This window comes from Mixophyes fleayi, chromosome 11, assembly GCF_038048845.1.
Source record: "Mixophyes fleayi isolate aMixFle1 chromosome 11, aMixFle1.hap1, whole genome shotgun sequence".
In the NCBI taxonomy this organism is placed as follows: domain Eukaryota; kingdom Metazoa; phylum Chordata; class Amphibia; order Anura; family Limnodynastidae; genus Mixophyes; species Mixophyes fleayi.
Genome location: NC_134412.1, coordinates 37,953,803 through 38,025,891, shown reverse-complemented (window position 1 = coordinate 38,025,891; position 72,089 = coordinate 37,953,803). Strand labels below are relative to the sequence as shown.

Sequence of the window (72,089 nt, the reverse complement as noted above, 5' to 3'; positions counted from 1 at the left end):
GTGTAAGAGGAGGATTATTAGTTATTCCCAAGCGTAAAGTAACGTGTATATTTGAAACACAAATTTAATGCAATTGCAAACATATAAAACTGCATAGAGTGGTCCGGACCATACACCATTCAAATGTAGTACCAATAAATAGCAGGTGTAAAAATAAATTTCAACAGGGTAGTGTTCAGGATGGTCGGGAATGTAGGAGAAGATCCACACATAATAATATGTAGTAACTGGTAGGATAGCAATGATTAAAGGTCTTCTATCACGACCGCGAGGACGTCACTAGCCGGTATTGACACTTCTGAGCAGGGAGGCGCAGAGTCTAGTGCAACCCCAGGATTCACTAGGGACCCCCGCAAGGGAGTTTGGGCTTCGCTGCAAGGGAATTCCCCCCCTCTCCCCCTAGCCACCAACTCCTTCTCTCCTTCCGCCCCACCTCGGGTGAGGAAGTCCACTCTCTCATTTCTTCCCCCCCTTCTACCTGCCCCCAGGACCCCATCCCTTCTCACCTTCTTCGCTCCCTTTCCACCTCCACCTGCTCCCACCTCGCTCACCTCTTTAATCTGTCCCTCTCCACCGGCATCTTCCCCTCCGCCTTTAAACATGCTCTCCTCTCACCCATTCTCAAGAAACCCAATCTTGACCCCACCTCACTCTCTAATTACCGCCCCATTTCCCTTCTCCCATTTGCCTCCAAAATACTCGAGAGACTTGTCTGCAACTGTCTCACCACCTACCTCTCTGAACACTCCCTCCTTGACCCTCTCCAATCAGGCTTCCGCCCCCTCCATTTCACTGAAACTGCCCTGACTCAAGTTACGAACGATCTCCTCTCGGCTAAAGCCATGGGCCACTACTCCCTCCTGATTCTCCTCGACCTCTCAGCGGCCTTTGACACCGTTGACCACCCCCTCCTGCTTCACACCCTTCAGTCCATTGGCCTCTCCGGTACCGTCCTCTCCTGGTTCACCTCTTACCTTGCCGACCGTTCCTTCTCTGTTTCCACCTCTGATTCTCTCTTCCCTTCTTCCTCCCTTCCAGTCGGGGTCCCTCAGGGCTCTGTCCTTGGACCCTTACTATTCTCACTATACACCTCTTCTCTGGGTGCACTCATCAGCTCCTTCGGCCTCAAGTACCACCTTTATGCTGATGACACTCAACTCTACCTTTCCTCTCCTGATCTCTCTCCCTCCCTTCTTTCCAGGGTATCCGCATGCCTCTCTGCCATCTCCTCCTGGATGTCCTCTAGATTTCTTAAACTCAATCTTGCTAAAACTGAACTCATTGTCTTTCCTCCCTCTCGTACCTCCTTCCCCTCTGACCTCTCCATCACTGTTGACAACTCATCTATCTCCCCTGTTCCCCAACTCCGCTGCCTAGGTGTCATCCTCGACTCCTCTCTCTCCTTTGCCCCTCACATTCACTCTCTCGCCAAATCCTGCCGTTTCCAGCTTCGCAACATTGCCCGCATTCGGCCCTTCCTCTCCCAGGATGCCACCAAATCTCTCGTCCGCTCTCTGATTATCTTCCGATTGGACCACTGCAACCTTCTCCTTATCGGCCTCCCCCTCTCTCATCTCGCTCCCCTTAGATCTGTACTTAACGCCGCTGCTGGGCTTATTTTCCTCTCTCGCCGTTCCACCTCTGTATCCCCACTCTACCAAGCCCTTCACTGGCTCCCCTTCCCCTACAGAATCCTTTTCAAGCTCCTCACTCTGACTTACAAGGCCCTCGCCAACTCCACTGCTCCCTACATCTCTAACCTTATCTCTATTCACACTCCCTCCCGCTCACTGTGATCGTCCAACGATCGTCGCCTCTCTTCCCCTCTGATTACCTCCTCTCACGCACGTATCCAAGACTTCTCCCGTGCCGCTCCCCTCCATTGGAACAAGCTCCCCCGCTCCATCAGAACTTCCCCTAATCTGTCCTCTTTCAAACGAACATTAAAAACCCACCTTTTCCTTAAAGCCTTCCAGTCTCATGCCTAAACTCCCACCGGTCGGCTACCTCTCTTTCTCATCCCTTCTTCCCTTCTCCCCCTTCCCCCCGTCTCTCCGTCTCATCCATGTGTCTGTCTGTCTTCCCCTCCCTTTAGATTGTTCGCTCCTTTGAGCAGGGCTCTCCTACCTTCTGTTTCCATCACTTTTAACTGCGCTCTCCAGCTACTCAGCTCACCTCCTCTCAGTCCCTCTGCCCTCTGTCTCCTCTCGCTTCTCTCCGCTCCCCTCAGTGACTCTCAACCTGTCATCCGTGCCCACCATCTTGGGCCATAGTTACCTGCCTGTACTCACTTTTCCCCTCCCTCCCTCTCTTTTATGCTGTGCCTGAGCCCCCAGAGTTATAGTGCTTACTGTTACTTGTACTGTGCTGTTTCACCTTGTACTGTGCCATTGTTTGTCCTTGTACGGCGCTACGGATACTTTGTGGCGCCCTATAAATAAAAATTAATAATAATAATAATAATAATAATGCGCAGGTCGTAATTTTCCAAGACAGCCACCAGCCTAGTGACAGGAGAAGACAGAGAGAGATCAAGAAATCTGGGTCACAACCAGCCAGGCGAAGAGGTACACAGGGATAATCAGAAGAATAATCACATACAGGCCAAACTTCAGTAACCGGAACAAGCAGCAAGGTAACAGTGCGGCAAAGCCTGTAGGTGACGGCATTAATGACATTAGAGATGTGGAAGGGACCATTATAACAAGTTGAAAATTTCATAGATGGTATCTTGAGCTTGAATTTACAGGTGGACAACCACAATTTATCCCCAACATGAAAAACCGGATGAATTCTATGGTGGCGGTCTGCAAAGTGCTCGTTCAGAAGACTGCTGCAGTTTAGTTTGAACTTGGGTCCAAACTTTAGAGAAATCATGGAGCATTTTCTGGACAGCTGGTTCAGGTACACCAGAATCGTTTGAGAAGGTAGGTAAATGGGGTGTCTACCAAAGATGGTAAAGAAGGAAGATGCTCCGGTCGATTCATGTTGATGATTGTTATGTGAATACTCCGCCCATGGAAGGTGGTCACCCCATGGCTATTGGGAAGATCCGTGATAAAAACCATGCTAATGCTGAACTATGGAGACTCTGGAACTGGAAGCGGGAGGAGAAGATCAGACCGACCGGAGATTGCCTACAAGTTTTGTGGCGAGCACATACATCACAGACCACCACATATTTACATCCACGAAAGAGTGCCCAACTGGAGGTGTCTTGGCGGAAGACTTGGTGAAGGCTAGAACTTTAAGTGGACTAATAATAGGCTTAGTATGGGGGGGGGGCAGGAATCAGAAGGATCAAAAGACCTAGAAAGGGCATCAGTCCTGGAATTCTTGGAACCGACATGAAAGATCAGAATTAGTTGGAATCTGAAAAAAAAGGGCCTGCCGAGGATTAAGGCACTGGCCTGACTGTAGATAAGTAAGATTCTTATGATCCGTAAATACCACCACAGGATGGAGGGCTTCCTCAAGCAGATACCACCATTCCTCCAAAGCTGCCTTGATGGAATTGGAGATCCTTGTCTCCAATTCCGTAGTTAGACTCAGAGGTTGAGAATTTCTTGGAAAGGAATCCACAGGGGGCGAAGGTGCCTGCAGATGTCTTTTGTGAAAGAACTGCCCCTATACCGACAGAGGAAGTGTCCACCTCAAGAAAAGATGGCTGAAGCTGATCAGGTTGCCTTAGGATGGGAGCAGCAGCAAAAGCCTCCTCCAAAACTTTAAAAAACAAAATTGCTTCCTGAGACCATACGATGAATAGACTCAATGGTAACCTATATAGAATGAAAGGAACCTGCCGTTACCATTGAGTCTATTTATCGTATAGCCTCAATTACTGCATCTGGTCCAATAAGACCTTTTATTGGATAATCCGATTTTAAAGACTATAAAAGGAGGCCAAGTGGCCTTTGCTAAACATCCCTGATGAAGCCCTTTACCGGGCGAAACGCGTAGGTTACCCATTCCAATCGGATTTACCGACACTCAGCAGCACTCATACTTGTCATTGTCAAGCCGGCTGTAAGCTTACACAGACCGGACAGCAACTACCGCATGCGCGAACTCTCAACTTTCACTCGGCAGCTGGATTCCCTTCAGCACGGACAGAGATTCATGCAGCAGCTCTCCCGAATGGATGTCTGTGAGACAGATTCTGCAAAGCGGGGTGAGTTTACTCCACTGATTGTTCCTTTGCCCTCATGTGGTGAATTGGAGCCGTTTTTATTTTCATTCTACCCATATTGACTTTCTCCTGGTACAATTTATACAGAGACTGTTTGTTTGCCATGTAAGCAATTGCAAAACTCATTGTTGTTTTGGGCCTATGCACATGGCTACTGTACCATTGTTTGGAACTCTGCAACTACTTTTGATTTTATGATTCAATCAGCATACTGCAGCCTATTCTCTTGGGAGCTTTACTTATCAGCAAGACTGCTGAAAGTTGTTGTGTTTTACAATTTTTGTGTATATATGTTTTTCAACATCGCAGCCATAGAAGTTTATATATTCTATGCCTTCATTTTATCACTATGGATTCATTATAATAAATACCTATTTCGCCCACTAACTTTTATTGTTTATGTATAGGCGCCTGGGGACTACCCCAAGTTTACTTGTGGTTATTTTAGATTTACCCAGGGGGGAGGGGTCTCCCCCCCTTTACATTGTCTCCGCTCTTTGGCAGCCATCACCTATTTACACTGGGTACTTGTGCAGATATTACCCCCCTGTTTGTACTGCTATCTATATAGACCCAGTTCTTGACCTGTCCGCCTTTACGGGTGAGAGAGGTAATGAGAGCAATTAAGGAGGAAATTTTATTAATGAACTGTTGGTAGTAGTTACAGAAACCGATGAATCGTTGGGTGGCTTTAAGCCCAACAGGTTGAGGCCAATCGAGAATGGCTTCTACATTTTTGTGATTCATTTGTAGACCCTTGTCAGAGACCAAGAATTTGAGGAAGGGTACCTGAGTGTGTTCAAATAAGCATTTTTCGAGTTTACAATACAGATTATTCTCTCAGAGGCGGGACAGAGATACCTTGACGTGTTCTCGGTGTAAGGAAATGTCTAGAGAAAAGATCAGGATGTCGTCGAGGTAGACGACTACTGTTAGGTACAGCAGATCTCTAAAAAATCCCATTAATGAATTCCTGGAAGACCGCCGGGGCATTACAGAGCCCAAAGGGCATAACAAGGTATTCGTAGTGCCCGTCTCTGGTGTTGAAGGGTGGTCTTCCACTGTCGCCTTTACGAATCCGAATCAAGTTATAGGCTCCCCTGAGGTCCAATTTGTTAAATACCTGGGGGTTAATGTATCAAGCTGAAACTTTTCCGGCGGGTTTGAAAAGTGGAGATGTTGCCCATAGCAACCAATCAGATTCTAGCTGTCATTTTGTAGAATGTACTAAATAAATGATAGCTAGAATCTGATTGGTTTTTCAAACCCGACGGAAAAATCTCAGCTTAATACATTTACCCTCTGGGATCCATGGATGCGGTCAAAGAGCTCTGATATGAGGGGAAGCAGGTAACAATTCTTTATAGTTATGTCATTCAACTTACGGTAGGCAATGCAAGGTCCTTCTTTTTAACAAAAAATAATCCTGCTTCTCTTGGTGAAGAAGATTTGCAGATAAAGCCGCATTCAAGATTTTCGAAGATATAGTTGGCCATGGCTTGAGTCTCTGGCAATGAGAGAGGAAACACTCTGCCCCTAAGGGTGCCCTTACAAGGAATAAAGTTGATGGGACAATCCCAGAGATGGTGGGGTGGTAAAGTCTCAGCAGCAGCTTTGCTAAAAACATCCAGGAAATCAGCATAAACTACAGGAAGGACTGTCTGAGGAGAAGAGGCAAGACAAGGGACCGAGGACTTGGGAAGAAGTACCGATGACAGAAATTGATGCTTGCAGGTGGCACCCTAGGAGATAACTTGAGCATGGATCCAATTGAATTGTGGTGAATGAGTCTTGAGCCAGGGTAGGCCTAGGATCCCCGGATTGACAGATTGAGGAATAATTAGGAAATGTATCCATTTGGTGTGGAGAGCTCCTACCGACAGCTGTAATGGACTAGTAATGCGAATGATGAAACCATTGCCGACACAGTTACCATCTATTACAGTTAGGGTCAAAGGCTGTGGAAAAGGTTGAGTGGAGAGATGGAGCTTAGAGACCAGTTCGGAGGATATGAAGTTTCCAGCAGATCCAGAGTCCACAAAGGCAGATAGGTGCTGTGAAGCCATTGGAAGAAAAAAGAACTACAGGCATAAGAAATTTGGATACCTCCACGGAGTAGGGGGTAAGAAATCTGGATCCTAGGACGAACCTCCTAATATCGCCTAGAATGGGGCATTTCCCGGTCTCTTGGAACAAGTGGAGAGGACGTGACCAGGTTCCGCACAATAGAGACAGAAACAGTTCTTGATGTTTCTTTCACCTTGTTCCTGAGAAAGGCGAGAGTGGCCTAATTGCATAGGTTCTTCCAGGGCTGATATGGGAGGCTGAAACTGTGGAGCCAATGAGGAAATGGGAGACGAGACCGGTCTCGTTCTTGAGTTTGCTCCCTGTGGCGGATATACACCTTCACACAAAGGGAAATTAAGTTGTCAAGGCTGAAAGGAAGCTCACAGGAGGCTAAGTTTTTGATCCGGTAATTCAGCCCCTGCCAAAAGGTGGCTACTAGAACTTCATTATTCCAACGAAGTTCTGCGGCTAAAGTCTGAAATCGTACCGCATACTGCCCAGTGGATAAGGATCCGTAACCCGAAGGCGGCAGGAGGAACCAGCCCGAATTCATCAAGAACCTTCTGGAAATTCTCTAAGAAAACTGTAGAATTCTGGAGCATGGGATCATCCTTTTCCTGGAGAGGAGATGCCCAGGCCAAGGCTTATATGCTACTTTGGTGTGTTCAGAAGCAAAATTCTCAGGAGCCAATTAAAATTGGATGGCGCATGGATTAAGAAACCCCCGGCATCTCTTGCGGTCACCATCAAATTTTTCTGGTGCGGGAATACGTAACCCACTGGCGGAGGATGTAGCGGCAACTGAGGATACTGTAACCGCTGAAACTGCTTGGCTTGCTGGTAGAGACCCCTGGATGGTGTCCAGACGAGACACAACCCCCTGGAGACATTGGAAAAGCTGAGCTTGATTAGTCTCTTGCTGGTCCACCCTCTGGGCTAAATGGAGCAAAAGATCTCGAGTGGAGGGTTCCTCCTGTCCACTCATCTTGGCCAGAGTATACTGTCACGACTGTGAGGAGGTCACTAGCCGATATTGACACTTCTGAGCAGGGAGGCGCGGAGTCTAACACAACCCTGGTATTCACCAGGGATCCCCGCAAGGGAGTTTGGGCTTTGCTGCATTGGGATGCGCAGAACGCGTTTCTCCAAGACTTCCAAGACGTAGTGACAGGAGAAAACAGGAGAGGCCAAGCAATCCGGATCAGAACCAACCAGGTGGTGAGGTTCACAGGGATAATTCAAAGAATAGTCAAAAACAGTCCAAACGTTAGTAACCAGAAAAAGCAGCAAGAAAACAGAAACGAACTCCAAAGGAAGGTCAGGGAGAAGCCGGTCAGTAGCAAGTTAATAGCAGGATAAAGGAACAAGTGCTGGAGCTGGTGTGAACCAAATACTCTGGCACCCTAATGGTGCCAGAGGTTTCCTTAAACGCAGCAAGCTGTCCCCTGATAGGTGAGCGACAGAGCGTCCCGTGCAAAGTCTATTGCGCATGTGCGAGCACCCGGAGAAACAAGGAAGCATACCGTTGCTAGGCAACTGGACATGTACTATTTTAGATGACCTTCTTTATACAGTCTCTTTGTTTTAACTCTCCTGTGTCTACCCTGTGGCCTATTTTTGTACTATCTGTAAAATTGTATACTTTCCCTTCAGTACCACTTGCAATGTCACCAATAAAGATATTAAAAACACTCGTCCAAGTACAGATCCCTGGGGCACTCCATTGGTAATCTTTCCCTCCTGTGAATGCACTCTAGTTACTATAATTCTTTGTTTTCTATCCTGCAACCAAGATCTTATCCATTCAACCATCTTAGAATCCAGTCCCAAGCTTTAGAGTTTATTTAACAGTCTACAATGTGGAACAGTGTCAAATGCCTTACTAAAATCTAGATAAGCTAAATCTACAGCCACCCTAATAGTGATAGTCTTTAATGGCCAGGGGGCTTTGATAAATATGGATAAGCCCTAAATCCAACCAAACCATGTACTGCCGCTCTCCACCTTTTTCTCTCTTTGATAAACAGATCCCAGAGTGGCCTCATTGCATTGTAAATTGTAGGACATTAATAATAACAGAAAACTAACCTATGTGCTTGAAAAACAGAATTTCCCTATTATCACCTGGCTAACATATGCATGGTTAGTACTTATAAGAAGGAAACTGTTATTGCAATCATGCACCACACTGCACATGTAAATTACAGCTGGTGCCTTTAACTCTGTTGCCCATTGTTTTTGTCAAATAATGTGTCCTTTTTGTATACATTATCAGCAAATTGCCCACCTGCTTCTATGCTTTCTCTTTCAACAAAAGACAGTCTTTGCATGTCAACAGCTGAACAGCTTCCCGACCACAAGGCCTGCTAGGATCTAGGAGCAAGTTTAACACTATTAGTGACATCATTTATCTTATTTTACCCTGATTGGGCAGTTAGCTGGCACAGGACTAACAGGTGTGTTGTTAGGTAGTTAGAGGACTGATAGACTGTAGTGTTTGTTTGTGAACCCCTAAGCACATGTTACTGACTGTCAGAGTTCCTAGGACAGGACTTGGGGATTACCTTAACTGCTGCAGTCAACTTGTACATTGACTGCTGAATCTGTATTCACTATGAAAACTTACTGAACAATTTTAATACACAAATACGCATCTTGTCCCTGTTTTCCATCTTTTATTCTGCTCTTAAACAAATCATTAACTTGACATTTACACACTGCAAAAGTGGAAAACCTCAACACAAATGCTCTTGTGTTACCACTCACACACACACACACTCCAACTTTGTGCAAATGTGAGTTTTACAGGGAAATACATGGATGTGAGGGCCAAGCTAACAGCGCTGTCTGCCAGGAGGAGATGGGCAGAAAAGGGGCATTCCTTGCCAAGTGTGGAAGAATGCATTGTGCTGGATAGGGGAAATATTTATACAGATTTATAAAGCTGTGCCACCATTACACAAGTGGAGCTGGGTTAATCCGCCCAAATGCTCCTTTGCAACATGTTTCAGGAAACCCCTTACCTTACTGCAACAGGCAATCTGGAACACCTTCATTATACCAAGTGTGGAATTTCAGAAATGAGATTTCATAGTGCGGACAGGATTTTTTAAATGAAATAAAGGGGTGTATAGATTATTTTACATGTGCATTACTGTGTGATTTGAATTGCTCTCTACCTCTGAGGTCCCAGAGATTGTCTTATCAATATACTTATAATGACATGCACTTTACACATTCTATTGCACTTCTATGGGAAAGCACTTTTCTAGGCACACTTCCAGCAATATAATAAAAACCCTAACTCTTAATTTAACTCATAAATGAAGATAAACTGAGCAATATTTTAGGAGAAAAACATAAATGTTTCAATTAAATTAAAAACGGGTGTGTATCTAAAGGAGGTTGGACATCAATGTAACATTTTTACAGTTTCCATTAACATTTTTTGGATTATCCGAAAGGCGCTTGAAATGAACTTGGTGAACAAGCTGGCGTATTTGCACACATTAGGAAGCAATGTGATTCTGCAGATTTTGTAGTTTGTATATGATCCTTATTGTATGCTTGTGTGTGCTTTGATCTCTGCTTTCAGTACGGTTTAGTGTTCAATGTTTAAGATGGCTGTAGTTACGCTTGTGCAGAAAATTAGGCTTTGTCTTGGGCATCCTCAAGTTGTTATATGCTGAAAAGAAGCCATATGTCACAACCATCATCTACACTGAGCACATTTTAAGGTGTCCATGCACCTACAGAAAGTTTTCCAATAATGTGGCAAACCTGGCTGTTGTTTAAATTAATCAACATTGGTGGGACGAAGCAGAATTGTATAGTGCAAAATGTCTGAGGAACCTCAAATTTTTCCTAGATTATTGCCATAGACACTGGGTTTGCTGTGTTCGTGGTAGAGCAAAAATTTGCACCAGTCATTGGGAAGAGTTGGCTGGAGCTTGGGTGTTTATTGCAAAAATTAAATTTTATTTTGTGGAGTCAGGTTATTTAAATGAGATGAAGGTTAGAGAGCATGGCCTGATCAACCACTAGGCTGACCAGGCTGCAGCACTGGGTCCCGGGGGGCGCGGCGTTGCGGGTATTTTTTTTTTTTCTTCATTCATTTTTTTTTTTTCGGGGTGGGGGAGGGGGGGTCGCCGCGGGGGGGTGGAGGGCTCGACGATCAAAAGCATTGGTGGTCAGTGGTTAGCAACACACAGCCAATCGCCAGGCTGCCTGTTGCTGTGCAGCAGACAGGAAGCAGGACGTCTTCACTTCCTATCTGCTGATCTGAGGAGAGGAGCGATGCTGGCACAACTACAGGTAAGTGAAGGGGGGAACTGCCCTGCATATCTATAGGGAGGGGGGGGGGAACTGCCCTGCATATCTATAGGGAGGGAGAGAGGTTGATATGTATGAAGGAGGGCAGAGGAGGGGGGCTGATATATGTGACTGGGGGAGTTTTGATGTGACGGGGGGGATAGCTACAGAGTGGAGGTAAGGAAAATAGCTGCAAGGGGGATGGATGCAGGGTGGGAGGTAAAGAAAATGGCTGCAGCAGGGGTTAAGGAAAATGGCTGTGGGGGGGGTTGTGGTTAAGGAAAATGGCTGCAGGAGGTATTTAAAAAATAGAGCAGCTTTGGGGGGCAGAATCTCATGTGTGTGGTCACATGGGTGGTCTCAGCAATCACTAGAATACTAAATATTAGTGAGATGGGGCTGGTAGAGGTTTGTATTTGATTGACAACAAATATTCAGATATTGCTTATATATGCCTGTCCAATGGGGGAGTTTTAGCTGGCCATAATGGAGTGTTTTGTTTTAACTAAAGGGCCTAATCATTCAGGGTTTGCATTATAATACATTTTTGCATTTTCAAAACAGGACGCCAACTTTCCAGAAGCCAGCGAGAGGATAACAAAGTTGCAAGAGAGAAGAGCAAGAACAGGTAAGAGACAATGGCACAATCTGTCTAAATTTGAATGCTGGAGAATACACCTGAACATTCATATTCAGGAGTGTTCCTATACACCTATATATTTGGGGGGGGGGGGGGGGGTGGGGGGCGCGCTGCGGCCGTATTAGCCTAGGGCGGCCAGAACCCTTAATCAGACCCTGTTAGAGAGGGTGCATTTTTAGGGGTATTCCTTGCTGTGTGGAGGAACTTACAGCCATTTGCTTGGTTTTAGCACCAGCTGTGAACCGACAAGGATTGGGTCTTGACCTATACTTTTAAAGGGACACATTTTTTGCCTCCCAGTTGCACTTCACAGAGAAATGTATTTATAGGTGCTCTTTACCCACAATAAAACAAAGCTTCAAATATAGACAATAATGGAACATTACGGCTGTCTTTGATTCAAGACAATAATATTTTTTTAAAATACTGATGTGTGCATATTATTCTGCAATAGTTATAGTGATGTCATGAAAGTGGATAAAACGTTTTTTTCTTCAGCCTGATATATTTAAATGAGCTGCAGGGGTAGATTTTAAGCATATATCAAGGCATTTCTCCTTTTACATGGCACACAAGGCATATAACACAGAAACCAAGCAATTAAGACACAATGTGCTTTTAAACAATGGTCTTTGGTTCCATTTTTCAATGACCCACATATTATAGGTAGAAATGGAACATGCACAATGTGGCTGTGAACAAACGTTAGCACAGGGTCTGTGTAAATCTGGTCTTTTGTAAATTACCATAGTAGTTAAACAATTTAGAAAAATATTCCTTTTCACCACCTGCATGGTGGGGTGAGTTTGTATTAATTTGTGTAGCTTAAAAACTCTACAATGTTATGTCAAATCAGGCATCGCCTTATATTGTATATGTGCAATTTCCAACCCTACTACCATATTCTTATTTGTGACCCTTACAGACTAAGGGGCCTACTTATCAATCTGTGGCAACAAGGCTGATTTTATATTATCGTATAACATAGCGAAACAGCAGTACTATCACCAGAGGTGACCCTTTGAGAGGTTGGGCTATCAAGGTCTCACCGGCCATAAGGCATTCCACTTTGGATAAATAGACCGGTGCGCCTACTTTGTACATTAGAAGAATGCCTACACTCCTCCTATTGGTCGTTGAAAACTTTTGCTCATCTGCAAATGATCATCTTGCTCCGTAAACCCATATACTTTGGCAGAAATCTGGGCAGAGTTGGGCAAATCGAGACACATGGCACCTCCAAAGAGGACATTGCACATTTTTTATGCTGCCTTGAGCATGGTTTGCTTTGCACTTTGTAAATGAGGCCAAAATTGTGTAGGTGACGGATTCACTTTAAAGAGAAAAATCAGCATAACAAAACAATGCATTTAACAAATATGGCAGTTTTTGTTAAATACACTGAAACCTCTTTTGTTGCAAATATAAAAAAAATTAACATGATTTTAAATTCCTTTCATGCAGTGGAATACTTTTTTTACATACTTTTTTTTCTAGAAGTTTTGGAGTGAAATGAAGTTTGCAACAAAATAAAAAATAAAAAAGTAAATTATTAAGCCTTGACTGCATTGGAGAAACTTTTGACATTATAATAAAATTTCATTTAAGTGTAATATACGGGTTAAAGAGCCTTTTTTCTTTTTTTTTTTCTGCTGAAAACTATGCAATTATTACATGCAGATTTATTTTTCATGATAATTTGGTAAGTGTATGGCACTGTTTCATTGATGTCAATGGTGATGTATAATTTAACAAGACAATCATTATGGCAGCTACCACCAAGGCCACCAATGAATCTCTGGCCCAGAGGCAAGCGATTTTTGGGCTCCCCGGGTTGCATGCACAGCCTAGACAAAAGCAAAAGCTCCACAGCCTAGAGTATGTGTGACTGCATGGACTCCCACTTAGGCTGGCTAAAGTCAGTGCTATGTGTACAGCCTAGGAAGGGTGTGACCACATGGACCAATAGGAAGCTATTGGTCTGCACAGTCACTTTTCATTACCCACATTCCAACACAGATGGGTCAGTGAATTGGCTAATGACTCCATAATCAGCATTAACTTTATAATCCAAATGTAACTTTTTAGAAACTCTCCTCAATGAGCGGAAAGATTAAAGTTCCTTTGTCATTCTCGTGGCACATTGTTTAAACAGCGCTGGAGCTTTTGTGAAACACAATAGGGATTAATTTTACTGAATTGTCCTAAGGCTCAGTAAGCATGATTTTCAATGGGAACTTTGTTTTTACATAGTGCCTTATGCGCTATGTAAAGCCCAAGTGGGACTCCACAATGCATGGGCCGACCACTGTACATGCTCATTATGGGGTCCCCTCTTACCGCTGGACCCCAATTCAGTTGCATTGGCTGCCATGGTGGTAGTTACACCCTGTCAATAAGACTATGTAGACACTGGTGTTAAAATTCTGCAATTAAAATGTATTTCTACAACAGGTTAATCTCATGTAAATAAATCATACTTGGCTGTGTCTTGACGGCGTGGTCATGCTAATCGCTTCACTAGGCTCCGCCCCCTGCTATACAATACCGATTTCTGCCTATTAAGGAATGGGGGCGGGGCCAGGAGTATGTGATCAGCCACTTCACTAACGAAGCAGGCAGGGTTCAGGAGTTTGCCCTGCTCTACTGGGAGTCCTCTGGGAGCTCCGAAAAATTTGGGAGTCTCCCGGACATTCTGGGAGAAAAGGCAACTATGAAATAAAAATGATAATATAAATCATTGCACTAAATGAGATAGTCCATACTATGCTAGTATTAGATCTGCATCCAATATCCACTATTAATGCAGCTGGTTTTAGACAGTTACTTGAGGTCTTCTGTCCCCGTAACCAAATTCCAACATGACACCATTTCACTAGAAAAGCTATTCCTCACCTCTACCAGAAGGTTCGTAAAAATGTAATTATTGGGCTACAAAATGCCATACTACCCACTGTACACTTAACCACAAGTGGAACTGGGCAAACTAAAGATTATATGATTGTGACAGCCCACTGGGTGGGTGATTTGCATTCACCAGCAGGGACAGCAGCAGCATGTACCCAAGAACGTCACATTTTTCAGAGACAGGCTACCCTGTGTATCATCTGCTTCACTAAGAGGCATTTTATTATTATTATTATTATTATTATTATTATTATTATTATTATTATCATTATTATTATTATCGTAGATTTGTAAGGCACCACAGTGCTCCACGGTGCCGTACAGTAGGGAAGACAATGACATACATAAAACAAGAACAGACAGGGCAGGAAAAATGAATAAAGACATGAAAACAAAGGGTATGGAGAACCCTGCTCATTAGAGAGCTTACATTCTATAGGGAACAGGGCACAGCTGGAACATGAGGAGCGGGTGGGGCTCAGAGTGGAGATTGGGATAGTTGTGAGGGTACATTAGTGTGAATAGTGTTATCGAGGATAAGGTCACCTCTAAAAAAGAGATGGGTTTTCAAAGAGCATCGAAAGATTTGAAGGCTGTGGAAAAGTCTGATTGAGCGTGGTAGGGAATTCCATAAGTGGGGAGCAGCACGGGAGAAGTCGGAGTGAGAGGTGGTTATCAGATGAGACAAGGCGCAGGTCAGAGGTAATACAGCTGACAACCTGTTTGAAAAACTAAGGGATGTCATTGCAACATGGCTTATCCTGCTTGGACTCTCCTGAGGATATGTGATTTCTGATAACTCCACCAATATTGTTAGAGCATTACAGTGCGGTGAATTCCATCACGTTCCCTGTTTTGCAAACACAATCAACTTGGTGGTACAGAACTTTTAAAAAAAATGACAATGACATGCAGGAGATGCTGTCTGTGTCCCAAAATATTTAGGGTCATTTTCAGGATTCTGCAAAAGCATGTAGGAGAATGCAGCAGCTGCAAGAAGAATAGACTTTAGGGGGAATGTACTTTAGTCCAGCGCAGTGGAGAATACTTTCCATGTTGTGCAAGGTGCTGAAACCACTCAAAGTTGTCACCTGTGAAGAGAGTGCACTGTTAGCTTGGGTCAAGTGATTCCCCTAATTAGACTTTTTGAAAAGCAGCTAGAGAAATTGAAGGAGGAAATGAAACAAAGCAATTCCGCTAATTAAGTTGTTACTTTATTCGCTTCGCCATGATCCAAGAGTTATCAACATCTGGAAATCGGATCATTACATTTTGGCAACTGTGCTTGATCCTAGGTTTAAGAGCTATGTATTTTCTTTCTTTCCAACTGACCCACATCTCAAGAGATGCAACGAGCTCCTGGTCAGCAAGCTGACAGCTCAAGTGGTAAATGACACAATGACGTCTCCTCCTTTAGTTTCTCTGGAAATTGCTTCTAGGAAAAAACTTTGCTTTCCCAAAACACCCAGTGGTGATACAAATGAGTCATTTTGACATTTGGTCTGGTCTAAAAGAATTGCCCGTAAAATGAATGACAAATTCCATGAGGAAATTACATCAAAGTACACAGACTTGTGTGATGGTGGATTCCAGTAGGGGATGAATTAGTATTGTTTGTGGATGATATATACACTGATGAGAGTGAATATGATGACAGTGTAGATTGCAGGTGCTGAGAACCAGCTGAGAGAAGGGAGCTAGCTGATGTTGGTATGCTTGGTAATATTTTGGGTAGAATGGCATGCTGGCAATTTTATGTTTTTCTACAGTAAACTCTCACCTTTTTTAGAGAGGTGTTTTTTTCTTTACAAAGGTACAAGCTTTTAATTTACATTTTTGTTTCCCTGACTTAAAACCACTATGCACTTGAACATAGACTTTAGCACATGAGGTAGAGGGACTAGTATCATCATGACTGAGACTGGACAGTGACATGAACAATGCCACCCCTCCTGTTTCTGTATGAGCTATGGCACAGTAAAATGTCACTGGAGACTTTTAAGAACACTAACAGCCCTATTATTACAATTTATGTTTCAGCACTGAACCCTGCAACCGCTCCTGTTTCTGAGTGAGCTATGGTACAGTAAAATGTAACTGCAGATTTAGAGGACCAATCCTGCTAGACCTATTATTTTATTTCAGCAATGACAATTAGCAATGGAGCAATGGAGCTCTCCTCTTTGTATGTTACCTATATAACACAGTACAATGTGACTGCAGATTTAGAAGACCAAGCCTGCCAGACCTATTATTTCAATTTCAGCAATGATAATTAGCAATGGAGCTCTCCTGAATGTCACTGGAGACATTGAAGAACACTGCTACCCCTCCTCTTTATTTTCTACCTATGACGTTGCCCAACTGCACTAGAGACTGCCAAGAACTGTGCTACCCCTCCTGTGTCTCTCTGTGAAATGGCGCTGGATCGCCATGGAGGGTGGTACTTATAGTATCCAAAACTCGCAAGATCCTAGTTCGGATCGGTATTCGGATCTGCTATGTTCGGGTGTGTTTGGTTCTCGGTGAACTGAGCCTGAGCATCACTAGTTTTACATGCATTTAACATGCACTGCAGTGTGTTTTTTTGAACGCTTATAGTTCCAAACCAGTGTATCTGATGCGCACTTGAAAACTTATATTCATCTCAATGGGAACGCATTGTAAGTGCAATAAGACACAGTCACAAAGCTTTTAAATATGCATTTCCACAGGTGCTCACCCTGAAGAAGATCACTAGATATTTCTGTTTTGCAAGTTTAAAAACACAGATTTCATTATCATTATCATCATCATTTATTTATATAGCGCCAACATATTCCGTAGCGCTTTACAATTGGGGACAAGCACAGTAAACTAATAAACAAACTGGGTAAAACAGACAAAGAGGTGAGAAGGCCCTGCTCGCAAGCTTGCAATCATTACAAGCATTTATTTATATAGCGCCAGCAGATATCGTAGCGCTTTAGAATTGGGAGCAAACAGTAATAAAACAATACTGGGCAAGGGCCCTGCTTGCAAGCTTACAATCCAAGGTAAATGCAGACTAAATGTAAATTAAACAGGTACAGTGACACTATGTGGTTTATATTTGTTTTTACTTGCATGTTAACATGCAATAAAAATGAATTGCAAACACCAGTGTGTAAGTAGCTGTAATTGGTAGGGGCTATAAGGTATGTGGACCTATGAGGATTGTATGAAAGAAGAAGAGAGCCCTGCTGATGCAGCATTGCCTGCCTGCTCTAGAATTGTGGGGTGTCAAATGTCAAAGCAGATGGCATTTTATCACACATGGAATGGACAGTCAGGCAGAGGGGGCGGGCAGGGGGCCTGGGAGTACAGAGAGAGTTTGTGTGTGTCAAAGACAGTGAGTAGGGGGATCTTTCAACTAATGACCACATCTAGTGAAGTTCCCTATGCCACTATAATTTGGAAATCTCTCTGGACTCACTCCCTTATTTCTTCTATACCTTTTGTTTCTTGTAGTCTTGCAACTGACAGGCCACAGCTTGCACTAGGAGTCTTTGGCAGAAACTATTACAAGAAAGACACAATCAAGATAAGTCAAACAAGAAAACACTTGAAGCCGTTCCTGTGTAAAGAAGAACTAAGAAAAAAAAAGCAAAACTCTTATAAAGAATCATATGAAAACAGGAGGATTTCCAAGGCCTGATTAAAACCCAATTATAAACCCAAAAATATTTTTATTTATTACAGACTTTTTTTTATTTATTGACAATATTAATATTTAAAATATATTTATTTTGCCTTTTTCCCTCAAACTTATTTATTCATTTTTATTTTTCACTGGATTTCTTTTCTTCAGTGCGCTTGTTGCTTAAACGGAGCCATTACGTCTGTCTCTATACCTTTTATTCAGTCCATTGGGACAACCAGAATTTCGCCACCAAAGATGACCTTGTTGGCTTCAGAGCGCTCGCTGCTCATCAGGAGTAAGTTCCGCTCAGGTAAGGTGTTCCTGGGAAAAACTGTTAACTGGATTATACGCAATATAACATAGAACAAATATACAATTGTATCACACACTGGTACACATATTAAGTGTTCTTAGACATCTGTAAAATGCACACTAACAATAATAAATATAAAGATATATATTCTTACCCAAATGTTTAGGCCAAGTTGATTAATGCAAAAATGTAAGACAATAATATTGTTCCAACCATAAAAAGGAAAAATGTATAATAATTTTTTGGGGTGAAATGTATTACGATGCAAAATTGTAATATTTAATTGTATCATACTTGTTTATGGCCCATGTGCATTATGCAGCAATGTAAATGTAGCTAATTTTTTTATGACTTGTGCTGACCAATATCATCTGTACTCCTGTAGCCCTTCTGTAAGAGTGACCAATGACATCTGTACTCCTGTAGCCCTTCTGTAAGAGTGACCAATGACATCTGTACTCCTGTAGCCCTTCTGTAAGAGTACTTAGCTCCACATACTGAAAAAAGTTGCAATGAGTAGATTAGACTTGTGTACATATAAACTCAGAGAAAATTGTATTCCCCAGATATAATATTTGCCTGTCACATTTATGTCTGCATCATCAAAGACTGATGGTTTATACTCTAACCATTAAGGTACAATGAAGAGGCCATAGTTATCTAGTATAAGCTTTACTACATTCAGCACCAATGGTCATGCTGTTCTCACAAACTACAAATGTGTTGTTTATGTCATGTGGACCTTTAATCTTCAAATATTACTCAAATTTTACTTGAAATGCCATCAGTGCTAAGGATGAGTGAGACTTATCCTCTACTCTAGGGATGAGTAGAGACTCATCCCTACAGAGCTATGGAAGAGTCCCACTTGTCATTAGCACTGATTGGGTTTAAAGTAGTGAAACCATATTTACCTGCCCTCCAATGGTATTCCCTATTGGTGAGGGCTAGCGAGTAGGAAGGGGATTGATGGCGTGATTGCACCAGTGCAAGATGATGTCACTGCAATACAGAAAAAAATCTGCAGTGTACAGATAGAGAGAGACCACTACATGGGCCTGACCCCCCCTTCCTAGCACCTACATTCTCAGGGCCACCCCTCTTTCAAACAATATGGCCCCTGAGAAGTTATTTTGTGGCGATCATATATGATTATCAGACAATTAAACCCTACGCTACAAAAATCATTAGAAAGTCCAGGGATAGGGTAGGATCTTCCCCATTCTGGCCTCAATAAACTTAGGGGTACCCTGAGAAGTTCCCTCTATCAAATGATGGGTAGTAGTTATTGTTTGATGATCACATGTGACAATATCACTCTACAGTACAGAAAACACTAAACAGACCAGGGATGGGGAGGGGTATTGTAATGCCCAGAACTTCCCCATCCTGGCGTTAGAACATATGGGGCCACCATAAAAAATGCCCAAATTCCCCCATCCTAGTTTTAAGGGCCACTGTTGCTTGAAAGACAGGGGGGTCCCCTCTTTCAAATAATGTGCCGCCCTAGTGTTTATTTTCTGGTGGTCACTAGACAGTAACACCCTGCACTATAGATAGTGTTAAGGAGCCCAGAGATGGGGGAGTTATAATGCCCATAACTCCCCCATCATGGTTTCAATAAATTTTAGGATACCCTCATTTTTCTAGTTGTCTACTTTTCTTAATGGTAAGCCTTGTTGGACTACCCATATTATTCCTACACATATAATGCATTTTATTCAAACTCAATTAGCAAAAAAAAAAGGGAAATTTCATTTCAGGTGCAGATTTTATTCTGCTTTTTACTGTTGTGGAAAGGTGGAATGATGCCAAAGCAAGAACCACAAAGTATTTACTGGTGGTGTTTGGAAAACAAATACACACATTCGTCTTTAGTTTACTTTCTTGCAGTTTCAATGAAAAAAAACAGCACTATTTTGTCTATTTTAGATATATATTTTTTGGTATAAGCAAACTTATTGTATTTTCTGAAAATGCAAAGTCTTCAGGAAACAAAAATAAGGTATAATTTGTGTAGGTATTGCATAACATATTTACTGATATTGATGCTGGAATGTGACCAGCCCAAAAAATATGGCAAAATAGACTCAGCACAGGGGTGAGAAAAGCCTTATCATTGAAGTGGTTAAATGAAATGGCCACAAAAATACCTAAAATGTGTTTGACATCTTCTGTAATTCATACTTGCCAACATAGACAAATTGTTTCCCGGGAGGTCTGAAGGGCAGGTGGGTGTGTGGGGGTGGGGCATGAAGAATCAAATTATTAGCCCCGCCCCCAAACGGTCATCCCTATTTTGGACCAATAAAAACAGGGGCACGATAATGCGTGCACTGCTTTGCTAAGCCCTGCCCCCTCCATTTAATTTACAGAGGTGGCCGGGATTCGGGAGAATTGTCTGCTATCCCAGGAGTCCGGGAGGACTCCCAGAAATTTGGACATTCCAGGAGAGTAGACAACTATGCTGTAATTTCATGCAGCAATTGAGCAGAACTATTGGCAGACAAATACACAGATAACAATAGGTATTTCTTGTCTCCACAAAATCCACCTAAAAATGCCATTATTTTTGGTGTTGGTTTTTCTTATTATTTGGCTTAGGTCATCACAAATATACATTTCTGCCCTCTTTTCTCCATTGTTTTAATTGGACCCATATAAACTACAACTAGCAGTGGGTTTTTTGACTCTGTGAGCCACCTATATAAAGTCTCACGATGCTTACATATGTGTTCACATATAAAATAGTGAAAACAACATGTGTATGGAAACTTAGCTAAATTAGTAATATTCAAAATATTACTTGCAAATCCAAACACCGGCAATGAGTTAAAGTACTACATATACACATTGCTTAAATAAACTTGTTTGTACCAAACAAATCAAGTTTAAGTAATAAAGTGTAATTAATAAGTGTAATTGTACATCTTTATCATTTCTTCTTAGTGCTCTTAGGCTGCTTTGGCTATTTTGCACAAAAGAAAATAAAAATATTTTTTGTTCCAATGAGTTTTGAACTTTACAGCTGATGTTTTCACAGTTCTTAAAATTTTCTGTTGGCTGCAAAGTTCAAAATCTTGCTGTGGTCAGTGGCTGTATGGGAAATCATATGCCCATTCTCTGGAGCCTCTGCTGCTGTCATTATGAAGACCCCCATGGTGATTTCATAGGGGACATTACTCTCTGACGTTGCAGTGATACTGAGACATCAGCCAATCATATTTCACTGATGAGCTCCATAGCAAAATTTGCGAAATGACTGGGCCGAGGAATTCTCAGAAGAGTCCCCTGTTCTGCTGTTCAGATAGTATCAGGCCCGGCGCTCCCATTAGGCAAGGTTAGGCAGTTGCCTAGGGCGCCGGGCTCTGGAGGGCGCCTCAGAAATAAAATAACTTTAAAACTGTGCGGCGACCGCTGACCATACCTTTCACGGCCGCCGCACAGCGTTCAGATAAACCCACGGGGAGGGGGGGAGAGGCTATTGATCAACACCGCCGCCTCTCTGCTCCGTCTCCTCCCCTCCACTCACTGACTGTCGGGCGTGACATCATCATCACGGCCCGGCAGTGAGTGGAGGGGAGGAGACGGAGCAGAGAGGAGCAGCTTTATGGAGGCAAGGTAAGGAAAGACGTGGGGAGGAGGGAGGAGGGCGCCGATTTTGACAGTGTGCCGGGTGCTGATTTTTAAAGTGTGCCTGCGGCGGGGGGGGGCGCCGATTTTGACAAAGTGCCTAGGGCGCCAAGGACCCTAGCACCGGCCCTGGATAGTATAGTGCTATAATATTCAGTTTTACTTACAATAACAGATCATTCATTTTCAAGATGTTAAAGAGCACCATCAGAAAGCTTTGTGAAATCAAATGAATTGAAAATACAAACATATTTATTTTAACAGCAAAATCTGTTAGTAATTTGACTCACACATTGAGCTCAACACATTTTCTTTCTGTGCTGTTAGGTATGTGGGCAGTGCTAAAATGTTTTTAATTCCTTAAGCTTAGTGTGTAATTGGCTATGGATAGACTGTTTCAAACCATGACATTCACTTGAGCACAGACAGGTGTTAGTGGGGTACTTAGACTAGCACGACTGTGTTTTCTTAAGACAGTGACATTATCAGAGAGTTTACAGTACATGGATATCCTTACAGTGTCTCATGATATGTGAAGGACATAAAGGGTTATATAATGATTACATGCCATATTACATAAAGTGATTTTAATAGATAGATAGATAGATAGAAATCAGCTTGAACATATGAATACATGGCTAAAAACCAAAGTAGGAAGCAAGACTGGTACTGTATTATGTTGTGTGCACTACAAAAAAACAGTGTCCTCCACGTTGATGCTAGAGAAAAAAGTAATACAATGAGTAGATAAGATACCGTAATGTATTTGGTAAAGATTGCAGTTGGACCAGTACAAGTTATTTGAAGGCAAGCAAACCATTTAGGGGCCCTATTTATCATATAGAGAATTTCCCAGCACTTCAATTTACCATTACATTTCCCTGGGGCAGCTGAGTGATTCTCAGCTCCCCAGTGATACTGGCTGACAGTAAGAGTAGTCTAACCACTTTGTCAACCAGTTCTGGGTCCATCTGCACAAAATCCAATGTAAAGAAAGGTTCTTGTAACATATAAAATAAAAGGTTTTTTTACATGATGTTCTCAAGTTGGACGTAAGTGAGGGGTGAGTTTGTTTTCAATTGGACATATCTGCTATTCATTCAGACATAGATGCATACTGAACTCTGAATTCAGCATACACACCCATACACTTGCGTGCAACTTTTTGAAATGCTTTCAAATTGCTTTCCTTCAATTTTTAATCAGGCCCATGAATGGTAATTTGGAAATGCAGTTGGTAAATTAAAGAAATTGCTAAACTTAACAAATAAATGTTGCCTATACTAAGGGGAGGCAGAATTTTTTTGGGCTGAACCAATATATTTTTTAGCATGCCGCCTGTCATTTCTCTAATACCGCTTTCATACTGCCGCCCCGGCAATATCCCGGGTTTTTCAAGCCGGGTTTTTGCCGGGGCTCGGAGCGTCCCAGCTCAGAAACACCATTCATACTGCACCTCGGACCCGGGAATTTCCCGGGTTGACCCCATTCATACTGCACAAGTCTGTGCCCTGGCAATTTGTGGGAGTCATCACCAGAGCAGTTTTCATTGGCTGAAAAATGGGGATGTCATTGAAAGGTGACTGTTTTTTTTTTCTTCCACGGGCTCCCACCGATGACATCATCCTCCAGAGACAGGTAGACAGCCAATCAGCTTGTTTTCTGTGCAACCCGGGTTGAAAAACCCGGGTTGCACCATTCATAGTGCAGGCAACCCTGGTCCGACCCGGGAATTACCCCTCGATAAATCCCGGGTTGAAGACCCGGGTTTTTAGACCCGGAATTTTTGACTTGTACCATTCATACTGCACCAAGACCCGGGTCGTTTGAGCTCGCCCCGTCAAAAACCCGGGATTTTGGTGCAGTATGAATGGGGTATTAGAATCATTGTCTCGTATAGCAAAGGTCATAACTCATGATGCTGGTGATGAAGTACCTCAGTGATGTCACTGACCTCAAGTGAATTCACGGGGTACATTCTTATGCATATTGGATCATTTTGGCTGCCTCCGTCTCTAACCAACAGGTGTTATTTATTTTTATTTTTTTAAGAAAGAAGGTTCCACATGTCAATCCTGCAGAAGTTGGCCCCGTGAAGTGATATTTACAGTATATTAATGCTCAAGAATAAACTAGATATGACTGGGGCCTTTAAATTTCCACTGACAGCTGTGCAGCATTCTCCACAACAGGTGCTTGCCATGCATTTATTTTTCCACAGATCATTGTTAAAAAATAACACACTTGTTAAACACTGTAGTGTGAAAAACAAATAAGCCCAGGAAGAGTCAATCTTGTTTCAGTTAGTTGCAAGTGTTGTTGCGTCATTGAATATTTTGTTTATATCTGTAATCATGTCATTTTTAAGATTAACTACTTTATTAACCTCTCAAGAAATCTGCATGTCCCTTGTCATATACATATTTGTATATTTATCTTTATTATTATTATTAGTAGTAGTAGTTGTAGTAGTAGTAGAAGTAGTATTGTCAATAAGTGGGTAAAAACAGCATAAATAAAACTGGCTACATAAATGCAGGCTTGAAAATAAAGGTCAGGGAGGGCCCTAGTTTCAAGAGAGCTTACAATCTCATACTTTCTTTGTTAATAGATTAGGGTAGTTAATTCCATAACTCTTGTGTCACAGTTTATGTTTGGGCTTCTATGTGTCTTGGTTTGCCCTTGGACCATTTTATTATTATTATTGTTCTTGATTTGTAAATCACTACAGTGCTCTGTAGTGCAGCGTAGATAATATAAATGCAGACATGAAAACAAAGGGTGGTAAGGGCAATGCTTGTCAGAAAGCTTACAATCTAATGGCAAAAGGGCAGAGCTGGGTGTGACTCAGACAGAAGAGCATAGCGGAGTGTTGGCCACCAGAGCAGAGTAATTATTGACATACTTGCCAACTTTTCTTTCTGTTTCCCTCTGGAAGATCCCGAAGGGGAGGTGAGCGATGAGGATAGAGGGGGGTGGGGGGTGGTGAATTGCGTCATTTTGGGTCAAAGTGACATGATTAACTGTAAATCGCATCATGGAGTCTCACATCCTGCCCCCATAGTGAAGGGGAGAATTGCCTGCTCTTCCGGGAGTGCTTGAGACCTTCCCAAAATTCGGGAGTCTCCCGGACTTCTGGGAGAGTGGGCAAGTTGATTGTTGAGGATCAGATATTGGAGTGTTGCAGCCCCTTCAAATGTTACTATAGGGCCCTGATATTGCTAGTTACACCCCTGTGTATATCATAATCAGGCGCGGGCTGGGAGAGGGAAGCCCGGGGGGCACACACGCAGCCGCATCACATGACACGGGATGCGGCCGCGTCATTGATGACGCGGTCGCATCGCCTGTCATGTGATGCGGAAACATCTCATGTCATCAGATGCGGCCGCTGGTGAAAATGGGGTATATTGCATCCGGGGGGTGGCCGGCCGGCCGACCCCCCGGCCCTAATAGCGGTCTGACTGAGCGGCCCGGGGGGGCGCTGCCCCCCTGCCCCCCGGGCCAGTCCGCCCCTAATATATTATGTTTACATGTGAAGATTACAAAGGTGATTTTGGTTTGACAAAATTTACAGATCACAACCTCTAAAAAATTGTGTTTTGTCCACAAGTACATCTCTGTGTTAATGTAGTGTATATATATATATGAAAATAAAGGTTTATACTACATGTGATACATAAGCATTGTTTTTAAAATTTAAATCCCTTTTGATCTGTGAGATTATGATGTCCAGATGTATTTAAATTCCCAGACTTTGTCACCATTACTGTCTGACTGTTTGGAAATTTAATACAAATTCCAAAATTTAACTGCTGTTGTTTGTGGGTATAAAATCAAATGACTTTAAACTCACCAACTGGTGCTAAATATTTGGATACCCTTTAAAGCAAATGTTCACTGTAATCCTAATGGGTTGAAACTGGAAGCATGGAAGTTTATGTGTACGGGATGACTTGTGCAGTTATATTATGGAATCTGAATGATTACTGACAGAAAGGAATGTAGGACTTTATTTTGGTAAGTGAGCAAAGTTCTTTCTGGGTCACCAGTGTCTGCTTTGCATTTGTAGAGGCAGGTTGGCAAGGAGGGCAAAGGGTATTTTCTTTCTAGGTCGGCCCTCTAAACATTGTTGTGAGATGCACCTCTCAACATTGCCAGGTGCCGGATTCGGATGGCAATGGTTGTGACTGGATGGTGGTAACTGTCAGTAGGTGATTGAACATTGCTAGGGTGCTGCTGTAGGCTTCCCACAGTATACGATATGAACTAGCCACAAGCTATCAGTAACTTGTGGGAATAGCAACGCCCCAGCAGCTTTCAATCACATGCATCACATTAAATGTTGTGAGGTAATCTCTGTCAGATTCCTATTGGCTATCTAAGGTATGGCAACAGCAATAGAAGTAAGTCTAGCTGGAGCATGGTAGGAGGCAGGGACAACAAAAATGCAGTAAATACTACTGGGCTGAACTGGAGAGTACAGATTTTTTCACCTCTCTGCACATTTAGGCGCACGTCTATATCACAGAGGTGTCTACCAAGACTAGAGAGTAAGCTATGGCTTCATGAAGGCTAAGCCATTTTGACTTGCACATCCTGTGTGTCTCATAAACAAGGTCAAAGCGTGGACCTTTCCAGCTCCCCACTACATATAAGCCAGACTGTCGTACGTACCAAAGGGCAATCTGCATAAATGACAATGATCATGGTTAAAACTATTTTTAACCAGCATTGTTCTTTGTATCTCTGTTTGCAAAGTACCATATGGTAACATGCTACATACAAAAACATTATGTACTGTAAATAAATATGGCCATGTGTAGGAGTAATGTTTTTCAAAGTTATTGCTTTTCTACACTTTCCATAATACTTTGGCCACTAGGAGCAATATTGCTTTGCAATCTATGCATGATTTTTCAAATTTTTCATATAAGCTACACAGGCCATACAGCAGCTCCTAAAGCAGTGATGGGCAACTGGATACACTTCGGGGCCATACTGGTGTGGCCCTCTAACCTTCACCTGGGCTAAAGGTACTGTGAAGGCCCCTGCCCTGTGAGCCCTCCCCCCCTGAGCACTTAACTCCTTCCGTCCTTCCATCACTTCCCGTAGTGCTTCCGCAGCAAGCAGTAATCTCCTTACTAAGGAGATCTCGTGAGAGCGAGATCTCCTAAGTAAGGAGATTACTACGCACCGTTGAAGCACTACAGTGACAGCAGGCAGCTAACAGCATAATATTTGCTGTTAGCTGCCTGTCATTCTCCTTGAACAGCTGACAGTTGGAGCTGGGGGTGGGGAGCCCCCGACCTGATGAATGCCGACGGGCCCCCTGATGCCCGAGGCCCCTGGGCTCTAGCCCAGTTAGACCTCGGGTTAATCCGGCCTTGGCTATAATAAACAAATCTGACAATAGAGTAAGAAGGAGCTAGGTGAGGCTCAGACGGCCACTTGTTGTCCATCACTGTCCTACGGCCATTAATGAGTGAAAATATGCAGAAAAATTGGTTTCTCTGTGATGATATATGCCCATATAGTTTACTGAACATATAAAGCAAAATAAAATTTACATTAACTCTATTTATAAAAGTGTATACTTTGTTTCAAAGGTATACTGATATCTATACATTTCTCACTGGTTTAAATGCATTTATAATCAGCACAGATTCTAAACTCTTGAGGACACAAATAATATAAAACTGTAAAAGTTATATAAACAAACATATATACATATTTTGTGACGACATACATATATATATTGTCTGTGACAAAATTAGTGCATTGCCACTTTGCAAATTGTGGTGTGGAGAAAGTGCCATGACCACCCCGGGGTTGTGCCCAGTACTTCCGAAGAACTTGGACACCCCCAAACTCCTATGTATTTGCAGTGTTTGCATGTATGCATATATATACATACATACATGGAACGGATTGGCCATAGACCTTACTGGGATAGTTCCTGGTAGGCCATGGTCTAATGGGGCCGCCAGATGCATTGTATATTTTTTTGTCCAATTTTTAAAAACTATATTTATTATTTTCTACCTGGTCAGGGCGGGAACCTGGCTAATATATACTCCAACACCCATATTTCAGGTCCGGTGCCAAAATAAACGGATTTGCCTGCATTCTGAACATATGGCCTAGCCCCCCGCCTAGCGGGATGTGCGACTTGGTTATCATTAGTGCATTGACAGCTTCTATTTACAAAACCCAGCATCTCTACCTGAGCGGACTGGCCACAGCTCCATATTGATTGTCACAGTTTGCTCTGCAGGCTCCTTGACCTGTAAGCTGTGGACTACTATTGTGCTCTTCCCACCTCCCATGACAGTGTTGGCTAACCTGTGACACTCCAGGTGTTGTGAAACTACAAGTCCTAGGAGAACCCACCTTTAATCTGATGCCAATATGTAGGGCCTTCAATGCGCGTGCCTTTCCAATTTCAGAACCTGACATCATGTCCAGCGGTAGCTGCATATCATTACTGGCTCATCTACAACACTCATCTACATAGAGTGTTCTGTTAGCATTGGGGTGGTACTTATATCTTTGTGGTCCCTGAACTGGTTATCCAGTTATGCTACTCATCTATGATTACCACCCTCCCCCAAGATTTAAGCAAATTCAGGACAGGTAGCTGTAACATCTATACCTGATTGACATTGCAGCTATTCTCGTATTATTCAGTATTCCCCAGCAGTGACCATGCAATGTCTAGCAGTGTGGCAGCAAATCAGAATGACACAGCAACATTCTGATTTGCTGCCACGCTGTTTCTGATTACATAGCGCTTGTCTCATGAGGTAATTTTTAGCTTGCGAGACCCCAATTCCCGCTCTGCAGGAAACTTTCTCCCTGATGGACAATCTGTCAGTGGCAATGGACCTGAGTAGGAGGGCATAATATGGGGGACATAAAAAGGTAGGAGCTGGGGTCATGATATTGGGGTGCATTAATACAGGGGACATGATATGAGGTAGAATGAATACAGGGGGGGCATGATATGAGGGAGAATTAATAAAGGGATGGCATTATATGAGTAGAATCAATATGAGCTAGAGCTGCGTGATAACCATGCCTACTTTGTGATGGCTCCGCCTACAGTTAATTTGGTCCTGCCTACATTAGGCCATTTACATATTTTTTCCAGGACCACTTTAAGTTCCCAATCTGCCCTTGCATATATACAGTACATGCAAACACTGCAGTCGGAAAAGGTTACCTCATACTGTTCAACTCACACGTTACACACTGTGTTATAATTATAGGCTTTAGTTGTAAGTTTAGCTCATGTGTTTTAAACTTAGCAATGTGGTGCAGTAACAGTGGGCTTAAATCAAGAATGCATTGAAATGACACAAAGTGTTTTACTGCTCCGTCCTCTCCCTTGATAAACAATCATTCTTTAAGTCACACATTTCTTCTCAGTCCTCTAATCCCCACCTCCCCACCGCCTCTTTGTCACTTTCAATTCTCTTCTCACCGCCCTCCTATCCTGCTTTTCCTCTCTGCTACTGACTTTGCCTCCTTTTTCTCTTCCAAAATTGAGAACATCAGAGTCAACATCTCCTCCTCCCTGTCATCTCCTGCCAATCTCTTCGCTCTATCTTCCTCTAATGACCAACTCTACTTCTCCTTCCGCCCTACTTCGGGTGAAGAATTCCACTGCCTTATTTTATCCTCCGCACTGTCTACCATGCACCTGGATCCCATCCCCTCTCACCTCATTCACTTCCTCTCCCCTCACCGCCTGGTCCTACGTAACACGCCTCTTCAACCTGTTACTCTCCACTCTCTCTAAACTACTCGAGTGGGTCATCTGCAGTCACCTCACCAGGGATCTCTCAGACAATTCCCTTCGCTCCAATCTGGTTCCGCCCCCTGCACTCCACCGAAACCCTCCCTGGCCAAAGTTACTAATGATCTCCTCTCGGCTATATCCAGAGGTCACTTCTCCCTGCTCATTCTCCTAGACCTTTCAGCGGGCTTCGACACCATGGACCATCCCCTCATGCTGCAGTCCCTTTTCTCTCTTGGCCTCTCTGGCTCTGTCCTAGCTTGGTTCACCTCTTATCTTGCAAACCGCTCCATGTCTGGCTCAGCCCCCCCCTCCTCCCTCCCTGTAGTAGTCCCTCAGGGCTCTGTTCTCTGCCCTCTAATTTATTCACTTTATACTACCTCCCTGGGTGCTCTCATCTCTTCCTTTGGTGTCCAGTATCACTTTTATGCCAATGACATTCAATTCTACATTTCTTCTCCTGACCTCCGCCCCCCTCATCTCTTGTGTTTCTGACTGCCTCTCCGCCATCTCCTCTTGGATGTCCTCAGGCTTTCTTAAAATTAACATTGCTAAAACAGAATTCATGGTCATCCATTCTTCTAGATTCTCATGCCCCCTTGATCTCTCTATCACCACTATCTCTTCTGTCCCCCAACTATGCTGCCTGGGTGTCACCCTTGACTCCTCACTCTCTTTTGCCCTCCATATTCAATCCCTTGCTCAATCCTGTCACTACCAACTATGTAACATCGCCTGCATCCGGTCTTGATCACTGTAACCTTCTACTAATGTCCTCCTCTCCTCTCCCCTCGCCCCCTTTCGTTCTATACTTAATGCGCCTGCAAAACTCATCTTTTTACACAGCTCTTCTTCTGTCTCCCCTCTATGTCTTGCCTTACACTGGCTCCCCTTATTGTTCTGTACCCTTTTACCCTGTATGGTCTACGGTTTTGTGTTGCGTAAATCTTGTGACACATTATAAATAAATGATAATAATAGTAATAATATTATTAAAAATAATAACAGAACAAGAGAATACAGAGTTATAAATGATTTCTTACAGGATTTGAGATTACATACAAATGGCCACCTCTTTATATTATACTCATACTTGCCAACTTTTCTGTTACCTCAGGCTGGTATACAGCAGGAGTATGGCACAAGCTGTAGCAAGAGCACAGGCTGGTACAATTCATGTCTGAGTATCAGTGTAGCATATAGGATGTGTGTGGTGCATACTGTTATATGGGCTCTGCTGTGTATAAAATGCTGGTCATTTTTTCGGCACAATATATACTAATTGATGAAGTCATATGCTCATTGTTAGGCAAATATGCTGTATAATACATAAATTGATATTAATTTGTTAAAAAAAAGTTTCACCCACTATTACATAGCTGCAGCCACCTAACAGGATAACATTTCTTCTTACATCAATAATAGTTCTTAAAACTATACACTGACACCACACTTATTAATAAATTAGTCCAGGTTTCTTGTACAGTGATGCTCAGTAACATTGTATTATTCATTTTAACTTATTTGATTTGGAAAAAAAAATGGTCCCTAATCATGAGATCACTGGAATTCTTGTCTCCATTCCTTAAATGAATACTGACTTGAGCTGTGATATTACCATTATCAACAACTAACTGTAATATAATTGATTATTATTATTATAATAGATGTTATGCTTATTAAGTGATGGCATCTTACGCAGTATAAAAGTATATAAACATTACTTATTCAAATATATTACTTCTAATAATGTTAGATGTTAGATTTAATCTATTGCAGTTTACGTTAATGAAAGGGATCATAATACATAAATTATTTAGATCGAGACATCTAAAATAATAGACATGCAAAATCTCAGCAGCCTATCATCTTGCTTGTGAAATGATTTTCTCTTGACATAAATGTGACAGGGAACAACACTCATTCATCTTTGATAGGCAGTGTACCTCTGTCTACAGCAATTTATAGCGCTTAAAGCGAGGAGCTAATTTATGAGTTGCAGATGTACAGTATTCATTTGCAAGGCAGCTAATCCCACGTTAAGCCTGACACATGAAATACAGTACTAGGTAGGGGCAGTAAAACATGTTATTCTGCTGGATTGCTGAGTTTAGTATATCCTGACATGCAGTCATTCTGTAACACTGCTCATTTAGTTAAGCATTTAAAGCATACTATGTTATCCTAACAACCATGTCCTGTGGGGGTACCTCACATGGGGGCATATTTAAGAAAGCACGATAGTGCTCTTACCGTGAAATTAAGGTCCTTCTGTGTTCTCCGCATATTTATGAAAGGTGCATCGCAGCAGATATCGTGGATATCTGCTGCTTTGCCTCCTCTTCGTTTTTGGGAGCAGTCACCATTCAACAGTATGGTGACTGCTCCAAGTTCCGAAAAAACTTTTTTTTCGGAAACTTGTCTTGATAATGTACGTCAGCTGAAGCTTATCATAATTGTCAGATTTCAGTGCTGTCAGCTCTGCTCCGAAGAGCAGAGCTGGACAGCGCATGTGTGGAGGGATCACATGATCCCTCCCTGTCACTCACCGCTCTCTCTGCAACTATAGTTGCAGAGACAGAGAGGGGATGCTTTTTTGCGCATGTGCAGTTTTTCAAACATGCGCAGTTCCAGAGTAAAGAAAAATGAAGAACACCTGGAGGAGATCCTTGGACACCGCGTTCCAAAGAGGGGGGTAAGTGTGATTTTTTTTTTTTATCACAGAAACAGCAGTTTATCGGAACTGCTGTTTCTGTGATCCGTTTTTAATAAATTTGAGAAATAGTTCAATCCTTATCCATGCGATAAGGATTGATAACTATTTTTCATTTTTGCCGATGATTGATAAATGTGCCCCATGGTATCTACATAATTGATTATGGTACAGATTACATTTGTTTGTGAAATAAAACACATAAGTTGTCACATAATCAATATTGGTTTTAGTACAGCAATAACATGACAAAACATTGATTTTGTATCAAAAACACTGCAAAAATATGTTATGTTTAATAACATAATTATTGAAATCATGCAATGCTATGAAGATATTTATTTATTATCATTTATTTATATAGTGCCACCATATTATTAAGCACTTTACAGAGAATATTTAATTATTCCCATCAGTCACTGACCCATTGGAGCTTACAGTTTGATGGGACTATTTATCAAAGGGCAAAAAGCTCTATTTTAGTTTGGCTGAACATGCACAAGCAGGCTAGCCAACTCTGTACATATCCTCAGAGATTAGCCAAGCAAACCAGAAAAGTAACCCTCACTGCTCTGTTCCAGGCTAGTATTGACAGGGCAGCTGAACATCGCTCTGGTGTCCCGTTGATATTTTCTTGGTAAATTTTGGAGATTAGTTAATTTTTATTACCATTATAAAAGACAAGCCTTATTGTTGCCAAAGGGGGACCTATTGATAAATAGGCCCCTGTAATCTTTTCCACATACACCCACACTAGAGTCCATTTTGTTACCAGCCAGTTAACCTACCAGTCTGATTTTTTGGCTGTGGAAGGGAACACGTGCACATCTGGGGAGAGCATCCAAACTCCGCACAAATAGTTTCCAATTTGGGATCGAACACATGTCCCAAGTGCTGTGAGGCAGCAATGTCGACCACTTACCACCATTCTTTAAGTTGTCTAATTTAGGTACAAATAAAGAGGTGGAGCACTACATCGCTGGGCCCCATAGAAAGTCTGAAGGGAGATGAGATGATGTAGTCCATTCTCACTGTTTCAGCTTCACTGCACTTGTGCTGACTTGATAGTGGGAGCAGGATGGTATGGCACTACCACTAGGCAGTTGCCTGGGGCACCATTGTAGGAGCCTAGAAAACTAACATAATGTAATTCATTCAATGTCATGGTAGGGTAGCAGCTAACAGTTTCTTACATGTGAAGCGAAAAGGCGGGGTGGATGGAGCGAGAGGGAGTGACAGCGCCCAAGGGGTTTCATCTTGGGTGGCCAAAATTCACGCACTGGTCCTGGCTGCAGGCAGTGGCTTGAGCCCCTGCTCTTTTCCGGGCCTCTTAGTCTATACAACCCCTGCATTGGCAGGAATGAGTTCCGCCACTTTTCAAGATACTGTGCAAGATACTGAATATCTAACCATCATGTTACCAGCATAAAACTGTAATGATCCTGGCATTAGAAACATGTAGTTCCCTTGAAGCTTATGAACTAGAAATTAAATACAGTACAAGAAGGATGATGAGCCAAAATCTTTTTCAATGACTATGTTATTGCTATTAGGCTTGATTGCACTTTGTGAATGATCAATAAATCAATCATTCCTGTACTTACCTGTAGCGTTAGATGTATGTAGAAGGCAACAAAGGTTCTGGAACGACAGTATGATTGTAAATGTAATTTGTGTTTAATATTTATAAGCAATACATTATTATTATTTATTCTGCTACCATCAACAACACTTTCTCAATCTCTTTTATATAATAATAGTAATAAGCAAATTCCATTAAAGCTCAATACCACTAAACAAAAAGTCAGTTGTCAGCACTTATCCTTAACACTGCATATCTATGTGTATTTAGCAAAATGAAAACATGAGGCATTAGTTCAGATTTTGATCAAAACATATAAGCCTGCATCCCAACGTCAAGGGTACCTCATTATATGCAGGTCCTACACAGACCAATATGCTTTAAGCACCATTATCATGCAGTTAAAATTAGATGCACTCACCTCCCAGGTTTCAGGGTTTACATCTAGCAAGGGCTTAATGGAAAGCTGCTATGACTAAGATTTTGAAACAAAACCAGGAAAAAAACACAAGCTGGCGCTCGGTATATCCCAAATTATATAAGGTACCAGCTGCATGGCAATATAAATGGCTCAATACCACTAATGCTTTAACTTTCTTATTCAATAAATAAGATGAGATGTGATATATGTTCTGACATTGAAATTCTCTAAGGAGAGGTAGGGAAGGAAATGTAAATCATTAAAAATGTTTATACATAGCGCAAAAACATTGATCTGTGTCTCAGACCTGCTTTTAGCAATGTTGTTTATATGCATTGTTCACACTGTATTGAAGACATGCAAAATTGCCACGCGTTTCACACACTTTAACGGTTAATATTGAAATAGTTACCAATATAAAAGTGTCAAAACATTACTCGATCAAAATATAACTTATAATAACGCCTAATGTTAGATATAATCTACTGACATTTCTGAATTGACATACAAATAAGTACAATGAAGTTATAATGGTAAAATATAAATTTCCACTGCCCCATGGGGGCCAGCAATCCCAGCTCTCACCTTCCTCACAACCTCACTCTCCCTGGATGTCTGGTGATGTCATCTCTGGAAGGACAAGTGCAACTTGGGCTTGTCAATCAACCTCTGGCACCTGTGCCATTAGCTCTGTATAAATCCTGACTTGGCTGCAACCAAACACTGCAATATTACCTCACTGTAGTTTTTTTTAAGTAGCCCTTTTTTCCTCTCTGCAGTGCTCGGATTAGTCAGGATTCCCCTTACATACCAGGACAGATTTAAGGTTGATAATATAAAAAATACCTCAGTCAAGTGTTAGGCCACTGGAATTAGTTAGACAGCAGTTAGATTCTGTCTGTTAAAGTACCAGTGAACTATAAGAAATCTGGAATAAATTCCCTTTCTAAGCTCAACAGCAATCACAACAAACATTCATACAACAAAGCAAGCATGCACTAGTTGCACATAACATTAAAGGTATATGTACGTCTAGAGAAATGCATTTACATATGTATTTTTTACTTTTTGCATACATCACAGTGGTTTTTATTGGGATTGCCCCCACATCCAGTGTTGGGTTGAGGAGTAGAAAGAAGAGTAAGTTGCATTGGTCACTTCAGGTTTTGAGGTTGTGGTTCCTGCTTTAAATACAGTTTTTTCTCCTTCAGTGTGAAGATTGTATCTGAGCATCATTAGCAAGGAGGAGACCCTGATTTTCTGTTGCAAAGGGCTCTGGAGAGGCATTGGGGGGTGATATGCTCCGGCGCAGAAAAAAGTGGCCTAGGATAGCGCGTAATGAATTTCTGGGCCTAGGGCTAAGAACTTCCATTGTTTTATCATCTTCCCTGATGCAAATCTACCAGCATAAAAGATGGTCATTTTACATTAGTGGCATAATGAATTTATTTCTCACACTTCTCTCTTTTTTACGATGGAGGAGGGTGGTTCCACAGAGCTCTATAGAGATGGGAATAAGAATAAGCCTAGCGAGCAAATAGTATCCAGGCCTGTGGATAAGCAATTGTGTACCGCAAATATATTTTTAATGGTTTCCACCACTAATTATTGCACAGCTTTCAGTGCACTTTATTAAAAATTAAAATACTGACAATTGATCTATGTCTCCCTTGTACTTTCGATAAACCTTCTTTACTGTTTCCATTTTCTTCATTGTTGTACAGAATTTTCTAATTTGCATTCGGTACAGTGTTTTTCTTCCATATTTTTTTTGTAATCACTGTTACTGATATAAATAACAGATTTTAATTTTTGTAAAAAAAAATACTTCCATTTTAAAGACTGTGTAAAGATAATTATCCAATATATATATGGTTAAATATATATGTATATATACTTTTTTGGTTTACATTCCTAAAATGTTTTCTTTATTTCTAGTTTCGCAAAGATATTTGAATTTTTTTTTAAACGTAAAATTTATTTGTAAATGAGCTTTTATATGTAGTTTCAACATGCAAACCTAGAGATCTAAAATTCATCTTACAAACTTTTAACTGCCTCATTGTAAGTGCAGTATGCTAATCAGTAGGGCTGTTCTTACTTTTGTTTGCTTTCCAGCAAATGTAATTGTAAGATCAAACATATGTTGTAGGACCCTGCCTTTTGGTAGAAGCAAAGGCACTATCAATGCTGGCATCATTTAAAATGCATGCAGATATATAGAACATTTTACTAATTGAAGTGTAGTATATTTTAATGTCCTGCAGAAGCAGCTGTTGTTGTTTTTTTAACTAATGCTTCACTTAACCAACAGTAGAAATTATTATATCTGCAGTCTATCTGCAGCCTAAAGTAATACAATTACATCAAAATGTTTGTGTATTGTATGTGTATTATACATACTTGCCAACTCTCCCGGAAAGTCCGGGAGACTCCCGAAATTCGGGTCAGTCTCCCGGGCTCCCGCGAGAGCTGGCATTCCTCCCGGAAATTCTCCTGGCATCCCGGAAATTCACAGAAAATCGCAACATTTGACGCGATTCTCGGTGAATCACGCCATTTTGGAGGGCGGGGCCAATCATTTTGGCCCGCCCCCGCGGCGTGAATTACGGTTTTTGTGGGGGGGGGCCAAAATGCCACGATTGACTGTGCCCCGCCCCCTCCCACCCTCCAGCCACACCCTCTTTCCCGGAAAACAAGTTTCCAGGAGTAGGCAAGTATGGTATTATATATATTATATATTTTGTAATTATATGATACTAATATCTATATAATTCCTATATAATTCCTTCATCCATGGACAGATTTGCTCTGAAATATAACTGATGTATTTCTGCATATTATGTCATGCACTAGACAAAATTATTGGTAGTGGTCACAATAAAAATTTTGGAAGAGCAAGACTTACCCACGTTTACACACACAGGCCCTGATTCATGTTCGGACGTACATCCAATTGCGTATGCCTGAAATGCTCTGCGCATGTCCAGAAACAGACTTTACACCAATAAACGCAATTGCATGCAATTTATGTCTGAATGCAAATGACACAACTGCCTATAACTTGACAGGCGGAATGGGGTAGAGAAGGAGCGGATTAACGTAGGCCATGCACAGGAAGGGCGTTCTGACACAGATGCGGCCAATTCAAGTTATGTTTTTGTTGTAAGTACGCTTGTTTTCACCTGTATCTTTTGTACCCATTACAGGGCAGGTATATATACTGGCTGATAGTGATGACTAACACGGCAAAGTCTTTGAATTAAAAAGTACACATATGCGTGCCACTAGCTATCACAGAAAACTGTATGCGACTAAGATATACTTAAAAAGATGTCTGTACAGTACACTTTGAAATCATCATTATTTATGCATTTTTTGGAAAATAAATAATTCTGTAAATGATTACACTGTAAAGAGTTCTGATTTTATTTTATAATTACATAAAAGTATGACAAGTAATGTGTAGGCAGACTGTACTTATACCCAGATTCAAATTGAAATGTATCTAGAGATGTGAATACAGTCGGAACTACACACAAGTTCTGCGCTCTTTTTAAAAACTTATGGCAAGTTGCGTTCGGAAATGAACACATTGTGCATGTTTACTGAAGCTTCTGAGTATCTGATATTTGTGATCACTGAAGTTTGGAAGGTGGGGGTGAACAAGTGAAAATGTTACCATTAAATATGCCTTAGTCACGTGGTTTATACACATGATTCTTTTCCAGAGCCGGATTTACACCTCATGGGGCCCTAGGCAAGATATTGGTTTGCCCCGCCCCCCCCTTCACACACACAGTGGCCCCTCACACACATAATACACCCACACAGCGTCCCCTCACGTACACACAATACACACACACAATGGCCCCTCACACACACATAATACACGCACACAGTGGCCCCTCACACACATAATACACACACACATAATACACGCACACAGTGGCCCCTCACACACACATAATACACACACACACAATACACATACACACAGTGGCCCGTCACACACACATAATACACACACACAGTGGCCCGTCACACACACATAATACACCCACACAGTGGCCCCTCACACACACATAATACACTCACACAGTGGCCCCTCACACACACAATACACACAGACAGTGGCCCCTCACACACACATAATACACACAGTGGCCCCTCACACAAACATAATACACACAGACACACTACTAATATACTACCCTACCCCTCCCCCAACTTACCCTTTTCCATCTAGGAGCCGTGAAGTCTTCATCCCCTTCACACATGGGACGGCACCTGTCATGTGGTGCACGTCCCATGTGACACACAGCAGGCCACACAGAGGAGGGAGGGAGGAGACCAGCCACCACACTAGCCCCGTGTGGCACCCCCCCCCCCCCGGCTCACGCCACCCGAGGCCGGTGCCTAGGTTGCCTAGCGGTAAATCCGGCCCTGTTCTTTTCCCAGCACCTCTGAGATGGTAAAAGTTTCTTTTAATTTTCCATGGCTTAAGATCCACATGGTGCCAAGTGAATAACTTAATATTTAACTCATTAAAATATAACTTTTTGTGCATAATTCGGCACATAATAGTGTCTATCCCACAACAGCGAGGAACAATGATGAGATGTCCCTAGGTCTGCCCATCATATGCAAAATCTAGACAGTCCGCATTTTGCTGCTCATCAATGCTTAGTTAATGGATTTTTATTTAAATTTAAAAACAAATTTAAATAAAAATATTAATTTGGGTGCTTGAACGTAAGCATTATAAGGTTTATTTCTATAGGGGAAAAAGACTGTCTAGCAAAAAGCGGAACACACAGGAACCTTAAACATGTACAATATTCGTGCTTTAATACTGTTGAATTAGGATGTCATTTGTTTTTCTTTCTGTGTATTGTGGAGAAATGGGAGTGAGAGAAAAGGGAGTGGATATCTGATCAGATTACTGGAATAAATAGAAGGCCCTGTCACTTAAAATCATTCAGCTGCTCAGCACAAACATTGGCCAGGAACAACTGCGGGGAGCCTGAAACTTCTGGAAATAGACCATGACCCAGTCTTAGTATGTCTCCTTGGCCTTCCGTGCTATCCCAGACCTATAGAAATATGCTAGCCTGAAATGTAACACACTGGTGAGAAAGTGGCCTGTATGAACTGAAAAAGACCTACACACATTTTCAATATACAAAGGATCGGTATTTAATTAATGCTTATACTTCTATAAAGTTTATATCATTATGAAACGGAGATATATTTTCTACACTCTACAAGGATTGCTGAAACAGAAAATATTTTGTCTGACACACTTACTATAGTATTTTTTAAATGACTTGTTTGTATGCTGAATAAGAATTTACCCAAACTAAAAATAGTACAGTATAGGCATCTCCAGAAGGAAGTATTCAGGGATTGTAACTAAGAAGCTCACAATCATAGGCAAACTCAAATGTATGTATATTGTTCTAGCAGTGTTACTGGCCATTATTTTTTCTTATAGACATATTAAAAACTGACTTTGTCATTACAGACAGTAAATTTACTAATGGTTTGCAACTCTGCACTCTACGCTTTACACCTTTGTTTTACTAGTGGTGCGAAAAATAGTTTAAAATGTTTAACCTTATATTGTAAAAGTTATAACATATTATGTATAATGTTCCCCTATAACCAGGAGCCGGAGTGCAATGTTTATGGAATGTTTAGGAGGAATCAGCCGGTCAGCCCTGTTGAAAACAGCTCAATTAATGTACTTCATCCTCCTGTGCTGTAGCTGTTATATCATATGTAGTGTGGTCCACCTCCCATGAAACGATAATAGGTGTCCCCTATTTGCTACATGCGAGAGAGGGAGAGGTCTTGCCCACAAGTGAACCAATCTTTTAATTTTAATGGAGAAGTAACATGGAGGCAAAATGCCTATTTCTGCCCACCAGTTTCAAAATTCTACTAATTGTATCGGTTTAAATTGTGTGAAAACATCACGGTAAAACTACATAAGTGAAAAGTAAATCTGGCAATTGTATTTCAGCTTCACCTATATACAGCTTTTATCCAGCAAATCACTACGGGCCTGATACTGGGTGAAACATGCGCTCATCTGTGTAGCGTATCTCATACTTACCTACTTTCTTCAGCTCCCTCTTGGGAGCCAGCCAGTGGAGGTGGCGTGAGGGGGCGGGGTGGCCGAAATCGCGTCATTTCGGCCCCGGGATCGCGGCGTTTGGGATCTAATTCTGCCCACTTCACTAGGAAGTGGGGCACTTTCAAGTGAAGTGGGCAGAATTCGGGAGATTGCCACACTCACCCAGGAGTCCGGGAGACTCTCGCAAAATGCGGGAGCCTCCCGGACATTCTGGGAGAGTTGGCAAGTATGGCGTATCTTAGCGTTTGTTTCGCACTGTGCATGCTCAGAATGTGAACGTACGCAACTGCGGCTTTTCAGACGTGCACCTTTTTGGAACTTACAGCTCCTTACTCCTTAAGAGGCATGACGGAGGGAGGGAAGGACGGAGGGAGAGTCACTCGTCCATAGATTAGGATTTGCTGAGCATGTTGTAGCAAAGATTAAAAAGTTACACTGAATCAGGTTCAAAATGTCTAAATTTTAAATAAAAATATATTTTTTCCCTGCGTTAATATTTTTGTACTATCTTATATCATTTCTAAAATCTCTATTTTTGCTTATTAGAGACTGACAATCTTTCTCTCCCCTTCTGTTACACCACGTTGGCCAGTATACCTTATATTTCAAAGTAATCATCATTTACTTATTTATATAGTGCAAGTAATTCCGCAGCGCTGTACAGAGAATGCACTCACATCAGTCCCTGCCCCAATAGAGCTTACAGTCTAAATTCCCTAACATACACACACAGACAGACTAGGGTCAATTTAATAGCAGCCAATTAACCTACTAGTATGTTTTTGGAGTGTGGGAGGAAACCGGAGCACCTGGAGAAAACCCATGCAAACACGAGGAGAACATAAAAACTCCACACAGATAAGGCCATAGACGGGAATCAAATTCATGACCCCAGTGCTGTGAGGCAGAAGTGCTAACCACTGAGCCATCGTGCTATCCGTAATACATTTGGATGAGAAAGTCAAGAAAATAGAGTATCTTAGTTAAAGTAAATGAGTTTGGTGAGATCCTTTACATAAATATTGATAAATAACAGTTAAATTTCACAGCAGCATCTGACTACTTATATAACAGAACAGTATACGTGGTTAGATCTAAAAAGTTCTATTTTATTATTAACAAAGTCCAGAAATCTTGTTGCAAATTTTTAAACATGATTACACATGGTGAGATTCGACTTTTTGGCCTAATTGATAGATTGTAAGATGTTCATCCAATTTGGCCAAATTGTACAGTTCAGTGTAACAGTGAGGCTGATCACACAAACAACATGATGCTTCATTAGTGTAATCAGTCAATGATTACACACAGAGCCGGATTTAGACCTCATGGGGCCCTAGGCAAGATACTAGTTTGGGGACCCCTCCCTCAAAAAATCCATAGCACTATAGTTTTTAGTATAACATACACCCCTATTCAGGAGCTGGCTGGCAGACTTTCGCCCAGGGGGGCAATCACATAGCACTGGCCCATAAGTAGCTGCCCATTTTTAAAGGTTGGTCTCACCCCCGGACCTGGGAGGGCCCTCTGGGAACTGCTGGGCCCTAGGCAATTGCCTAGGTTGCCTAGTGGTAAATCCGGCTCTGATTACACACACATAGCAACAGTGATCACCAGCCTACTGCAGTTATGGCCCGGAAAATGTTAAATAGGACAATAAAATTGTAACATGTGTCCAGTAAGTCTGCCATCCATATGGAAGCTATTGCTAGTCACAGTACTAGTATTTAACATTTAATAACAATTAAATCTAGTTACTTTAAATAGATTAACTCGTCTTTTTCACCACTATTTTATTTCAGTTCTCCAGCTGAGAATGCAGCATCGGCGCTCACAAGAACAAATGTCAGAGAGAAACCTCATGCCATGTAAGTTATTTAAGACCATAGTATTGTATGGAACAATTTTTTTTTTTGCAGTTGACCAATCAAATTGTTTACCATTCAGTTGTCCTGTGTGTGGTTAAATTTGTCACAGACACAATAAGCTGAAAAATCAGCCAGCTGTTAATGATAAAATAGTTCGGTAAATAGAGACATCGCTTTCTTGTATTAATGTAGAAAATGACAGTTTTGCTCGACAACAACTAAAGTAGATTTGAACTCAAATGGTCAAGAGAGCAACTATTCCATATTCTTTTCATTTATACCCCTAGCTGTCAATAAAACACATTCAACTTTCCAAGAGCAAAATGGCAACTTGGGACAAAACAAAGTAAGTGTACATTTTGTATGATCTTTTTAAAAAAATGGTGTGTACCTGTGAGCTAAATATAGGCATTCAATGGTGTCCCTGCTTTTTCTTTCCAGTGGCACTCCAGCAAGTAACTTTGCTTTTTCCATACAAATTTGGGACCCTAGTTGTATAAAAATTATAAAATAAGCCATGTCCTGTTAATAGTATTTCATAGCCATTCAATGTTGATGACAAAACTCTTATGAGAGGTCTTATTCCAACAAAATTAAGTATTAAAAAATAAAAATGTTCTTGGATTGTGCTTTCCTTTTCCTTTCATCTCAGAACACTGCCTTTTTTGCTTGCCAAGCAAACTTACTTCACTTCTCTAAAATCCACTCAGTCTTCTAACTCCCAGTGCCTCTTTGCCATCTTGAGCTTGCGTCTCTACCCATCTGTACCCCCCACCCTAGCTCCAGAAGACAGCTGTCAGAAAACAGTTCACAATGGCAGCTACAAACACCATCTCTCAATTCCTGTAGTCAGCACTCTACTAAGAACGTTAATCTAGTAAATCTCCTTACCTGGACTAGTAAACTAATTTACTTCCTTTGCAATCAGCCCTTTGGTGAAAAGGTCAAGTCAATCAGAACAAATTATCTCACCTGTTTGTAGCCTTTATAAATTCATTCAGTTCTACCAAACCTTTGTAGGTGCAAAGTTTAGTTTTGTGTTTCTCTGCCTGTGCTTTAAAGAAGACTTATTTTGTTTGACTGTACATCACGAATCTACCTTTTCCAATTCTTCAACCTCGGCTTCGTCCATCATTATTCTTCCTTCTACAATTCTTTGACTTCAGCTTGTACCTCACTACCAGTCCTCTTAAAACTAAGCGACTGTGCCGGATGTGGTGTTTCTCTTATTGCTACCCCAAGTGCTTTTTTCCTGGGAGCTGCCAGCACCATGACAATTTACACCTTTTTCAAAAACTAAATTGACATCATTCAACAGCATATCTCTGCAAGCCAGACCTCACACACCAACCACTTTCATCTGCATTCCACAATCCACTATCAGTTCATTTTAGCCCATAACCAGTTACGAAGTCTCTGCCCCTATCTTATTGTCTTACCCCACAACCTACTCCCAACCCTATTCCCTCTTAATTCTTTGCTCCCTCTCACCCACTATATACTCACCTCTAGCTCACCTACTCAACATGTCTCTTTCCACTGGCACATTTTCATCCTCTTTTTTTGTATCATTGATCTTTACTTGTTTATATACAAAAAATACAGAAATTGAAAAAGGAGGGAGTTGGGATCAAGGGAAAGTCAAGCCACATGATATATATTGTATGAAAAAAGGAATATCATTAATAGCATAATATAAGACTTCTAAAACATAAATTGTGCATGCATTACTTATAAGAAGTTACCATCAACCACCTACAGGCTCAGTCACACAAAGCAATACATTAATCCTTCAGAGTTGCCCAAGGTGCCTATAGGGTAGTATTGGGGGGCTGGCCTGGTTCACCATAGATGGTACATATAGTCTGCATTTTTTTTTAACAGATGCACTCTTCTTCAACTTAGGTTGGTTAAAGTATTTTAATTATTGTGCTATTGCTGACTTTCTGGAGGATGTGGCTTAGTTCATATTACGTATTTCACCTCCACTGTATGATTTGTTGGTGGATAATTCTTAGGGCAGGATCTAGAACAGTGGTTGAACCTACCAGCCAACTGACTAGGTAATATATGGCTTTATAAAGCAGCTTTGGTTTAGGGTAATGGCAAAAATATGTGCTATTCCAACTCTATACTCTCTAACACAATGGCAGGAACTGGTAAAAATCTGTATAGTTTAAAAGAGTCAATTTGTATTGAGCTATCACATGATTAGAACATCTAGTGATAGACCCTAAATTAGTAAAGGTGGCTAGCCCTGCCTATCCTCTTTTAAACATGCACTCATCTAACCAATCCTAGAGAAACCTCTTGAACAAACATCTCTTCCCCACTCATTATTTCTTTCACCCCCTTTGAAGCCAAACTTCTTGAGTAATTTGTGCAAAACTGCTTACTTCACTTTCCCTCATCTCACTTATTCTTAACCTTCTGCAATCAGGTCTCCACCACAATATTCCACTGAGACTGCCCTAGCAAACATGGTCCATGATCTACTGACTGCAAAGTCTAAAGTTCATGCTCATGGACTTTGCTGCTTTTGACACTGTTTTTTATTTAATTCTCATACACACTCTTCACTCCATGGGCAATCATGATGCAGTTTCTTCCTTGTTCTCTTCCTAAATATCCAACCACTCCTTTAGCATCTCTATATCTGGCACATTCTCCCCTCCAAATATTTGTTGATGTCCCAAAATGCTCTGTTCTCAATCCTCTGCTTTTCTCACTGTGCACCTTTTAATCTTGATGAACTAATTAACTTATTTGGCTCTACCTCTCCTCCCCTGACCTTTAAATTCTCTACTATCTAATGTGACTAACTGTATCTCTACTATTTCCTCATCGATGTCCCAGCACTACCTAAAGCTCAACATGTCAAAAACAGAGCATATCAGCTTCCCTCCTCCCAGAGCTGCCACCTTTCCTAAATTCTTCTTCATTGCCACAAGCATCACAATTTCCTCCCAAATTCCTCCCAATTTCTCTCATGTTCACCAATCACTCTTAATTCCACATTTTGTTTTACTCCTCATATACAATCTCTCACAGACTCCTGTCACCTTCACTTTCAAAATATTACTAAAATATCCCCTTTTGCTCAAGATGCAACCAAAACTGTTATCCATTCTCTCCTCATCTTTTGCCTTGACTGCTAAAATATCTTCCCATCTGAAATTCACCTAAACCTTCTCACCCCTTTAAATGATTCCTACACGCATTAGCGAGATTGATCTTCCTCTCTTGCCATATCACATCCTCCTCACCACTCTGCACCACATGCACCCTGTTCCATCCAGAACCCAAATCAAATTACTCACCCTCACCTACAAAGCCTTCAACAAGATGATCCCTTCATACATCTCAAACCTCATTTTGAAATACTCTCCCTCACTCTCTTAGATCTGTTTTTGACCTGCATGGCGCTGCCTCTCTGATATCCCTCTCTAATTCTCACCTACAAGGCATCTCCCATGGTGCTACTCACCTATAAATTTCCCTTCCAGCCATCATGCCTTTAAATGTTCTCTGAAAATCCACCTCTTAACTAGAGTTAGCCCTTCTCTGATCTATACTACAAACACTGGACCAAACTCACTGCTACCCCAGTCTCCAACCTGAACCTCTTGTCTCAGCTGTGCCCTTTTCCATCTAGATTGTAATATCTCATTAATAGAGCCATATCTAACCTTTGTTTTCACTTCTGCATTTATCTTGTCTTCTTTGTGCTGTAGGGCACTGGGGTGCAATGTAAATCAACTACAATAATAATTGTCCAAGGTCAAACTGAGAAACAAAGAGCCATAACATGCACTGTAACATGTAACATAAGAGAGAGAGAATTGGTTACCCTAAAGTATTAAAAAAAATGTATATAGGAGTGAGCTCTCACAGTACAAATGCCATGTGTTCGGCCTATTAGAGTCAATTAATATGTACACTCACATTATGATTTTTAGAGTCACTGTTAAGTTTCATGTTTTTTTAAAATTTTTTAAGGATTATTCTAATCTATGACTGAAGGTGTGAAATATTATGCAACATTTGTCAGTAATGATGTTCTTAAGCATATGTCATCCAACTACTACTTAGATAATTACAGATAAGAAACTATTTTGGAGACAATCCCTCATAGAAACATACCTTATCTACTCCACAGACTGAAGACTTCATGAAATGTAAGGCTCAGAACAAACTCCACAAAGTGGCTGCTGTGAAGATGCCTTTTTCTGAAGGTTGGATTTGATTTTGTTACACTTGGGGGGTAGGTTTGTGATATCATGCTTTCTGATATCTTTGAAGGGGAAGATGCAAGGTAGAGATCGTGTTTTTATCACCTTAGGACTATTAGATACTTTTTGTTTTCCTTAAGAGAAGGGAGAACTTTAGGGGAAAATATGCATTTTGACAATAAACGCTTGTCAACCAAATCAGTTTAACTAATCCTAAAAAATGATCTCAAATTGTCCTTTGGCTGTACTAATTAATTTTACTCAGTTAATAGTGTTGGCAGGACCTAGTAGCTGCCGAACTACAGTTGTCCCAATCCACCCAGCATTAGTCCTCCATGGCTTTCATTCTAAAAAATAGTAATGTTTATTGTATCTTTTCTTGGAGTTTTCCTATAAGTGTTTATTTCCAAATATATTGAACCACCTTTAGACTAGGCCATGCTACCAAGCAATGGCCAAGCAGTTATTGAACTGCAGCTCCCAGCATGCACTGGCACAGGTTGTCTATCGATGCCTGTTATAGCTTCAGCTAATCTCTCTTTTAAACATTATTTCTATCCATTGCTTTGCTATATAATAATTTGGACGTAGTGTAGGTCTTTGCCATGGTGTATCTGTATTTTGGTTTGTGCATAGATCATAGAGACAAGTTTAAGTACATTTGTACTACATGCTGTGATTTTAGATGGTCTGGTTGAATCGGATGAACTTAAAGAGAAGAAAGCTCGTCTGGCTGAAGATTTGAATGAAAAAATTCTACATCGGCCTGGACCTTTAGAACTGGTAAAGAAGAACATCCTGCCATTGGCTGCCAGCATGAAAGATGGAATAAAGGGTATGGTAGTGTTCTTTTTTAAATAAATTGAGCTAATCATTGTTATTATAGTATACTGTACATGTAGACAGCCAACTAGGACAAGATTGTGGTACTTCCAAACAATTACTATTTTTGTAGCTAAATTTTATTGGTGTGAAAGACATCATAATTCTTGCAACTGCTACAGCCTGTAATGCTGAATGTTGTTAAACCAATAGTAATTTGATATTTATATTTTGAATGTTTGTGAATGTTAAATCTCTTTAGGGAATTAACATCTTTCTTTTTATTTCTTAATTTCCGTTATTGTAATTATATTTTACACCTCTTAACAGGGTATTGAGTTTGCATTAACACTAACTTATATATGATTGCTGTTACTGCATACACACATAACACATCAGTAGGGATAATTCATTTATAATTCGACCAATGAGTTTGGTGAAATATTGATTCATGTATAATAATTCATTAAAGTATTATAGGTTGATGCTCATCATTGAGCTAGTTAACCAATAATGTATGAGTTTACTGCTTAGCATTGGTCTTAGAGAAGAGCACCTATATAGCTTTTACTTGATTGCTAGTTGTATCTAGTTTGTACATGAGATACTCGTGGATTGGGAAATATTTAGCCATAATTTTGTCTTCTTCAAGCATTACAGCCTGTAGAGGTTAGAAAGTAGAAGCACCTAAATGAAAGGTTGTCAATGTGGTTGTGGCTTGTACAATCATATAGTGGAAGTAACATTTACCTCCATAAGTTGGGGGCTGAGTATCTCTGTGGAGACTCTGCTACTGTTAGAGAGGTGTCCTTGAAAAGGGAAACCATATGCCATATTCTACAACAGTTTATATGGGTTAATGAACGAATGTGTATACAGATATTATTTACTGAAATCTATACATGTTAACATCCCTTGTGGGATTATACTGTACGTTGCACAAATGTTCTATATCATTTATGGACACATATAATTCTGCACTGAGAATAATTTTCTCTGACAGCTGAATTTGTGCGACTATGCACATTGATTTTTATTATTTGGCATTCATAGTCACTTTTAGGGCAAAATATCCTTAACATTAGTATTTTTACATGACATTATAGAACAATTTCCCTTGAACAAAGTACAAGTAAAATATGGGGCATCATTAATTAATCAAGAAGAGACCAACAAATGTTGCTTTTTATCTCATTAGACCAGATCCAGATCTCTTCATCTTCTGATACTTTCTCCTTTGATGATGACATCACTAGCTCCTCCTCTTCCTCTACTACTTCTTCTCCTCGCTTCGCACCTTCTCCTGGTCTTTCAGTTAACCTGTCCCCAACATCTACCAACACTTCATTTCAGGTATGACCAGAATTTGTAATTTAGAACAAAAAATAAATGCCCCTTAGCAGCCTATAATTAAGCACAGTACGTTGAAGAGGTCCTCTGGTATATATATAATAAACCCAAAGACCAAAAACACAATAGAAACATGGGGCTAGATTTACTAAGCTGCGGGTTTGAGAAAGTGGGGATGTTGCCTGTGACAACCAATCAGATTCTAGCTGTCATTTTGTAGAAGGTACTAAATAAATGAAAGCTAGAATCTGATTGGTTGCTATAGGCAACATCCCCACTTTTTCAAACCCGCAGCTTAGTAAATCTAGCCCATGATCTTTTCCAGTGATGATGTCATGTTTGGTAGGTGATATATTCTATGTTTGAATTGATTGTTATGTATAAATTGTACAGATTCTGTCTGCTCAGCAGTTAAGTTCCTCTGAAAGTAGTTTCAAATGTTGGCATGTATGTTTACAGTGAACAGAGTGCAAACAAGTATTGAAAAAATATTTTATTTATCATCCACTCCAAATCTTAAGGGGGAACTGAGCATATACTGAATGACAAGCATGTCAAGTATGGTAACAAATAACTGTGTGTAAGCTATCAGTAACATGTATATATATATATGTATATATTAGCTAATTATGTGTTTTACATATGCCATTAGTAACAGCACATTTCTTGAAGCTGCATGTCCACAATGGGAGGGTGGTGAGACAGCGTGAATTAAAAGTTGTTAATAAAATGGACAAAACCAATGTAGAAGTACAGTACTCTCACTTTTTCATTATATGTAACCTGTGTGCCCAAACATAAATTTAAAAATGACTGTAAAAAATCTTACCTTGTTTCTTTACAAAAATGAAACAAAACGCTCCTGACGAGAGATGCCCAAACTGGCAATGTATTGTTTCTTGAACTTGTTGGTTAAATTACCCGATTCCTTTTCAAATTTACGACTGGTTCAACATTTTCAAGCATCTCTACGCCTATCGCTATCACACAGAGATTATGCAGCAGAAACTGTGATAAACATCACTATAAAACAACTACAGTAAATGCTGGCATCTATTGATAGCAATGCTCTAATATATGTCTGTGATTGAATGTTTTACTTCTATATATTTTTATTCATTCATAGATTTGTGCTCTATCTTATCAGTATTCCTATTATTGACTTACAGCTGGATCTTCCTCAAATAATTGAGGTGAACCAGACAAGTACTGGAACAATTACAGAGGCTGACTCATTGGCAACCAATAGGCCAGTCACTCACCATTCAGCAAAGCTATCACCTGGAGTTCCTAAGGTATTGTTTGTCTCATTGCACCTCAAAGGGGAATATGACAGTCCTCTTATAATCCATGTATATGAGTGTATATAAAATTCCTTATGTAATCAGATTATGTTATAGCTACAACAATGTGTTTGTACGTTCAGGTCTTATCTAAGCCATCTGATATGGGAAAGAGCCAAAGGCAAAAAAAACCTAAAGATGCAAAACCAAAGGTGAAGAAGCTGAAATATCATCAATACATTCCACCAGACCAGAAGACAGACAGGTCCCCGGTTGCAATGGATGCAGCCTATTCTCGTTTGCTGCAACAGCAACAAATTTTCCTTCAACTACAAATCCTCAACCAGCAACAGAACCAAACCTTCTGTGTCCAAACAGTTCACCCTCTGACTACAAGGTATTTAGTTAACCGATATTCTGTCCTGAGAATTTCATTTGTAACCATTGATTTGTCAGTGCGTGTAGACCATAAGTAAGAGATTCTTGTTTTCATTTTTGTGTTGTTGTAGTATCTCAGCGGATCAGGTGATTAGTTTCACAGGGGCAGCACCAACTGGTGCTCCCACCATAAATCTCTCATCTCCATCTGGTACAGCGGCCATGGCAACAGTACCAAATTCTACCACCACCTCTCCTATGAAACCAGAGATGTTGCCAGCAAACTTGGATGAATTAACAGTGAGTGTATTAGAACTACTATTAGTTATCTTAACATTTAATTTTACACTGTCTTCTTCTGACTTCACGTTTAATCTTTAAAGTAAGAGCTGCATTTTGATCAGATAGACATGTATGAAAATACAACATGTGTATAACGAGATTAAGTTGACACGGGGCAAAAATTGAAAAGATGACATGTCTTCAGGGGTTAGAAGAGGACAGTGGAGGCTTGTCGTTACATTTTTCAGTTGGTACATTCATGGTGACCTAGTATTGCATCTAAGATTAGCAACTGATTTAAAGTTCATTTTATGACTGCTCTTAGTTTGAGAACTATTTTTGTTTTATTCCAACCTTCACTAGGCAATAGCCTACACTAGGATTTCTTCATGCTGAATGATCAAGTATCAGAGCAAATAAAAGCTTGTTCATTCTTACTTATTTAATCGTATGCTTTTTAATTTGATGAAAATTGGTGAATTTAATATCTACATGTTTTATGACATTTAATAATGTCTACACTAAATCTTTGGCACACAAGCAAATGTTTGCTCTGATGCACTGTATTTTCGTGCACCAGGTTGTGCAGTTGCATCTTCTGTATATAAAATGCATTTTTACAGTTGTAGTTTATTGCAAACACATATTCTAGCATACATACACAGTCGTCATCACTATCACCTGACACTTAAACCTGCCCTCTAGCTGGTGCAAATGATACAACAGAAAAACACGTACTTTAGGGAGGCCCGAGGCTTGAATGGGACACTGCTGCGTGTGCTCAACCGTGGCATGCCCTTACTGTACATTGACTACGTGCATACGTCCCTTCCCCTTCCTGTTTCACCCATGAAATCATAGGCTGTTGTAACTGTCCTTTGTGTTTGAAGGTTAATTGCATACACTCGTGTTCTCTGGTATGTAGTCCACTTCTGGGCATGAACAGAGCAATTTAAAGCAAAATACATCAGGTATTGGCATTTACGTTCCTTGATGAATCAGGCCCACAATGTTGTTCTTATGTTCTGTTTTATACACTGTAGTAGATCTTAAAATTATATCTCTTGCCCCCCTTAATAGATCTCTTTGGTAGTTTATGTTATTCTGAAAAAAGAATAACCATTGATATCACTAACATTTTTGCTCAAAATCTGGTCAAAATTCTCTGTCCGCAGTGATTTTATTGGTATTCCGTGGACTTTAAAGGACTTTACGAACTTGCATTAGACCAAGAAATATAATCCAATGGAAATAAACTAAATTGTCTTGGTGATGTAAAGGCCCATTGAAAAAGAAAAAACACACAGAGAAGGTAGCCAGAAATTATGCATTTTGGATCATAGCTCATCTGTGTCATGTCCAAGGACAATGAGTACAAGCAAACCTGCCGTCATACTGAGAGAACACAATAAAAGTAAAGCATTAAGTAAAAGTTTCAGGGGGGCATTTATAAACCAATAAATTACAGCTGTCTAAAAGGGGAAAACCTCTTCTAGTCTGAAAATGAAATTATTCAACCTACAGTAAAACACAATTTCAGAACACGATACAAACAGTAGAATTTTCAATACAATTGAAAGTTGTAATAGCAAAATAAAAGCACACTGTCATGGGGGAGTATTTCCATTTGATGCTTTAGCATAGTTAAATATGCTGTGCTCCACTTGTACTTCCTGCAACATTGTACTGTCACTTTTGTGAACACCTGTAATTTATGTTGTCTGTCTTGTAAGGTTTCAGAACTTCGTCAACATCTACGGAAAAGAGGGCTTCCCGTGTCAGGCACAAAGCCAGCTTTACTGGAACGCCTTAGGCCATACCAGATTGCCCGTGCCAAGACCATTCCAGCCCCCATTCAAAGTGCAGGCTTGATAACTCCAGTCATTGAACTGCCTTCCTTTCTAAATCAATCTGCATGTGACACTACTCCTGCCACACTTTGCACATTTCAAACGTCTCCATCTCCAGCTTCTTCTGAGGGTCTTCATAAGTCATCAGAAACATCCTGCAGTGTTGCAGAGAGTCCTAATACACAGATAAGAATGCACGACAATGACATGCCCATGCAAGGGATTGATGACGACCAAGTGCTTCTGGAGAAGCAGAAAGTGATTGAAAATCTCACATGGAAATTACTACAAGAGCAAAAACAGGCAGAAGACCTTCGTGTGGAACTAGAGATGCACAAACGTTTAAAAAATCGACGGAAAAATGACAAGTTGAATGGCAGGATATCCATCAAAACAGAGGTAGATGAATCTGTGACACCCTCTTGTGCAAAAATAAAAGTTGAAGACTCACAGTTTTTATATAGTCTCAACAATGACAGACCTGAGTTAGGACTACCTGTTCAGGAGCCACTGATGAGCCCAGAGGTTAATGAAAGTTACATGGTAAGTATATTGTAGATAACAATAAGAGAAACACGTACCATAACTACATAAAAAGACACATATCCATCAACTTAAACCATCCCCCTATAAACCCTAGTCAGGTCATTCAGAAGAAAAACAAAAAATACCTTAAGAGAGGCAAACATTACTCCATACTGGTGGTTAGAACACTCCATGGATTTACACATTATCATACAGTATAAAATGATTAAAGGCAGTATTGATGGCATTTCCTGATTTACTTAGAAGAAGCCCTTGTTGCAGCTTATTGTTAATCCTATTTCTTGTAACTGTAAGGGGTACCCTCTGCAATGACATGATATCTTAGATAACAAAATAAACCCACTATTTTGCTGTAACAACATTTATGCTTCATGTTTTTTAAGCCGAGTGATATTATTTTAACTACAAGGCTTGTAGGACTAACAGGTCGCAACTTTTATTCCAAGGTTATTTTTATGTAAGTATTGTGGCTGATCTTCAGACTTTACCATTTTCCTTCCTGGTGCCAATACTCATAAATCTGTAGTGTATGTTATCAAATATTGGAACATATCACCTTAATGAAATGTTCATTTCCCAGGTTTTCCATCCTCCCCCATGTGATGTGATAGGACAAGACTTTGAACTTCCCATGCAGATCACTGCAAGTCCAGAGAGTCCTGTACAGAAGTCTCGCTCCTTTGAGGAAGAGCTTCAGGAGGCCATACAGAAAGCACAGGTACAATAATCACTACAGTTACAGTTTGTAGACAAAAAATGGAAACATTAATGTAAAGTCACTTTGTAGAATGTTGAGTCACCATGTGTGGTCAACAAGGTCTTTATGCATCATGGCAATGAATCTTTCAATGGAATTGTGTAGGAAGGATGCAGTACCATTCTTCCGCAAGAAAGCAACTCTACTGATGCGTGGTTAATGGTGCCAAAAAACTCTGTCCCGTTGCGGTTCCAGAATATCCCTTAAATGTTTAATTGGGTTCAGATCTGGTGACTAAGAAGGCCATGACATATGAAGATAGCGATCCTGCTAGGTAATAAGTACCAATAAGTAGCAATAAGCATTGACTTTACCTTGTAAGGAAATGACTGCACACAAACCATGCCAAAAAAATATACCCCACAAACTCATCAAACCACCAGAACCCTTTACTGGTGAAACCAAACACTCCGGGCAGTGGGTTTCTTTAGATTGGTACCACAAGTGCACCATCAAGAACATGGTGAAAGATTCATCTGACCATACCACCTTCCTCAACTGCTTGGTTGTCCATTGTCTGTGCCCTTTGTATCACTGTACTCACAATCGTGCATTACCTGCTATGATGAACAGTGTATGCACTGCAACCTGTCTATGATATTCTACTCTATAGACTTCTCTTTCGACAATTTTTGATTAACGTTTCTGCTAATGCCACGGGTTGAAATTTGCAGCAAATTGATCTGTAGTGTTTTGTCACCCACCCTTCAATGACTTCTCCATCACTTCACTGAGGCTTTCTCTTGCATTTATGCTAGCCAAAATCATAGGCAACAAGGGCAGTCCAGTATGTTTATACATGACTCTGGCCATAAAATAATGGTATTTTTGCTTAACTGAAGCATGAGCCATACTTATGTGGAAGTCTCTACTTTCAATATGATTGGTGTCCCTCATTTATCCAGGTGTTTCCATGTTTTTGTCCACTATGTGTATGTAACATTTAAATCAAAAGTAGGCTATATATATATATATATATATATATATATATATATATATATTAAATTTCAGCATCTGTTTTTCTATAGATGGCCCTTTGTCAGTCAATTGAAGACATTTTAGAAGAAGAACCACTACTATGCACAGGTTAGTTTTTAATGATTGTTCATTGAGATAGATTAAGGAAACAGCAACTTGGATACTGTGGAAATTGTTCTTTTTCTCTCTTGTTAATTAATGGTCATACAAATACCACTTTTTAAAATATACTCAGAGTTAATTAAACACATTAATGAAACTAAAATTCACTTACAACTGTACACCAGGGTAGACTGAAAATTATCCTACTCAAGGCGACATTCTCCATACCCTGGGAAAAACAGTTGTTGGAATATTCCTCATGGTTCAAGACTATGCAGCAGGTAGGATGTGAGCAGGACAAAAAAATCAGAAAATGCAGTCACAGAGATTGCAAATTCTGATTGGTCATTCTGTACCCACTACCTCTTAGACAGCAGTTTTAAAGAAGTGAAAAATGAATGTTTTACCACTTAGGTGGTAAGTACAGCTTTAGTGAGTTACTACCTGGTAAAAAAAAATATAAAAATTAATTTGTTTTTTATATTTATAATTAAATGGGTTTTCTTGCTTTTTATTATTGAGATCTGTGCTCTGTGTTATCTGAGAGTTAAGCAATAGGATCATTATCTAAGGCTGGGTACACACTGCAGAAATTTTCATCCAATGTTTTCTCTACAACAATTGTACTAAGGACTGAAAAAAAAAAAAGTCCCATTCAACATGCCGATTCATGCATATACACTGTATATATTTAAGAGACTTACCCTCAGATCTGTGCTCTTCAAATCTCATAACCATTGGCTGAAGAGATCATGACTCTGTAAACTCTATGGAGATCCTGATTGTGAGTGCGTACACATTGCAGGATTGGAAGGGCATCGTTCCGTAGCTGAACAAGATTTTATGTTCTGCTAAACAATCAAATGAAACGACGATCAGTACTTTGACAGTCGTTCATTGTGCAAGTACTGCAATATCGGGCCAAAAGGTAATTTATCAGGTGTTTGGCTGATAATTGGCTGAAAAACCTGTAGTGTGTACCCAGCCTATATTTGCCAGAAATGTAGGTTGCCAAAATAGACAAGATCTGGCCTTCTGCTATTACTTCCAGATTTCCTGTGGCTATTATGTATGGTCAGAAGAAAGCTGCACGCACAATAGCGATCACCTTCCAAACACATTTTCCAACATGCTCAATGATAGTCATATTATTTTTTTTATATTGATTTACTTGGCATTGCAATTGTTGTGGGACCAGACTTGCTGCAGTATTCTGCCAAATGCCCGATATCTACTGATATATTGCATTGTGTGTGGCCAGCTTTAGCTTAATACAGTAATATCCTTTGCTCTGTGTATGCAACGGACCTACAACATATTTAACTGGATGGTGCTAATGAAATTGATGCATTTTAGCATAATATTGATGATTAACTATTTTATAAAATAAGAAGTTTAAGAGGTTATTTCAAATACTAAAGCAGCACTTTTGTTTAGGAAAATAAAAACATGCTATCCAAAATATGTATGCTACAATAACCCATATAAGAGGGAGTCAAATAATAATAACAATATAAGCCCATCACACATGTACCTATATTATGTAAAGCGTCAAAGTTAAATCTGATCTGTGTGTGACCCTACAGTGAGAATCTCTGATCAAATGTGTTATTTGCAATTTAATTTTTTTTCAGATGAATTGATGCATGTTGATAATAACGTAGCGGAAAAAATGAAGCCTGACATTGATCATCAAAATGTATCACCTGCAGCACAAAATGGAAATTTTCCAAAACAGATTAATTGTTGCTTGGATAGCCAACCACCTCAGATTATGCCCAATTCTGGAATCCTGGAATTTCCTGTGTCTGGGAATTATGACTTCCTGTCTAGTCAAGATAGCTTTTCAGTTGTCTTCTCTTCAGATCAGATTGAAATGCCAGCTTCTCCAGATCACCAGGACAACAATATGTCTCTGTCATCCTCCTCTTCACCCTCATCTCGTGCGGCTTTTGATCCAGCAGACTGGCTAGAAGCTCTAACATCAGGATCTACTTCCAACTTTGGTCCTAGCAGTCCAGTTGGCTCAAGTATTTTCTCCACTGACATTTTTGACTCTCCAGACTTAAGTATTAACAGAATGATTGATTTAATGGTGGAACAGTGGTAATCTGACAACTAAACAGGATACAAGAAAGATACCAAATCGATAACCCCCCTATGTAACAAGTAAGAGAAAGATAATCTTTCTTTTACAAATAGCTTTTGCTAGTCGGGGTAAAAGGGGTGGTGTGTGGTCAAATCCTAGGACATATGATAGGCGAGAATGTGATGGAACTGGTCCTAGCCGCTTCCTGTAGACACTATCATGGCTGCACTAATACTGAGTAGAGATGACTGCAATCCAGAAGATTCACTACTGCTTTTACTTCTATCTTTAAAAAAAAAAAGTCGTCTTTATTTATTGCATTTCCAATCATCAGGGAAATACAAAACCCAATGTTACAAGAACGTCAGTTGATAACTGAAAAAAAGAAAATGCCTGAACTTGAACCCGTATTTAAGCAACATCATTTACACAATAACTGACAATTTCAAAATGTATCATTTAAGCATATTCTACTTTCTAAATGAATTAAAATGAAGTTGCATTACTATATTAAACATTCTAACATTGGCAATTCCATGACCATTTGTATGCTTTATATCAGTGCACAATTTAAATGGAACACGGGTGATAGATTTGAACAGTAGTAATCAGACAGCAAAAGATAAGTAGTTTGTAGCTGATTTCTAAAAAGTGTTTATGCAACTGAGCTAACTGCAACAGCACAAAATATCAAACTTTCATGTTATTTATTATCTTTACTGCGCAGACTAAAATCACACTGTATAGTACATTGATAAAAATAAGTGTAGCGAGATTACAAATGGCAAATACATAACTGTTATGCAGGGGCAGGCTGGGCTGGGGGGCAGGGGGCATCTGCCCCCCAAACCGGTCCAATAGTGGGCTACCTGCATTTTTTTTCTTCAAAATGTTCCTAATAGGCTACTGAGCCCCCGGGCTAAAATTTGCCAGCCCTCCCCTGCTGTTATGTATGATTGTTTTGGGAAAAGGAGACTTGTGAAGCTAGTCTCCGCTACATTTGTTGTGTTAATGTAGTTGGATGCATGTGTCCTTAAAAAAGAGAGAACATGTTATATAAGACTTTTGTTGCCAAAGGTTGCAGAAGTATCTTATTGGACATTCAAATAAATGTTATGGTAACAGATGACCTGAGCTTGGTCTGCACTTTATGTTGGGATGACAGATGTACAAACATAATGTTGCAGGCTACAATAGTAAAGTAAAGTACCATAATACTCTAAGCTAATAGCTGTGTGAAGCTGAATTTAATGGTTTTAAAGTGCCCTAATTGTAACACAATGCTGCTAGTTGAGGAACACACTAATAACTGCTCCTGATGAACGTACTGTAACTCATAAAAAATAATATAGCTATAAAATATAGGCTTACTGAAATGTATAACATAGACACAATAATGTAAAATGAACAACCAGGAAAATATTACCCTGGGTCTAGCACGTACTGAATTCCACCCACTGATGTTAAACTCCTTATTAACCACACACATGTATAGCACACAAACACCCGGCTCTAGCAAAAGTGACACAAATGCTACTCATCTTATTAAATGGTTAGTCCTTATTCTTCTTATGATTTTATTCAAGGGTACTCATGATTAAATGAACATACTTGTACCCTTCTCACTTAATTTGAGATGTCACCCGTCATTTAAAAAAAAAAAAAAAAAAAAAAGGTGCATGAATTTCACAATGTGCTTTCATAACAATCATTTTTATGTGCATGATATGATTGAGAAAAAAGGTCTATATAAATGGAGGAAATAGAAATGCTTAATAGCTATGCGACCACCCAAAAATAAGAGGTGTCCAAAATAAAATTAAATACAGTAGCTATATCTAAAGCAAAAAAAAATAGAGCGAAAGAGCCCTAAAGGATCTTTGTGCTTATGATACATTTCTGACATAGATTTGTGAGACAATAAGGTGTCTTTAGCAACAATATATTTTTTCACTCTGAAAGATGGGCTGATAGGTTTGAGACATTTTCATGAAAATGCTGAAACATGATTGGGTTTCTGCTTGGAAAATATTGTAATGACTACAAGCAAAGCAAATACAGGAACTTGAACTTGTATTAAGTGAATTCAGTGTTAGACCATTTATTAGTTTTATGTGCATTAGATACAGCAAAAGTTCTGTTATTCTAAATTAAACAAATGTGAATTAAAATAATTAAAATAAATATAGCAGTTGAAACTAATGAAGCCCTGATTCCCACTTACTCTCATGAGCTATATAATAAAATGAAGGTTGAACAAGCACTATATTTTGATAAATGGGAACAAAATCAAAATAAAGAAGAGATCAACATGGGAAACTTCGCTTAAACTTTCACCTTACAAATCCACAAATATTAATCTGAAAACCACAAAATGCAATAAAAGTGCAAATCAACCAAAACAAACAGGCAAAAGCTTTTTTCATATCTGCATTACAAAAGAATTGTAAACAAACATACCCACGTGCAGTGGCCACCTTGCAGAGATACACCATGCCAGTATGACATGCCAAACCAGTTTTTTGTGTTGTAAATTGCCACCTCTGACAGTCCGTACTACATTGTCTATTTATTGCAGCTTTCATGGCAAAAATGATCCAACTCTATTCTGAGCTATTGTGTTATGTGCTTCTAAGGAAAACAAAAGTAAAATGTGTATTCCTTTCAAAGAGATTTAAGTAATGATCTTTTATATCTTATTTAAGAAAGAACAAGTGAAAAGTATTATTTGTTTTACCCCAGCTGGGTTCTCTGAAAGAAACCTCAGGCTAAATTAATGGATAAGTCCATTTAGTTTTGGGTACAGTTAAATGATGTAGTACTAAAAAAAATATCTAAATTGTATTTCCATGGAGGTGCCGTTCACTGGATCTGTCGGCAGTCTCTTACCACAGAGTAGAGTGGGATTGTTATAGTCATTGGAGTCATAGTGGATCCAGTGAACAATGTATCCACTGTAAGTACAATTTTGTTTCTTATAACGGTTTGTACTCCACATAAAAGCATTTTTCAAGTAGAGTTCTTCTTTAACTGGTTTTGTTGTCTAGTCCAGCAATTGTGTTTGCATTGGGTAATATATATATATATATATATCAATGCAATCGTGCACAACACAAGTGCCCTGAAGCCTTGAAGCTGGAACTGGTGCCCGTAGACCACTTTTAAAAATAAATTGAAAGAGACTATTTGTAACTTTATTTTAATGCATGTTAAAAGTGTGAAGTTGACGTTACAGGACTAAGCTGTGATGTGCATGTTCCAATTTTGTGCTGTAATTACAATAAATACACCCACCTGCGGGAAGTTTAAAGATCAAAAGCCAAACTCATGGGACATGAGCCATCCCAATGGCCAGATGGCAGTTTGAACATCCCAAAGGTGTCTCTGAATAGATGGGGCATATTTCTTATTGACCAATACACGTTTATCCTAATTGCAAGGTGAAAAAAAAATTCTAACAGGGATGGCTGATTTACCTGTACATAAGCTGGCATCAGAACATTCATTTTAATAATTTGGAGTTTATTTGAAAATATATGTGTAAGGTAGATAGCTTACTTTGTTGCACTCAAGACTGATCTCATTTTGAAAATGCAATCTAAAAAGTCTCACATGATGATCCCAAATGCCACCAATCTTTCAGGACCAGTATCATTTAAAATAATTTAATAAAGCAAGTATAGTTGTTTAAATGCCAACAGGGAATTGTTCAAACTTATTTAAATGTAAAAGAAACACTTATGTTTGCTATATAATTTCCCTGTACCAAATGAAATAAGTTCTCCAAAGCACAAATTAATACAATGCAATATGTGAAAAAATGAAAATTCTGATTGAAAGCTACAAACTTTTATAACAATACAATTTTCTAAATAAATGTAGTTAATATTCCAATATATACATATTGTGGGTGGGATACTGATGCACTGACCAGTGCTGTCACATTTGCCTCCATATAAAACTAGGAAAATTATAAGTGGATCTCAGTAGTTGCCTGTACAGTTTGCATGGGATTAGAAAGTACAGTTTGCTTTGGCTTAGAAAGTATAGTTTGAGTGCTGTTAGACTATTTTCTTGTTTGTCACTGTGTTTAGTGGCATAAAATGTCACTATCAGGCATTGATTTCTTTTACAGTGCTGAGGTGCTGAATTACTCTTATGGACAAAAACATTTTCTCTAAACAGAAGGAATTGCAATTGCATTATATATTTTCCAGGTATGTTTCCTATGTTATAGTTAAAACATTCATATCACCATTGGTGGACTATTGATCCATTGATTATCTTTTAAGGCATGTTCATAAAGCTTAGGTGCAAAGCTTCTCCTGAATACATATATTCATATACATATATATTATAGTAAAACCAAAATGAAATAAAACACATTGTTCAATATGGTCTGTTTTAATTTATGATAATTAATGAATAACAACATATTTACTCACAATACCTGTAATTCACCAATGTCATATAAATATAATGGTAGGGGATGAAAGAGCAAATGCTTATGACATTTATTATATTGAGTACAATTATAGAAACTACTTCATTCTGGTCATCATAACAGCCTGGCCTAAATTACAAATGCACTAAACTTGGTATAAAAAGGTGCCATCGAATAAAAACAGATTGATAACAAAGTAACCAGAATCAAGTTTGCTGTATTATTATGTTGCAATAGTTATCACATGTGTTCTGCATAATTATTGCCTACTGCTCCCCAAATGTATTACCCAGGATATTACTGGTCTGCAACCAGAAATGGCAAAAGCGATTCCTTATTTGCACACACATACCAGGAACTATTTGACACAAAAAACCTGCATTGAAGTAAGGATTTTTGTTTCACTTATTACAACATGACTAAAGCTGGCCAAAGATTGTCACATAGGCACTGATTCATCAAGGAACACGAAGTGAAAGCAATTTGCATTTTCTAAAAACTGACGGAAATTGCATGCACATATGCCAATATTTAAGTACAAGTAGATCTGAAGAAACGATTCCATTTGAATATGGATATACGCAGGGCCGCCATCAGGAGGGTATGGCTGGTACAGCTGTGAGGGGCCTGGACAGATTAGGGGGCCCGGACAGACTTCTCCGTCTGTCCGGGCCCCTTAGTCTAGTTAACTGCGCTTCTTCATCTCTGTGATGCAGCTGCTCCCAAGCTCTGATAGTCTGGGAATGCAGCACGGTGATATCATCACTGTGCGCCGCCCTCTCAGTCTATCAGTGATCGGGAGCCACCATATCGCGGAGGAGAAAGTAAGTTAATTGGTCATTAATTTGGTAGGGGAGGGGGAGGTAGAAGAGGGAACATTTACAGTGATAGGGGCAGGGTAGAGAGGGATATTTACTGTGATTGTGGGGAGAGAAGAGGGGAACATTTACTGTGATTGGGGGCAGGGGAGAAAGGAACATATACTGTGACGGTATGGGTGGAGGGGAACATTGACAGTGATTGGGGGGAGGGGAGAAAGGTACATATACTGTGATGGGATGGGGGAGAGATGGGAACATTTCCTGTGATGGGATGGGGGAGGGGAATATTAAATGTGATGAGGGAGGGGAACATTTATTGTGATGGGATGGGGAGGGGAATATTTACTGTGATGGGATGGGGGAGGGGGCATTTACTGTGATTGGGGGGAGGGAGAATGGAACATTTACTTTGATGTGTTTAGGGGAGGGGAGAGGGAGACATTTACTGTGATGTGATGGGATGGGGGGAGAGGGGAACATTTACTGTGATGGGATGGGGGAGAGGGGAACATTTACTGTGATGTGATGGTATGGGGGGGAGAAGGGAACATTTACTGTGATGGGATGGGATGGGGGGAGAGGGGAACATTTACCGTGATGGGATGGGATGGGGGGAGAGGGGAACATTTACTGTGATGGTATGGGGGGGAGAGGGGAACATTTACTGTGATGTGATGGTATGGGGGGGAGAGGGGAACATTTACTGTGATGTGATGGGATGGAGGGAGAGGGGAAAATTTACTGTGATGTGATGGGGGGAGAGGGGAACATTTACTCTGATGGGATGGGGGGAGAGGGGAACATTTACTGTGATGTGATGGGATGGGGGGCAGAGGGGAACATTTACTGTGATGTGATGGGATGGGGAGAGGGGAACATTTACTGTGATGTGATGGTATGGGGGGAGAGGGGAACATTTACTGTGATGTGATGGGATGGGGAGAGGGGAACATTTACTGTGATGTGATGGGATGGGGGAGAGGGGAACATTTACTGTGATGTGATGTGATGGGGGGGATAGGGGAACATTTACTGTGATGGAAGAGAGAGGAGAACATTTACTGTGATGTGTTTGGGGAGAGGGGAGAGGGAGACATTTTCTGTGATGGGATGGGGGGGAAAGGGGAACATTTAATGTGATATGATGCGGGGGAGAGGGGAACATTTACTGTGATGTGATGGGATGGCGGGAAGAAGGGAACATTTACTGTGATGTGATGGGATGGGGGGAGAGGGGAACATTTACTGTGATGTGATGGGATGGGGGGGAAAGGGAAACATTTACTGTGATGGAAGGGAGAGGAGAACATTTACTGTGATGTGTTTTGGGGGAGGGAAGAGGGAGACATTTACTGTGATGGGATGGGGGGAAAGGGAAACATTTACTGTGATAAAAGGGAGAGGAGAACATTTACTGTGATGAGGGAGGAGGCATGTATGGGGGGGCTAACAGATGAATTAGTACTGGGCCCCACAGTTTCTGAGGGCAGCCCTGGGTATACGGTACTTGCCATGTGCAGACAGACACAACACACTGTATGATACGCACAATGCATACGTGCAATTTAAAGTCCCATCAGATTGCATGGAAAAAATAAATAAATACATTAACACCTGTTAATGATATAATCAATAATAAAAATCTACGGTATGTCATTTTTAAAAAAAATAAAATTATTTTACATGAAATACATTCATTAGGATGTTATTAATGATTACTGTACATAAAATGCATTTATATAGTTGCTCCTAATAGCAAAGACATGTTCTGGCATGCATATGCAACCAACATCACTGTCAGCACTTAAACCTGCCCTGTAGCTGGTGCAAGTGATACGGCTAAAAATCATGTACTTGAGAGATGCCCAGAGCTTGAATTAGACTAGTGTGTCACCCCTGGCAATCCCTTACCATACATTGCCTACGTGCATACGCCCCTTTCCTCCACCTTTCCGCTCTTCAAATTGTGGGTTGTCGTACATGTCATTTACATTCGAAATTGAATTACATACACTTGCGTTCCCTGGCGTAAAGTCAACTTCTGAGCATGTGCAGAGCAATTTCACAAAAAATAAGGCATACATAAGGACTTGCGTTCCTTGATGAATCATTCCCAATTGGAAAATTAGGACAAATTAGGCACCATCCTAATTTGATTTACCAACATTGCACTTTGATTAGCCCATATCATGCCCAAATTCTCAGCAAGCCACTCTTATTCTGACCTAGAAAATCTGGGGTATGCCTGAATATAAAATCAATGGCACTGAGTAAGGCTTCCTCTACTTAGACCAATTCTTGACCTATAGATCAGGCACTAAAACATGGGTCACCAACCCTTATCCTATTTCAGCAAACCTACTATGTAATGCTAATTAAAATACTAAATACCAATTATCTTTTAAAATGTTTATTTTTAAGTCTATAATTTCCTATTCATTAAAGGTGATTTATGAAATGTGTGGACATGCAATGCATTACATTATGTGAAAATGGCCCTATTTATCTCCCTAGCACAGAGATTTCAATTTGGCTTTTGGGAAATTTATGATATTACTTTTGGGATTGTCCAGATGGAGATATATATATATATAGTAGAAAGAGCAAAAATGGCACTTAGTCCTGCCTACTACTCTGTTAGATCTACCAACTTCATTAGCTTAAATGTTTTCATTATTTTCCTAAAATAGTGATCAATCAAGCCTAATTTATGTCTTAAATTAATAATGAGGGTGAGGGAACATAGGAACTGTCTTATATGTGTCAGATTTTTGTGAGATCAATAAAGTTGTTGGCAGGGTTATCATCAACGTCAACATTTATTTATATAGCGCTAGCAGATTCCGAAGCGCTTTACAATTGGGAGCAAACAGTAATTAAACAATACTGGGTAATACATACGGACAGAGAGGTAAGAGGGCCCTGCTCGCCAGCTTAAAATCCAGGGTCCTCTTACCTCTTTGTCTGTGTTTGTTACAAAAGTTAAAAGCTGAGGAGTATGTTGGTGCTATATAAATAAATGTTAATACATAATAAATATGTAAAATATGTAAAAATTGTTAAGGTAGGAGGGGACCTTTGTTGTTTCCCAAGACTTGTGTGTTTGGTTTAGGGGTGGACCTATTACTTGGCAGGAGTGGGACCAGATATGTTATTAATCTCCTTGCACTTGCTAAGGTTATTATAGCTTGGATGTGGATAGCCCGGGATGGGCTCAGGTTTGCTGCCTGGGTGGTACTGGTGAATGAAGACATGAACAGTGTCCAGAAACACCATGCCCAAATACTATAAATTCTGTTCTCGCTGGGCGAAGTGTAGATATGCAGCGCGATCACTGGTGGTGGATTTTGACCCACCCTGAGTGCCCCTCCCCCCTTCTCTCTGGATCTAGCTATTTGTTTGCTTATGTACAGTTGCTAAACATCTGGAGAGTGGGCTAGGAGGTTATCACTGACAATGATAAGAGAGACATTGGGCATTCTGGGAGCAGCCGAGGTGACTGGAAGCCATATTTTTCAGAAAGGCTATCCCACATTCTGGACAGTACTGCACAGGGATCTCATATAAGCAGTGAAAGACTTGGAGCTGACAACTGTCTATCTCATCCATTACCGCCCTGGATGACTTCTGACTGAGGAATTGCCGTCTCAGAGCTCACTTCACATCATCTGGTACGCAGTACAAGTTGCTTGTGTTTTGGAGGTGTACTCTTAATATTAACCCATTTGGTGCCGGGCTAACAATTGATCCTGGTGGAGGTTTATCACATTTGGTGATATATTATATAACTCTATTACACTATACATGTTTTTTCTATTTTTTGATCCACATTGTCGCTATTGTTGGAGAGGGGGAGATATCACCTCAGAAGAGGAACTCCGATTCTACCACATGATCTTTGACTTCATCTTTATGGTACGCATTTTATTACATCTTCCCATATTACTTACAATACTACACATTGGGGCGCCATGCTTGTTTATCTATCTGCAGTTACTACACCCTTTCGGACTAACCATCTGGACACAAGTGATTCAAGGCTGCCGCTCTTAAACGAGCTATGTGTTTTTATCGGGACTCATTGTGTCTATTTGGTAAATCTTTTCACCAGTTATTTATATTGGTGGTTACGTTGTGGTTATTAGCGCTGTTTTTATATCTGTTGTGTGTTTAATATATATATATATATATATATATATATATATATATATATATATATATATATATATATATGTACTGTGCAGTGCTTTTCTGTTTTTATTTGCCGTTATACATGTACTTTTTCATATGCTTGCATCTCCGAAAGAACTGGAACTGTGTTCTGCCTTAGTTTTTGTTTTCTCTATGTTCAGAAACTTAAATAAAAATATTTGATTGACAAAATAAATAAATTGTTAAGGTAACTACTCTCAGAGCTAGTACAAACTTGCTGGTACCCATATACACAACATGTCCTGTTGGGATTCAGAGAATATTTGGTTCAATCACTTGTGCCTAGGTTGCAAATATGATAGATTGGTGCTTATTATAGGTTACAGTCTACAAATTATTGACTAGTAAGGGAGTCCAAAACATGTGAGTCCAACTTTTTAGTTATATGATGACATCATTAAACAACTAAGGTGTAATGATGTTATCACAAAAAATCCAAAGGTTCAAGTGATCAAAGAGTTAAGCAGTTTAATTTGTATTTCAATGGTACAAATAAACACACTTAAGGAAACATTTCAACTGGTGTTTTAATTAATTTGTTAGTTGGATAATAGTAACATATCTTCCTTATATTGTTTCAGTTTTTCCGAAGCTCGTTTTATAAGAATTTTCCTCTTGTAGAACATGTAGATGCTAGGGAAAAAAACAGTGACTGTTAGTAATATTTTCATTTGTCACACTGTAAATTTTATGTTTACATAATGCATATAATCCAAGTGCAAATAGGATTACCAGAATTAACGATGACACTATAAAGGTAGTCTCACTGAAAAAAATGGAAGGGTTTTAGGGTGAATTTTAAGATACTCTTTAGGGGCAATATAAAATAAGCCTCTACTATTTAGAAGGGAAAAAATCAAGAAAATGTTACAGTTTCAAATTCTAATAACATGTCATGCAAACAATCTTGGAGAAACACTTATTGCCTGAAAATAAAAAGGCATGGAAAGGTGTATTTATTTATTTTTATAGCCTAGTTTTGCTGTATAACGGGAAAAATTAAAATCTATTGAAAAAAAATATAAAATTAGCTTGGAAAAACAACTAATAAATCAGTTATTCTGGGTGAAACACATGAAATTGACCTTGTGATGAAAGGGTTGGATGAAATTTCCATCTAAAGCACAGACGGAAACAGCATCCCAAAAAAAGACACATCTTACATAGGTATGTTGAGCTGGATGCAACTAAGCTGACCATCATCACTATCTGCAGGAATCCTGTATTTAGTTGCAGGACTCAGTATTCAGTTCTCATTGCACAGCATGGCAAGCACAGCTGTTGCAAGTTTACTGAGTTGCAATCATGTGATTGCTGACATCACGGAGGCGGGGAGTTGAACTTCCCAACAGTATATAAACCTGCTCTGCCCGTTATTCCCTGCCAGAGTATCATCTTTGCTGTTCTGAAGTCCTGAGCATCTTATCCTGCTCACTACTTGATTCCTGATTATTGACCTGACTTGTTCCTGACTTTGTGATAGTTTGTATTGTGCTGATGGATTGGTTTGGACCTTTGGCTTTTTCTTACTATTCCCCCGCTTACTGAATCTATTCAGTTTACCTGCATCCCGCTGACCTTGGCTTGTCTAATTTTTCTGCCGCCAGAAGTACATTCCTGTAGTGCTCCGCCCATCACGCTAATGGCAATTTCAGTGGACCACTACCTGGTTACTACACTCCAGCTTTGTGGTGGGCTCTGATGAATTCTGGTAGTAACTTAAACTCTGGACCACTGGAGAGTGAAGTTTGCTGGCTGTGGCAATCTTAGCTGGTGTTGTGTCCACAACCCGGCACCTGATACAAACAGTTTGTATCTTACACCAGTGATTGAGTTTCCTGCCTCCTGACTGGTGCACATGCATATAAATCTCAATCTACATAAGTCGCATTTGCTACAACATGCCCTTACCTGTCCCCTCCTTCCCCAATCAGTGTCTACAATCACTAGAGGCCACAAGCAGCCATAAGCCAAAGGAGAGGCATGTTGGTGTCAGTAGCTGAGGGGGAATGCTGGTATTGGATTGCTATTTGGAGGCTTCTGGGGTACCTCTTTGGTAAGTTAGCTCTCAATCTAAAAACACATATGTATGGCCCAAATATATGGGACTCTCATTGTTTAGAGTTAGGACCACCTTATTAACAAAAGCCTGTGGAGTGGTGGGTGGCTTTAACATACATTTGCAAATGTGTGCAACTAAGACTTTTGCATTTTTATCTACAGTAGAAATGGCAGATCTGTTGCTGGCTATTGCAGTGTGCTGGGGGATCTCTCTGTGTGTTTGTTCCTTTCAGGATAACTCCACCCTTTCAAGCACCTGCTATAGCCTATAACTTGATTGAGCAACTTCAACTTCTTTATAAGCCAAAGGCTGCAAGCTGCAAGCCTTAGTGCTTTGTGGGCATTCATAGAAGTTCAAAAGTATATTATATAATGAAAACGCAGTTAGCGTCCAACTCTACATGAGGCCCTGAGTGGTTACTTTACAAGTTACAGCTACCTAACAGTAATTTGTTACCCCAATTACCTTCAAAACAGCCTGAGTTAGTTGCAAAGTTCTCTCAAGTTAAAAGTGTGGCAGCAGAATGCTAGCCTATGTCAACTCCATTGTGTCACATACTAATTTTACTTGACTAAATAGCAACCAAATAACTCTTTATCTATCAGCCCATAAGTAACTTTGATTGTTGAAGTTTGTGGAGAAACTTAGTAACTTTTTATAAAGACCACATACCTCATTGCAGAAATGAATATTATGATGAAGGAGCCACAAACATATGTTGTTATCTGAGCATGTGTGTTGATTGTTTCCTCAATATTCACATCAGCTACTGTATGCGGTGTGACAGGAGCAACGTATGGCAGTGTTGGCCGAGGGTGGTAATGTTTAGGTCCTGGCATCTTCACAACTACATGAAAGAGAATAATAGTATATATTCACATATAAATAATGAATTGTAGAGTGCCTTTATAAGAAGTATTCATCACCCCCCTCTGTCATTTTTTACATTTTATTTTGTTTCATTATGTAATCAAAATGAATTTGTTTGGAAATGCTTACTACTGATCAACACAGAATGATCTGCAATGTCAAACTAGTCTTAAGCTTTTGCTTGCTTAAGATACACAATGGCTGATTACACAAGTATTCACCTGCCTTGTTTAAATTATTTTTTTAAATAACTTTATATGAAATAAAATTAATTGACAGTTGTGTAGAATAAGGGTACATAAGAGAAAGTGCTTCAAATTACAGAATAAAGTAAGGTCCATACCTCCATAGTAATGTTCAGGTATAAAAAGGATATATATATATATATATATATATATATATATATATATATATATATATATATATATAAAATAGACTGATTGGCTTTGTCAGAAAAACTTTAAAACGTTGTTATTCTTTTTTTAGATTGATCAATACAAAATAACCTGTAATGCCCAGTGATGAACAGTCCCCAGTAAATTATTTTTAATTGCATGATGCAAGAAATTAAAAGAAAATGTCAAATTGATGATGATGATGATAGACGTATCTATTATGTGACTATATCTTAAGATAAACACAAATTTAAAAAACACAGCTAAGAGGGCAATTCTGCCGTAAAAAATTTACATTTATATATTCGGAGCAAGAAATGCTTTCTTCTCTAAATAAAGCTAATTCTTTTATAAATATAGCAGTGGTTACAGGCTAGGTTTTGTTAGTCAGCCACCTGTCCTGGCATTGGAGTGCGGGATCCTCCCCAGCAAGATAAAATGTGTGTGTGACCACCAGTGTTTCCACTTGTATTTTCCCCCACTTGTTTTTCACAGTTTTCTGCAGAGTTTCCACTTACATGCTCCCCCTACATTTCCTGTTTCCCTGATGTTACTTTTTCTGTTAAATGTATCAAATTATGTATGAGCCAAGTTATTAAAGTGTAGGTTTTGACCAGGCAAAACCAGGCCAAGAAGAGGAAATCTGAAACTCAAAAGTGGAAACAGTGGTGACCACATACAGAGCCGTAACTAGGGTGGTGCGGGCGGTGCAGCCGCCCGCTACCTTCCCCTCTGTGTTACATAGTAACAAAAAACGAAAAAAAAACAAACTAAAAAAAAGTGTGGGCCCTCCCCCGACTTGCGGCACCCGCCCCCCCCCCGCACGAGTCGGGGGAGGGGGGGTGCCGCGAGTGGGGGGAGGAGCTAGTGTGGTGGCTGGTCCATGAAAGGACTATGAAAAAAAACGCTGGCTCCCTGTCACTGCAGCATCACTGATGATGTCACCATGCTGTCAGTGCAGAAGAGCCAACACTGCGGGGAGCTGAGAACAGACCTTAAGTAAGTGAGGGGGAGGGGGATCTGTCAGCTCCATTAGTTGTTCTCTCTAGTGATGGGAAATCTAGTTCATTTTGAAGATTAGTTCATTCTGATCTAGTTCACAGAAAAGATTAGTTCAAAAGATTAGCTCATTTTACTCATTTCACTCAGTAGTTCATTTCACTCATTTCTCTCAGTAGTTCATTTAGTTCATTTAGCTCAGGTAGTTCAGTTAGATCACTGGCTCTGGAACACTGCTGAGAGAAGTGATTGGAGACATAGATCTAGTCTATTACACATATTGTAGGCATATATACTACATCTCATTAGATGAGTTATAGTCATGTTAAAATGATCAGATAAGTTTAATATGTCAGATCATTTTTAATATTTTAAAAAGGGCAATCACTTATACAAAAACTAGTAGTGACATGTTGAGCTCTGCAAAGTTAATTACATTTTCATTTTTATTTTTTATTTCCATAATATGCAAATGAAAAAGACCCAAATTCAGAGTATTATAAAAAAAGTGTCACTTTTTTGCTTTTAAAATTGAGATCAGTGCAATCAGGATATAGGGGAGATATATCAAACCTTAGGGGGGGATTTTTACAGCTGTAAAAAGACCCCAAATAGGCATCACATCACTGGGGGCGGGGCCAAAATTTGCGCAATTCGCAAAGCCCCGCCCCCTACGCCAATACCCCGCTCCAGGAACTCCTAGACGTAACCAACATAATGTTGGCAATTATGACTAATCAGCTTCTGTCATTTATCTAGCAGAGTCTATAAAATGACAGAAACTGATTAGTTGCTATGGGCAACACTTCCACTTTATCTCTCTTGAAGGTTTAATACATCTCCCCTGTATATATGGTGCAGTAAACAGAACTACAGTATATAACATGCAGCACTCAGCAGTGCAGTGTGTCTTGAGCTGACAGGGAAGGGAATGTATCCTGTGACTCATGAGCTAAATGAGTGACATGATTCGGTGAGTGGAAAGATTTGAAGAGTGGAATGATTTGAAAGATTCGAAGAGTGAAATGAACTAGATGAACTATTGAACTCCTGAGTGAGGAGAATGACTCATAGCTCAGTGATCAGCTCCAGAGTCTCACACAATGTCTGAGCACAGCAGTGCCACCTTTGGTAGTTTAGAGGTACTGACTCATGAGTATTAAATGAGAGAGCTGAATAGAAACAAAAGAGCCAGTGTGAATGAGACAGTGAGTGAGGCTGCTGGAGCTGCTCGGCTTTATCTCTAACTCCTCCCACTTGTTTTAGTTCCTGGTGAACTAATCTTTGCCAGAGCTGTGAACTAAATGATTTAGTTCACTTTGAAGATTAGTTCATTTGAACTAATCATTCGTGAACTACCCATCACTAG

General features: G+C 40.2%; 1 protein-coding gene across 1 annotated transcript; it reads left to right on the top strand.

Moving 5' to 3' along the window:
• The first annotated feature begins 17,442 nt into the window (after positions 1–17,442).
• Positions 17,443–58,566, top strand: LOC142106808 (myocardin-like). Its single transcript, XM_075189826.1, has 13 exons — positions 17,443–18,085; positions 42,183–42,248; positions 42,536–42,594; positions 46,408–46,483; positions 47,166–47,315; positions 48,501–48,655; positions 49,822–49,947; positions 50,079–50,332; positions 50,445–50,613; positions 52,329–52,988; positions 53,572–53,709; positions 54,777–54,834; positions 56,463–58,566. Exons 1-13 carry the CDS (start codon positions 18,031–18,033, stop codon positions 56,936–56,938), a joined length of 2,442 nt encoding a protein of 813 aa, XP_075045927.1. The 5' UTR covers positions 17,443–18,030; the 3' UTR covers positions 56,939–58,566.
• Positions 58,567–72,089: the final 13,523 nt, after the last annotated feature.

Excerpts from the sequence above, each read along its gene's own strand:
- LOC142106808 (XM_075189826.1), top strand. The coding sequence starts at position 18,031 with ATGACCTTGTTGGCTTCAGAGCGCTCGCTGCTCATCAGGAGTAAGTTC. Across the intron at positions 42,249-42,535 it reads AGAGAGAAACCTCATGCCAT|CTGTCAATAAAACACATTCA; the intron begins GTAAGTTATTTA and ends TTATACCCCTAG. Across the intron at positions 53,710-54,776 it reads AGGCCATACAGAAAGCACAG|ATGGCCCTTTGTCAGTCAAT; the intron begins GTACAATAATCA and ends GTTTTTCTATAG.